The sequence below is a fragment of the Hemibagrus wyckioides genome, linkage group LG08 (assembly GCF_019097595.1).
Source record: "Hemibagrus wyckioides isolate EC202008001 linkage group LG08, SWU_Hwy_1.0, whole genome shotgun sequence".
In the NCBI taxonomy this organism is placed as follows: Eukaryota; Metazoa; Chordata; class Actinopteri; order Siluriformes; family Bagridae; genus Hemibagrus; species Hemibagrus wyckioides.
This window is the reverse complement of record NC_080717.1, coordinates 24,732,118-24,803,993: the sequence shown is the minus strand read 5'-3', so window position 1 is coordinate 24,803,993 and position 71,876 is coordinate 24,732,118. Positions and strand designations below refer to the sequence as shown.

General features: G+C 41.0%; 3 protein-coding genes and 1 long non-coding RNA gene across 5 annotated transcripts in view; 1 reads left to right on the top strand and 3 right to left on the bottom strand.

The window, feature by feature from the left end:
• Positions 1-12,492, bottom strand: part of jph3b (junctophilin 3b) — a 48,534-nt gene extending 36,042 nt beyond the window's left edge. Inside the window, exon 1 of the mRNA XM_058397996.1 lies at positions 10,957-12,492. Within this exon, the coding sequence (XP_058253979.1) occupies positions 10,957-11,338 (382 nt within the window). The 5' untranslated portion in view covers positions 11,339-12,492. The remainder of the gene's footprint in view (positions 1-10,956) is intronic.
• Positions 12,493-18,386: 5,894 nt separating this feature from the next.
• zcchc14 (zinc finger, CCHC domain containing 14) lies at positions 18,387-39,888 on the top strand. Of its 2 annotated transcripts, XM_058397724.1 has the most exons (13): positions 18,387-19,689; positions 25,380-25,506; positions 31,451-31,521; positions 31,627-31,698; positions 31,826-31,905; positions 32,114-32,205; positions 33,614-33,650; positions 33,760-34,045; positions 34,168-34,256; positions 35,233-35,357; positions 35,511-35,627; positions 36,169-37,167; positions 37,386-39,887. In XM_058397724.1, the coding sequence occupies exons 1-13, from the start codon at positions 19,087-19,089 to the stop codon at positions 37,439-37,441; spliced, it is 2,754 nt and encodes a 917-aa protein (XP_058253707.1). In that variant the 5' UTR covers positions 18,387-19,086; the 3' UTR covers positions 37,442-39,887. The 2 variants fall into 2 exon arrangements, with proteins under 2 accessions (XP_058253707.1, XP_058253708.1); XM_058397725.1 differs by lacking the exon at positions 35,511-35,627 and having other exon boundaries at positions 37,386-39,888.
• A 1,972-nt stretch (positions 39,889-41,860) lies between these two features.
• Positions 41,861-49,920, bottom strand: map1lc3b (microtubule-associated protein 1 light chain 3 beta). Its single transcript, XM_058397143.1, has 4 exons — positions 49,719-49,920; positions 48,009-48,064; positions 44,407-44,513; positions 41,861-43,595 (listed from the first exon to the last, which is right to left on the bottom strand). Exons 1-4 carry the CDS (start codon positions 49,756-49,758, stop codon positions 43,427-43,429), a joined length of 372 nt encoding a protein of 123 aa, XP_058253126.1. The 5' UTR covers positions 49,759-49,920; the 3' UTR covers positions 41,861-43,426.
• Positions 49,921-59,627: 9,707 nt separating this feature from the next.
• LOC131357361 (uncharacterized) overlaps positions 59,628-71,876 on the bottom strand; it is an 18,803-nt gene continuing 6,554 nt past the window's right edge. Inside the window, exon 2 of the long non-coding RNA XR_009205258.1 lies at positions 59,628-68,576. This is a non-coding gene — a long non-coding RNA (uncharacterized LOC131357361). The remainder of the gene's footprint in view (positions 68,577-71,876) is intronic.

Below are 71,876 nucleotides of genomic sequence, written 5' to 3'. Positions count from 1 at the left end.
GTATATATGTGTGTGTGTGTATATGTGTGTGCGTGTATGTGTATATATGTGTGTGCGTGTATATGTGTGTGTGTATATATGTGTGTGCGTGTATGTGTATATATGTGTGTGCGTGTATGTGTATATATGTGTGTGCATGTATGTGTGTGTATATGTGTATATATGTGTATATATGTGTGTGTGTGTGTATATGTGTGTGCATGTATGTGTGTGTATATATGTGTGTGTGTGTATGTGTGTGTGTGTATATATATATATGTGTGTGCGTGTATATGTGTGTGTGTGTGTGTATGTGTATATATGTGTATATGTGTGTGTGTATGTGTATATGTGTGTGCATGTATGTGTGTGTATATGTGTGTGTGTGTATACATGTGTGTGCGTGTATGTGTATATGTGTGTGCGTGTATATGTGTGTGTGTGTGTGTATGTGTATATATGTGTATATGTGTGTGTGTATGTGTATATGTGTGTGCATGTATGTGTGTGTATATGTGTGTGTGTGTATATATGTGTGTGTGTGTATATATGTGTGTGCGTGTATGTGTATATGTGTGTGCGTGTATATGTGTGTGTGTGTATGTGAATATATGTGTGTGCGTGTATGTGTATATATGTGTGTGCGTGTGTGTGTGTGTGTGTATTCTCCTCAGGACCAAGTTAAGCTTTGACTCTGATACAGTGAGAGAAACTCATGCAGGAAAGATTCAGACTCCTGCAGAGAGCAGAGTGCCTCCTAATCCACTCACGCCATCAATTATTAATCTCCACCTGCTTCTTTCAACAAGTCAGCACTTTTAGTCCAAAGTAATTGTGTACTCTCTCAGTGTGTGTGTGTGTGTGTGTGTGGAGACAGACAGAAATCAAGCAGAAGCTAATGATGGAATAATGATGGATTCTCCTGTGTTTGTTAGAGTGAGTGTGTGAGTGCGTGTGTGTGTGTGTGTGTATGTTAGAGTGAGTGTGTGTGTGTTTGTGTGAGTACATGGAAGTGTGTGTGTGTGTCTGTGTGTGTGTGCATGTATATGTAACATTTTGCATATTATTTCATGATATCCACGATTCAGCTTCACCTTTTTTAGTTCTGTCATTTGTGCAGCTGCTTCTAATGCCTAATGCTTCTAATTGTTTCCGTAACGGCTCATTCACAGGGACTTATATGGCGGATGCTTCAATCATGACAAATAAACTTAAGAAGAAGAAGAAGAAGAATTAATAATTGATATGGTGTAGTTTTCTGGAAGTTTTCTGATCTCCAGTGTCAGCACTCAGAGTCAAAGATGAAGCGGAAAATGTATGATTTTCAACAAAATAGTGACTGTAGGATTACAGGAAAATATTCAACAGAGACGTGGATTATTTTTCTATAATACTCTCTCTCTCTCTCTCTCTCTCTCTCTCCTGTGGAGGTGATTAAGCTGTGCAGATTAGGGCCATGCAGGTAAACACCATTAGCAGAGTCAGCCGGCCAATCGGAGCAAGGGAGCGTTGAGTCCCCGGTGACACGCTGACCTGCTGCAGGAGACGGTGTGTGTTTCCACAGCAACTTACTGTACCACACACACACACAGTGAGTGAGAGATCGAAAAAAGAGGCAGAGATTAAGAGAGAGAGAGAGAGAGAGAGAGAGATGATGTTTTGTTTGCTTTGCTGTTGCTAAGTGCAGGTTCAGCTTTATGCAACTTAGTCTCAGCTGAATTTCACAACTGTTTTAAAATAATGTAAACACACACACACACACACACACCTTTACACTGTCCATTACATCCCAGCTACATAGCTAACTATTATTTCAGTGATGTTGCTTTGCTAACATCAGGCTTAGCTTGCTAGTCAGCTAACACACCTAATTTAGTGCTACATCAGGAAACTGAATCAGGAACATCTACGTCTACATCATGAGACTAGCTAGCTAACGCTTGATATATAGACCGTGTTATTAATGAGTTGTTTAAATAGCTAACTTTGTTACACTTTGTTTACACCCTGAATGTTACACCACATGGACGTCTTAGTTTAGCCGAACGGCACTTCCTGTCATTTAGTGTTAATCTGTAATAATACATGGAGTACAGTTTAGCACCAGCTGAGGGAAGAGTCGTAACCAGGAAACAACCCTGGAACAAGAACACACGGAACCGAGGCTAGGACTTGGATTCAACAAGGTATAAATATACAAACTATTCAAGGATGAACTGACAGCAGGTGAGAACACAGAGGGACATACTGTATAAATCACAAGAAGAGGCGGATGAGGAGTTTCTGAAGTGTTCACGATGGGTTATACAGCTTCAGGAGATCGGCAAGACAGACTGGAGCTAAACTCCAGCATCAGGAATTTGTTAACAATGCATTTTTTCATGAAAAAAGAATGTGCATAAAAATATAAAAAATATAAAAAATTATATATAATATATATAATATATAATATATATATTATTTTATATATATATAAAATATAAAAATTTGCTTTTTTCCCGCTAAAGAAAGCAGGCAGCTGCTGCTGCACTTGGAACAAGCTGAAGCTGTACTTAAAGAGACGTGGGGACAGACATGGGACCTAATCCAAAATAGCAGATTGGGATTGGTCTCTCTGGATTGAGAGGTGCTGGGATCTTCTAGTGAACCTTTCAGCGGATGTGTCAGTTCCTCCAGGTGTGGATGATTTTATATCGAGTTCACAGCAGAGAGAAAGCTGGAGAGTGTGATGTGAACAGACCTCCGTGATGTTTTCTCATTATGCTCCAGATCTGAATCATGCTGCTGGACATTGCGTGTATAATAAAGTAGGTGTGGAATAAAAGACATCTAAAACATCCCCTCAGTCACACGTTCAGTGTGAGCTGACCTTTAGCTGGACAGCATAATAGCCACTGTCTAATTCCAGAAGTCTCTAATGTGTAATTGAGCCATAAATAATCCACAACATTTTAAAAACTCTGTGAGCTTTTTTTTACCATGGCTACATTTTCACCCCAGGCTGGAAGCATTGTGACGTCATCAAAACATTGATGACAAAATGTAAATCGTTCACAGAGCTAAGATTCTTCTAAGTTCTGGTTTTTGGTTGTTTTCTGAAGAAGATCAGAGAAAGCATGGGGGCCAAGAAAAAAGGTGCATAAGTCTCAGATCTAGTAAGTTCAATCTCATCCAAGAGCTACAGAGCCATGACAACTGATTCAGGTGCTGTTTCAGATCGGACCTAAACAACTCTGAGGTTGTTTTTTTTTATTTACATTATTTATCACATGAACTTCAGCATTAGTAAACCATCTGTATTTTGTTTTTACTTCTTAAATATCTTGTCTTTGTTTCTAATTTACATCTATATAGTTCATACAATCCACCATCCATTTTAGATGTTTGTGTTTTGTTCAGTATTGCAAAATTCAGAACTTTTGGTGTTGTGTTGGTGTCACGTCCGGTCGCCCCCACATCGTCTGGGGCACAAACCCGGACCTCCGTGGTGATGTGTGCGCCTTCATGCCATGGAGACAGACCCATACGCAGGATTCAAAAAGCACTGCTTTATTCACGTTGACAAAAGACATGCGGAACACTATCATAATCACAAACACACGACATGGCACTAGCTGAAACTGAAACATAAACAAAACCCTTAACATAAAACATGACAAAACCTGAGCATGAACTCGGACATGACTCTAACCAGAACATAGAACATTAAACACAGAACACTGACAGGTACAAAAGGACCTCTATTTCTAGGGCACAACATTAGGACTAATGCGGAACAGGTGACACGGCAGGAATTAAACAATGGGAAAGGCGTGGCACCAAATACACATAAAGAAGCAGGCTTCCCAGAGTCACCTGCCAGCACCCTCTCCAGGTCTGGCAGGGAACTGTCCAGCTGTTCCTGACAGTTGGTCTTTCAGTGTTACAGTGAAGTGTTGTTTCATTGTTATAGTTGAGTCAGTGTTATAGCAGAGTGTGTTTTGGTGTTACAACAGAATGTTATTATGTGCTACAGCAGAGTGTGTTTAGTTTTTATCGCAGAGTGTGTTTCAGTGTTACAGCAGAGTGTCTTGATGTTACAGAAAATTGTGTTTTGGTGTTATAGTGGAGTGTATTTTGGTGTTACAGCAGAAAGTTTATAGTTTTTACCCCAGAGTGTTTTCTGGTGGTACAGTGGAGTGTGGAGTACGTTTTGGTGTTACAGCAGAACATGTTTCAGTGATACAGAAGAGTGATTTGCCGTTACAGTGTTGTATAAAACAAAGTGTATTTCAATGTTATATCATAGTGTGGTTTGGTTAAACAATTGATTGTGTTTTGGTGATTGTTGCAGTGGAGTGTGATTGTTACAGTAGAGTGTGACTGTTACAGTGGAGTGTGATTGTTACAGTAGAGTGTGACTGTTACAGTGGAGTGTGATTGTTACAGTAGAGTGTGACTGTTACAGTGGAGTGTGATTGTTACAGTAGAGTGTGACTGTTGCAGTGGAGTGTGATTGTTACAGTTGAGTATGACTGTTACAGTGGAGTGTGATTGTTACAGTTGAGTATGACTGTTACAGTGGAGTGTGATTGTTACAGTTGAGTATGACTGTTACAGTGGAGTGTGATTGTTACAGTGGAGTGTGATTGTTACAGTAGAGTGTGACTGTTACAGTGGAGTGTGATTGTTACAGTAGAGTGTGACTGTTACAGTGAAGTGTGATTGTTACAGTTGAGTATGACTGTTACAGTGGAGTGTGATTGTTACAGTGGAGTGTGATTGTTACAGTAGAGTGTGACTGTTACAGTGGAGTGTGATTGTTACAGTAGAGTGTGACTGTTGCAGTGGAGTGTGATTGTTACAGTAGAGTGTGACTGTTACAGTGGAGTGTGTTTGTTACAGTAGAGTGTGACTGTTACAGTGGAGTGTGTTTGTTACAGTAGAGTGTGACTGTTACAGTGGAGTGTGTTTGTTACAGTAGAGTGTGACTGTTGCAGTGGAGTGTGATTGTTACAGTGGAGTGTGACTGTTACAGTGGAGTGTGATTGTTACAGTAGAGTGTGACTGTTACAGTAGAGTGTGATTGTTACAGTGGAGTGTGACTGTTACAGTAGAGTGTGATTGTTACAGTGGAGTGTGATTGTTACAGTAGAGTGTGACTGTTGCAGTGGAGTGTGATTGTTATAGTGGAGTGTGATTGTTACAGTGGAGTGTGATTGTTAGAGTGGCGTGTGATTGTTACAGTGGAGTGTGATTGTTAGAGTGGAGTGTGATTGTTACAGTTGAGTGTGATTGTTATAGTGGGGTGTGATTGTTACAGTGGAGTGTGATTGTTACAGTGGGGTGTGATTGTTACAGTTGAATGTGTTATAGTGGAGTGTGATTGTTACAGTAGAGTGTGACTGTTACAGTGGAGTGTGATTGTTACAGTTGAATGTGTTATAGTGGAGTGTGATTGTTACAGTAGAGTGTGATTGTTACAGTGGAGTGTGATTGTTACAGTAGAGTGTGACTGTTACAGTGGAGTGTGATTGTTACAGTAGAGTGTGACTGTTACAGTGGAGTGTGATTGTTACAGTTGAATGTGTTATAGTGGAGTGTGATTGTTACAGTAGAGTGTGATTGTTACAGTGGAGTGTGATTGTTACAGTGGGGTGTGATTGTTACAGTTGAATGTGTTATAGTGGAGTGTGATTGTTACAGTAGAGTGTGACTGTTACAGTGGAGTGTGATTGTTACAGTTGAATGTGTTATAGTGGAGTGTGATTGTTACAGTAGAGTGTGATTGTTACAGTGGAGTGTGATTGTTACAGTAGAGTGTGACTGTTACAGTGGAGTGTGATTGTTACAGTAGAGTGTGACTGTTACAGTGGAGTGTGATTGTTACAGTTGAATGTGTTATAGTGGAGTGTGATTGTTACAGTAGAGTGTGATTGTTACAGTGGAGTGTGATTGTTACAGTTGAATGTGTTATAGTGGAGTGTGATTGTTACAGTAGAGTGTGATTGTTACAGTGGAGTGTGATTGTTACAGTAGAGTGTGACTGTTACAGTGGAGTGTGATTGTTACAGTAGAGTGTGACTGTTACAGTGGAGTGTGATTGTTACAGTTGAATGTGTTATAGTGGAGTGTGATTGTTACAGTAGAGTGTGATTGTTACAGTAGAGTGTGACTGTTGCAGTGGAGTGTGATTGTTACAGTTGAGTATGACTGTTACAGTAGAGTGTGATTGTTACAGTGGAGTGTGATTGTTACAGTAGAGTGTGACTGTTACAGTGGAGTGTGATTGTTACAGTAGAGTGTGACTGTTACAGTGGAGTGTGATTGTTACAGTTGAATGTGTTATAGTGGAGTGTGATTGTTACAGTAGAGTGTGATTGTTACAGTTGAATGTGTTACAGTGGAGTGTGATTGTTACAGTGGAGTGTGATTGTTACAGTTGAGTGTGACTGTTACAGTAGAGTGTGATTGTTACAGTGGAGTGTGATTGTTAGAGTGGAGTGTGATTGTTACAGTTGAATGTGTTATAGTGGAGTGTGATTGTTACAGTGGAGTGTGATTGTTACAGTGGAGTGTGATTGTTACAGTTGAATGTGTTATAGTGGAGTGTGATTGTTACAGTGGAGTGTGATTGTTACAGTTGAATGTGTTATAGTGGAGTGTGATTGTTAGAGTGGAGTGTGATTGTTACAGTTGAATGTGTTATAGTGGAGTGTGATTGTTACAGTGGAGTGTGATTGTTACAGTGGAGTGTGATTGTTACAGTTGAATGTGTTATAGTGGAGTGTGATTGTTACAGTAGAGTGCGATTGTTACAGTGGAGTGTGATTGTTACAGTGGAGTGTGATTGTTACAGTTGAATGTGTTATAGTGGAGTGTGATTGTTACAGTAGAGTGTGATTGTTACAGTGGAGTGTGATTGTTACAGTTGAATGTGTTATAGTGGAATGTGTATCAGTGTTACAGTGGAGTGTGTTTCAGTGTTATAGTGGAGTGTGTTTCAGTGTTAGAGTGGAGTGTGTTACAGTGGAGTGTGTATTAGTGTTACAGCAGAGTGTGTATTAGTGTTACAGCGGAGTGTGTATTAGTGTTACAGCAGAGTGTGTTACAGTGGAGTGTGTATTAGTGTTACAACAGAGTGTGTATTAGTGTTACAGCAGAGTGTGTATCATTGTTACAGCAGAGTATGTGTCAGTGTTACAGTGGAGGGTGTTTGGGTGTTATAGTGGAGTGTTTATCAATGTTACAGTGGAGTGTGTTACAGTGAAATGTGAAACAGTGTTGCAGTGGAGTGTGTATCAGTGTTACAGTGGAGTGTGTATGAGTGTTACAGTAGAGTGTGTTACAGTGCTGCAGTGGAGTGTGTTACAGTGGAGTTTGTATCGGTGTTACCGCAGAGTGTGTATTCATGTTACAGTGGAGTGTGTTACAGAGGAGTGTTAATCAGTGTTACAGTAGAGTGTGTATGAGTGTTACAGTGAAATGTGTATATGTGTTAGAGTGTAGTGTGTTACAGTGAAGTGTGTCAGTGCTTACACGACTGTTTTGACCCTTGAAAAGAAAAAAGGAATAAGGACAGAATAAAAGAAAAAAATAAAATTTAAAATACAAAATATAAAAACTATCATTTTTACAGTAAGTAAAATAAAATATAAATAAAATAAGGTAAGGTATAATATGTATATAGAATATGTATATAGAATATATGTAAGTAGAATATAGAATATATATAAAGATTTAGAATGTAAACAACTGTAATAAATAACAGACTATGTAAAGTGTGTGAAATGTGCAATGTGCAGACAGTTGAGTGTGTTACAGTGGAGTGTGATACAGTGTTACAGTGGAGTGTGTATCGGTGTTACAGCAGAGTGTGTATTAGTGTTACAGTGGAGGGTGTATCAGTGTTACAGTGGAGTCTGTATGAGTGTCACAGTAGAGTGTGTATCAGTGTTACATTTGAGTGTGTATCACTGTTACAGTGACGTTTATTAGAGTGCAGTGTATCAGTGTTACAGTAGAGTGTGTATGAGTGTTACAGTGAAGTGTGTATAAGTGTTACATTGGAGTGTGTTACAGTAGAGTGTGTATGTGTTACAATTGAGTGTTCTAAAGTGGGGTGTGAATCAGTGTTACAGTGAAGTGTGTATAAGTGTTACAGTGGAGTGTGTATGAGTGTCACAGTGGAGTGTGTATCAGTGTTACAGTGGAGTGTGTATGAGTGTCACAGTGGAGTGTGTATCAGTGTTACAGTGGAGTGTGTATGAGTGTCACAGTGGAGTGTGTATGAGTGTCACAGTGGAGTGTGTATCAGTGTCACAGTGGAGTGTGTATCAGTGTTACAGTTGAGTGTGTATCACTGTTACAGAGATGTTTATTACAGTGCAGTGTATCAGTGTTACAGTAGAGTGTGTATCGGTGTTACAGTGGAGTGTGTATCAGTGTTACAGTAGAGTGTGTATCAGTGTTACAGTAGTGTGTGTATTAATGTTACAGTGGAGGGTTTTACAGTGTTACAACGTAGTGTGTTTCAGGGTTACAGTGGAGTGTTTATCAATGTTACAATGGAGTGTGCATTGGTGTTACAGTGGAGTGTGTATCAGTGTTAGAGTGGAGTGTGTTACAGTGGAGTGAGAATCAGTGTTACAGCAGAGTGTGTATGAGTGTCACAGTTGAGTGTGTATCAGTGTTACAGTTGAGTGTGTATCAGTGTTACAGTGGAGTGTGTTACAGTGGAGTGAGAATCAGTGTTACAGCGGAGTGTGTATTAGTGTTACAGCAGAGTGTGTATCATTGTTAGAGCAGAGTGTGTGTCAGTGTTACAGTGGAGTGTGTTACAGTGGAGTGAGAATCAGTGTTACAGCAGAGTGTGTATGAGTGTCACAGTTGAGTGTGTATCAGTGTTACAGCGGAGTGTGTATGAGTGTCACAGTTGAGTGTGTATCAGTGTTACAGTGGAGTGTGTTACATTGGGGTGTGTTAAAGTGGAGTGTGTTACAGTGGGGTGTGTTGCAGTGGAGTGTGAATCAGTGTTACAGTGGAGTGTGTATGACTGTTACAGTGAAGTGTGTATAAGTGTTACAGTGGAGTGTGTTGCAGTGGAGTGTGAATCAGTGTTACAGTGGAGTGTATATCAGTGTTACAGTGAAGTTTATTACAGTGCAGTGTATCAGTGTTACAGTGGAGTGTATATCAGTGTTACAGTGGAGTGTATATCAGTGTTACAGTGGAGTGTGTATGAGTGTCACAGTGGAGTGTGTATCAGTGTTACAGTTAAGTGTATATCAGTGTTACAGTGAAGTTTATTACAGTGCAGTGTATCAGTGTTACAGTAGAGTGTGTATCGGTGTTACAGTGGAGTGTATTACAGTGGAGTGTATATCAATGCTACAGCAGATTGTGTGTATTACTGTTACAGTTGGAGTATATAACGGTGATGTGTGTATCGGTGTTACTGTGGAGTGTATTACAGTGGAGTGTGTATCAGTGCTACAGCAGAGTGTGAGTATTAGTGTTACAGTGGAGTGTGTTACAGTGTAGTGTGTATCATTGTTAGGCTGCTGGTGTGTCTTAGGTAAACTCAGGCTAAACAGGCCTCTAATCCGGATGTTCGCTCTCACACACACATCAGTCTGTGTCACTTATATTCCCTCGCTTCAGCGCTCTGCTCCGGGGTCATCGGCGTGTCGAGACCTCGTTACACACTCGCTTATGTGGGTGAATCTGACTGACCTCACTGCGCTGTGTTTCTGCTAAATGAGTCATTTTGTTTTTTTTTCTCTCTGCTTATATGGTGTATATGTGTTAGAGTGTAGTGTGTTACAGTGAAATGTGAAATGTGCTTTACATATGGCCTCAAAATCTTCCTTCAGTTCACGTGGAGAAAAAAAAAAAGAAGAAATCAACTTACTAATGAAAATAAGAGAAATAAAACAGAAATGCAGGGAAAGAAGTAAACAGGTAAAGAACCAAATGGATAAAAACAAATTGTCCAAATTTAATGAGACTTTATTAAAAGTATATGATTTTGAAAATAAAGTAGCAACATTTTGAGAAATAAAGTCATAGATTCGGATATTAAGAGAACAACGTTGACTTGTTACTAATTTGTTCTCAAAATCATATATTTTGAAGTTTACAGTAAAATGCTACCATACTTTGCTACTTCTTTTGCTCTTGTTTCTCATAAATTGATGCGGTTGATTTGAGATATTTCTTTTTGCAACATCTATTTTTAGATTTTTACACTACCACGTTGTTGATACGCTCGTCCTTGATAGTAAACCTGGCTACTAGTTTAAACTTCAGACAACAATAGTTACTTTACCCTAGCAAGATTGCTAACAGCACATCAGTAGCTGTTCCTGGAAAGGGAAGGTTAGCTTTAGCTAAGGTAGCTAGTTTGTGGCTAATTTTAGCTCAGTGCTGCTGGAAGATTTTGGAAAATCACTAGCTTAGCTAACGTGAATAAACTATTCCGTAGTGTAATTAATACAATAGACGTAGCAAATTTAAGTACAGGTGTAACCGTTAATTCTATCAGGACATGCTTCAACAATTTGCCCTTAAATCAGAGTCAAGATGTTTAGCATTATGAGTCTAATGAGCTAATAATTAATGCTTCTAGTTTAGTATTGCACATTAATTCTGCATTGCTATGATATTGTGTTGCTTTAAAAAGTTTTGTGGGTTCCAGTAAAGCTCCAGAGCATCAGATTCAGGTAGGAGGTGCAAACCAGAGTGTGAAAGTTGAGTTATGCATATTGGCCTCATTTTTTTGTTTTATTTATTGGTTATTTGCATAATTTATGGAAACTCTACAAAGTATAGAAATGTTACTTGGCCTTACACTGACTGAGATTTCTGCTAACTTTGGTAGCTGTTCCTACACTTGTTGGCTAATTAGATTTTGGCTTTGTTTAGGTAAACAGGTAGACAACATCGCTAACTTTATTTGCTAAGACAGTACCAGGTAAGCAAGAATCTTGCGCTTACCTCCATCTGAGTAGGTCTCAGTTCCATATCCATCCTGCAGCCCGTTGTTCCACGTGCCCTCATACTTGCCACTGGCCCCGGTGCTCTCCCGCACTCCGTAGCGCCCCTTAAATCCATGCGTCCACTCCCCCTTGTACACCCACTTGCCCTTGTTCTCCACGCCGATGCCGTGGCGTTTGCCTTGCGCCCACGTGCCCTGGAAGGTGTTGCCACTTGGCCATGTGTATACACCCAGGACCTCGAAACCATGGCTCCATGCCCCAGCGTACTCGCCCTGGCCTTTGGGCCCCGTGCAGATGCCATGGCCGTGGGCCTTGCCTTCATCCCACCCGCCACAGTAAGACCCCCCATCGTCAAAGTTGAACCTGCCCCCAGTGGACATGCATGAAATAGGGCTTGGCAAAAGTCCACAAATCTCGGAAAAAGAAAAAGAAAATAAAAAAAAAAGATCAAGGGATGGGTGGTGGTGGTGGTGGGAGGGGAAGGGAACGAAAACAAGAGTGGAAGACTTTGCTTAAACTGGAAATATCCCTGTCAGTCAGACGTTGCTCTAAGTGACAACAACTCAAACTGAAAAAAGAGGCTGAAAGAAAAAAATAACACGGGATGTTGCTCACACCATCCTGCTCCCAGAGAACGAGGTTATTATTCCCGAGCCAGTCTCCGGCGACTGCGTCTCGGAGATGGACACAGCGGAAGGCCCACGCCAGCCATCACGCGCCGGGCGACACGAGCACAGCGACTCGGATGTGCAGGGCTTCTCAGGCCCTGATCTTCAGCTCCCCGAGGCTCCACCTTTTTAGAAACCTGTTCGGTGGAGGAAGCGCTTGTGCAGCATTTACACAAGTCTACTCTAACACACTCTTAGAAAAAAGGGTTCCTCTCGGGTTCTTTGGATGATTCTTGCTTGGTATGGTCAGGTTCTACATGCCAGCTTTCAGGGTTCCTCCAGGGGGATAAACCCAAGAACCTTCTTTTCTAAGAGTGTATGGAGGAGGAGGCTCCTGTCTTGTTGTACAAGCGTCAGCACCCAAACCCCCCGCCCGACATCATCACGCTGCGGATGATGCTGCTGATGAAGGGATGAAAGAAAGAGAAGAATGAAGAAAAAAAACAGGAGGCGCGTGATTGCTTGCTATGAACGCTGTCGTTTAGGTAACAGGAGATGGATGGATCAGCAGGACAGCAGACAATCCAGCGTTATTAATCCGTTGTATGGTTGCTGTCTCTGTTTCCCTCTCTCCCTCTCTCTCTCTCTCTCTCTCCCTCTCTCTCTCTCCCTCCCTGTCTATCTATCTTGCTTGCTTTCTCCTCACGCTCTTTCAGGTCCACATCACAATCCAGTGTTTGCGCATCAGTGATAAATCCAGGTTCAGAGCCTTCCGTTCTGATGTGTATCCAGGGAGAGTGCGTGCCTGCTTTGCTTGTATCGCTGCTTCTTATCGTTTATCTCAGCTGTCGGTGTGTTTGAATCTCTCTCTCTCTCCCTCTCCCTCTCTCTCTCTCTCTCTCTCTCTCAGATCTGCTCATTACAGGAGGACTGTTCCAACACAGCCAAACCCCCCCTCATCTCCCCTCCCCCGCACATACTGACTCTCTACCTCCACTTAAAGAGACACAACACTCCCTCTTTCCATTTAACGCTCGTTCTCTCTTTCCTGACTCCCTCCCTCCCTTTCTCTTTTCCCTCTCCATCTCTCTCCACTTAAAGACGCATATACTACTCTAATACAAATCTCTCTCTCTCTCTCTCTCTCTCTCTTTCCCTCTTCATTTAAAAGATTAGGTTAGCGTCTATGCTGAATTTCACATCTTCTCCGTATATCTGCTCGGGTTTCCTTGGGGTTCTCTGGTTTCCTCAAAATAATAAAAGCGATTAAGGGGTCCAAGCACTCTGTGATTTATTTGATGTTTGTATCTTGGTGATCTTTAGCGGTGGTCTTAAACCCATCTATCTATCTATCTATCTATCTATCTATCTATCTATCTATCTATCTATCTATCTATCTATCTATCTATCACTTAACACTTAAAGAGACAGACATTCTGCTAACATGCACCATTTTCTCCTTTTCATTCCCTCCCCTGGGAGATCAGCGTTTTAATTGGCCAGTATTCTCTCTCTCTCTCTCTCTCTCGCTCTCTCTCTCTCTCTCAAATGCTCAGGACACACACAGAAATAAGACATAGGCTAATGATAGCCTGTAGCATGGCTTGCTTTCCGCAGGTCGGAAGATGCCACTGATTTTTTCCCCCTTTATATCTGATATGTTTTAGTCCTGATGGATCTCTAGACATAATGTTTCATCCTCTACTCACTACATACACAACATGCTGTTTTAGCATCACATAATATAAACATAATAATTATAAACTTTAATCAGAGATGGTAATTTTGGATCGGCTCCGATCTCATAAAGAGTTTCGGAAACCTTGTCTCCATCTACAAATTACATAAATAACACTGTCACAGACTCATCAGAGCGACTCTTAAGGTGGAACTGGTCAAGTATTTGTTTAGATTTGGTAACAAATGGGACAATCACCTCCAACATTGCTCTAGCATACTACACTACACTTATACTTGTATGAATGTTAACCCTTTCTCCTTGGTCCATGGTTCCAGTGGACAATCTCCATAACACACGTACCACATTCCCCTCAGGGACCCGACACTCCAGCTAAACATGATAGACTGACTATGATCAGTAAGAGCTTTTGGAATATAAAGTATGTGCAGTGTGCCCATGTCTTATACATTCATTTAAAAATAAATCTACGATTTAGCCGTTAGTCAGCTAGCTACTATTAGCTGAACAGATCAATACATCTAATACAAATTAAATCCTCACAGAATTCCTGTCAGGTTAGCTCATGTTAGCTAGTGTTATGACTCGGATCCTGTTATAATCAAATAACATTTGAAAAAGGTCAGAATATCATCTCTTTAAATAAATACCTGCCAGGTTATGTCAGTTGAGCCAACTAGTTTTAATTGCTAAAAAAAATCCTGTTAGTTTAGCTCATAACAGCCACCTTGCTAGCATTAGCAGTGGATATTCACAACCTCCCACTTAAAATCCTTTCAGAAATCCTATCAGATGTAGCTCCTGTTAGCCAGCTAACTGTGATTAGCCATGAAGCTCAGCTAAATGAATATGTAATATGATTTAGTAATCCCGTCAGAGTTTTATGCTTAGCTAATGTGTTGGTGCTATCAACACACAGATGAATACGCAAGTGAAGCGAGCCGTACAAACACGTCTTCAGTTGCAGGAGATGGTTTAGCTGATGTCGCCACTTTAGCTTGAGCCTGCTGTTCATTAGCATTAGTGCAGGACAGGGAGTGTGTGTGTGTGGTCGGTCTTTTGAGCACAACGAGGCATGCAGAGCGTAGGAGTGAGAGAAAAGAGAGAGAGAGAGAGAGAGAGAGAGAGTGATAATGCAGAGGAGGTTGTGAAGCACGACAGGTGTCTCCTTAAGAAGAGAGTGTTATCATGAAACGCTCCTCTAAACAACAGAGCACAGGAAATGAGTCTGCACTGGGGGTTTTCTCTCCACCTGCTTTAATGCTAATGAATTAGTGTAGAACTGAAACGAAATCATAACGGCATATACTGAAAAAAAAATCTAATATCTAAAAAATATCCTGTGTAATCTATATCACAGTTTCCCTTATCACAAGCTGGATGTGGGATGTGTTAAGGCATTGGCCTACTGATCAGAAGGTTGTGAGTTCAAATGGGCCCCTGAGCAAGGCCTTTAACCATCAAATGCTCAGTTGTATAAAATGAGATGAATGTTCTTTGAAACATTCATATGGGTGTCTGACAAAATGCCGTAAATGATAACAAACATCGCTAAGGCTAAGTCAAGACAGTACTGAAAATCAGAACCTTTCAAACCTTGCTGTAAAGCTCAGACTAGCAGACAGGGGCAATATTGATAGCTTAAGTATTATTGAAGGTTACTAGAAATCACAGAATGACACAACAGGCTAATTTGCATATTCATTGCTTCCTCTTGATCATTTGCATATCAAATTACAAATGTGGAATGTGAAGGAGATGAAACCCACAGACACACAGGAGTTGAGAACTAGACAAGAAGGAAGCAGCTACAGATTGATTAACTCACTTTAACTCATGAGAAGTTAAAAATGAAGAACAAAAAATGTAACATAATTGTGATCAGTGATTGGTCAACTGGAACAAGGCTAATCAGTAAGTGGACTTTGGGAACAGTGGTAATAGGTAAGTGGTCTTTTGGAACCAGATTGTTTAATGATTGGTCATATGGAATACTGCTGTTCAGTGACTGGTCATTTGGAAAACTGCTGATTACTGATTGGTCAGTTGGAACACTGCTGATCAGTGATTGGTCATTTGGAACACTGCTGATTACTGATTGGTCAGCTGGAACACTGCTGATCAGTGACTGGTCTTTTGGAACACTGTTGATTACTGACTGGTCAGCTGGAACACTGCTGATCAGTGATTGGTCGTTTGGAACAATGCTCTTCAGTGATTGGTCATTTGGAACACTGCTGATTATTGATTGGTCAGTTGGAACACTGCTGGACAGTGATTTGTCATTTGGAACACTGCTGATCAGTGATTGGTCATTTGGAACACTGCTGATCAGTGACTGATCAGTTGGAACACTGCTGCTCAGTGATTGGTCATTTGGAACACTGCTGATCAGTGATTGGTCATTTGGACCACTGTTGATTACTGATTGGTCATTTGGAACACTGCCGATCAGTGATTGGTCATTTGGAACACTGTTGATCAGTGATTGGTCATTTGGAACACTGTTGATCAGTGATTGGTCATTTGGAACACTGTTGATCAGTGATTGGTCATTTGGAACACTGCTGATCAGAACAAATCTGAAGTGGCTGTTCAGAACAAATCTGGAACATTGGCTCATGCATTCGCAACCCAGTTGGACTCACACTAGTGATGAACAAGTCAACGAATGGACACGAGTTTCTGTGAGGAATCTCTTACATGATGATTGCGTTCTGTTTGTTTGCTTCTTCTATTTGTGATCTAGACTACAATATAATATAATCTATGTATGCAGTGATGAATCTGGCCAATATATCACTAATGGTATAATTTATAAATATTTGGAATATTGACCAGCGACAACACCGTACAACAGCACTAATTATTCATGTGTCCTGACGTGGTGCTTAAAACCATTTCACACTCATACTTCACAATCATAATCTGATTTACACAGCTAGATCTGAGATTATTGCTGATAATAAGGGCAGAAAGAACAAAAGGCAAAGGGCCCAGTCTCATTTTTCAATAAAGACAATAAAGAGCCCATGTGCTAATGGACAGAAAAAAATCTCCCCATTACCTCACACTCACTTCATTAGCAGAATGTAAGAAAGTTTTTTTTGCATTTGAAGGTCCACTGTTAGACGATCTCCATCATTTAATCTGACAGGGAGATCACACGTTACACACAGTACCTGGAGGAAACCCATGGGTACACAGGGAGAACTCCATGATGACACTAATCTGAGCTCAGACTCAGCCTGGGAACCCGGAGCCAAGGAAAAGACAGATTCCAAACATTTGGATAGAAAGCCATGTTCAAAGTGTCTGTGGTCTGAACTCCAGCTATGATTTCATCTAAAGGGGGGGCTATGGCTTCCATCTCAGTGAACTTAATGATTCACATTTCTACACTTTTTGGAGTCAGTGCAATTTAGAAAAAGTCCAGAAAAGAGAGAAAGAGAGGGGGGGGGGGGGAGAATGGCGCCGTCTTTTTCTGAGCAGGCTCGTAGAAAACTCAATGGAAACCTCTAGTGGTGAAATGCAAGCAGTGCAACGGCTTTAAAATAGAAATGCTAAGGTCCACGCTTCACTGACTTGGTTTAGAAAACATATAAATAAACTTATTCAAACATTCAAATGCCAGATTCATCCCATTTATAAGTGTTAATAGAAATATACACACATATATACAACGACTTTTAAACTAAAGCTGTCCTACAGTTGTTTTTGATTTTTCTTATCTTTATTACATCCTGTGTGGGGCAGCATGGTGGCTTGGTGGTTAGCACTGTTGCCTCACAGCAAGAAGGTCCTGGGTTTGTATCCCGGGTTCGAACAGGCAGGGGCCTTTCTTTGTGGAGTTGAGCCTGCGTGGGTTTACTCTGGGTACTCCGGTTTTCTCTCACAGCTCAAAAACATTTACATTAGGTTGATTGGTAATTCTAAATTGCCCATGTGAGTGTGTGTGGTTGTCTGTCTATATGTGGCCCTGTGATGGACTGGTGACCTGTCCAGGGTGTACTCCTGCCTTTCGCCCAATGTGTGCTGGGATAGGCTCCAGCAGATTAGGAATAAAGCAGGTATAGACAATGGATAGACATACTGTGTGTTTCACCTGGAAATGTGGATGTAATTGTGTGAAATAATAAGATACACAACTGTTTGTGCTTTTGATAGTATCACAGCCCAAATATCTGCAGAAATCTACAGAAAATCACCCTTACATTTGATGAATTATTGTAAATTATTGAAAACAACTTCTTTCATATCAAACATAAAGTAAGTATTAAAGTACATAAGCGAAACATTTCCAGGAAGTCTGGCATAATTACATGAAGAATTCAATTTTTTTTATGATAACTTGAATTTTAATGAACATTCAGGAATTTGGAATATAATAGGATACCTATGAATATGTGTAATGTTTTAAACCTGAAACAACCCCATATAATCTGTTACTGTTTTTGTTATGAAATCCATAATGTTCACAAATAATCAGCTGACAAAAAAAAAAAAAAAGATTTCATATACTGAAGAATAAAGCATAAACAATACATTTCTGATTATTTTTAAGCATTTATATGTAACAGCGCCATCATATGGACTGGGCAAGGTGGAATTACATGAAAAAAACTTACAGAATATAGAAGTACACACACACACACACACACACACACACATGCGTTGATTTTATTTTATGATAAATGTCATAAAATGTATATTTTATATAGTCTTATAAATGTATTATTCCATTGCATTCTTTGTATTTTCTACCATAATACAGTTTTATATTTCCTGTACTGTTCTATACACGTCATATTTATTATACTATTACCATATTTGTAAATAATACCTATTTTTTTTCGTTCGTTGTTTGTTTACTTGTTTGTTTGTTTGTTTGTTTTGTATACCTTTAAGACTTTTTTTCTTTAATATAGGCCATTGATGTATTATATTTCATATTTGAGGTATGAATTTACTCTAATCCATGGCTAAAAAAGCCTTACAGACCCAATGGAAAGCTGAGCAGCTGCTCGAGGGGCGTCTTTAACCAATCAGAGCCGCAGCCTGGCGTCACTGACAGGCAGGCTGACCTATAGAAACGGAGTGGGCGGAGCTTATGAGCCAGAGTTCTAGGCTGGGAGAGAGACGTTGCTGCCTTTTAGTCGACTTCCCGACGGGATCTAAAAGCCAAGGAGCGAGAAATATGAGTTTATTCACACAATTTCGGATTCGAATCTAATCGGAAAGGAGGGGAATGAGTGTCAGATGTACATTTACAACCTCGATAAAGAATTACAAGGTGGAATTTGTGGCCTGTTTTGCTCCTACAGTGCAACTATAAGGGCGAAGTGTGCTGGACTTGGATGGGATTGTTTATCGGTTCGGGTCCATCACTGGCCGGACGGTTTGGAGGAAAAAAATTGCGATTTGAGAAGGAGGAAAAGCAGGACTGAAGACTTCTCAAGGCTTCACAGATTCTCTGAGCAGTATTTCCTGTTTTAAAGCTGAGCAGGAGGTCGGTAGATGGTGGAAAGAGTCGAGTCTGGACATACTTCCAGCAGCAGCCGCACGGATTCCTTTCTTTCCCTTCGCTCCCCTTCCTGTCTTCCTTCCACTTTTTCACTTTTTCCCCTTCACTTTCAGCAAGAGTAAATAATGCAACCCTTTGTGCATAAAATAAGGAGGAAACAGTGCTGTTATTCTCCACCGTTCCCAGTGTCGAGATGTTGAACTTGAGAAGTCGATGAAGGTTGATGAATGAGTTTGGAGTTCGGTGGGTTTGGTGGATTCGGTTCTCCCAGAATTTCTTTCCAAGACAAGCTTCAAAATGGTGGAGAATAGGTGTTGCCTTAAGAGAGAAGAGGTGTACCGGTGGTTCTCGGGCTTGAGCTCAGCTCAGAGGGCCGAGTTCCTGTGCGGACTCTTGGATCTTTGCGTTCCAGTGGAGTTGCGCTTCCTCGGGTCCTGCTTGGAGGACTTGGCTCGTAAGGACTACCACTCTCTGAGAGATGCTGAGATCAAAGCCAACAACCCGGCCGACCTGGCGCTCCTGGCCAACATGACGGACGAGGTGGTGCGCAGCAAGCTTCTCGTCTCGCTTGCCCTACTCGGCTCGGACAACCGGGCGGCGGCGGGCGTGCTTTTCCGGACGCTCACGCACGTCGACACCATCATCCACGATTATGGGCTTCGTCTGAGTGACGGACGGACCGGCGAGCAGTTCCTCCTGCTCTTCACCATGGCCGCTAATCACCCAGCCTTCAGCTTCCACCAGAAGCAGGTGCTCAGACAGCTGCTTGCACAGATCCAGGAGATCCTCCAGTCCAGCGGGTCCGACACGGCACACGGAGGAAACACCGGATCGCCTGCTGTTCCTACTTCAATGCCTACGTACATCAGTGCACCTGCACATCTTACCTGCTGCACCAAGGTAGCTGAGCTACCGTAACACTTCACACTGCTGCATGTGCTTGATCACATCCCCGAACTGTGCTGGATCCTGCCGCTCCGGGACCACAGGAATTCCCTGTTTATTGGATTTATCCCAAATAATCTGGGATCCAGCACAGTTTGGTCCTCTTTCTCCAGCTCTAACACACCACTAAACTTGCTCGCGAGTCGAATCCGTCCCTTCATCCCCGGCTGAGCCGGGCCGCAGTAGACCAGTTGTTTAATTTTACTTTGAGGTTGTAGGATTCTCGAGGCACTTCATGGATCGATCGTATTTCCAAGATACAATTTAATCAACTTCCATCCATCTCAAGGTTTGATTTTTTTAAAAATTTTTTATTATGACCACTGAGGTGAGGAAGAGACCACTTGGAAAAATGATCAACTTAAGTGTGTCGTCATTAGTCATTTCATGATTAATGTGTATTTTTATTCTTATAGAATCCAGATCCGTCGTGTTCAGACAAGTCTTTTAAAGGATCAGCAGCAGGTTTTAATTTGAATCTTAATCCTGTGACTTGCATTTAATGCTAAATCCATGACTAAGTTCTGCCTGAGTTACTCAAGCACTTTATTCCTCCTGGAACCAGTGTCATTATTTAACTCCCAACAACAACAACACCACCAGGAAGAACAAAACATAACGAAGTCGCTTGTCCTGGTCTGACCCCAGCTGTGTGTCGCAGCGTAACCACACACTGTCTGCATTTCAGTTTTAGTTACGGGATTCAATTATTCGATCCAGCTGTAGTCTGAAAAGTCCCGAGTCCGTGGCTGCTGTAGGAGACGCACATAGTCAGCCGTGAGGAATTTCTGCTTTATATATCGGAGAGAAACGGACAGCTTTCCAACCATAACATCTTCTAATGAATGAAACCTGGTGGAGGTTAGCCGAGAGTGGCATGTTTATCTCTGTAACGTTTCGGCTTTACAAATCAACGAATTCCAGAAAGAAAGATTTAAAGAAAGCGTTTCTATTGGTGCGGAGGTTTGCAGTCGGAGATAGACATTCTCGGAAAACGCCTCGCTTAGGAAACTCTGTCGTATTTACAATAAAAAAAAAAAAAAAACAATTTCACTCTAGTTAAAAGTTCCAGCAGTGTTCAGGATTGTACTGGTGCCAGATATGTTTAGAATTTATTTATTTCCATTGTGAACTCACTGTTTAACGACTTGTCGTGCGGTTTTAGGAAAAATAAGTGATGCTTATCATGCTTGTTCTTCCTGAGCGTTTTCTTCCACACCAGTTCATCAGTAACGACATTTTATCTTAAATAAACAATCACACCTCACACTTGAGCAGCTCGGTGTTGCCAAATGTCCCGGAGACGTGCAAGAGCATAAAGTTACAGCTTTACCGCTGAATGTTCTGAAGCTCTGCCACTGGACACTCCTTCCACAAGTGTCTCGTCTATGCTAATGTCATGTTAGCATCTTCACAGCCTTGTGATTGGCAGTAGCCTGAAGCTAAAGCGCTCGTGACAGTGTGAGCACGAGAAAAGACAAGTAAAGACGTTGGTTTTGGCGTGTGCCAGATGTTTTACCTTCAGCCTCCATTTTTTACATCCATTAAGTCGCACGTGAGTGCTTATTTTATTGAGAGGTTACATCCTGGAGTCATTAGAAGTGGGCGTTTCTTAATTATGCAAATGAGGTGAAGCGACAGATCTCAGATGATTCCTCAGAGCAGACTGTTGGTTTGTCTTCAGGATCCTTTAATCTCGCCACTTTAGTTTGGAAGAAAAGCAACAGTGTCAGATTTTTCTGATTTTAACTGTAATATAAAATATTCAAATCAACTTAATTTGGTTAAGTAATTTTAACTCATTTTTTTAAATCAAGACTAGCCAGGTGATGTTTAAAAAATTTTATAGACTACAATTTTTCTTTTTGATTTTTTTACCTCTAAAGTCCAATATATGGTGCTGTAGCTTTGGGGGCGTGGCCTGTCGTAGCTTTCATACAACTTAGGTTTTCTAATTGTTCTGCATTTTCTCAGCGTCGCTGCAACTCCTTCTGGTGTAAAAGAGGCACGATTGAAATATATAAACATCTTATAACATGTTAATAAATAATATAGTCTCACCTTTTATTCATATGGGAAAAAAACGATAAATAGAAATAAAGATAAGTTAAATGGGCAAATAATCAAAGTAATTTAAACTAATTGTTGTAGCTTTGTGTGTTTTGGTGATTTATTTTTATTAGATTTGAAGTTCCACATGGTCGCGATTTCATCTGTTACATGGTGTGTGTGTGTGTGTGTGTGTGAGAGAGAGAGAGAGTGGAAGAGTGGAAGAGTGGAGCTTTCAGCAGAGGATCTGAGGTCATTTTGCCCGAGAGCTGCGTTTGCAAATCAGAGGCAGCGGAAGGTCCCGTTATGCCAATCATGGCTGTAACATAAAACCAGAGTTTGTCAGGAGACACACATGCACACACACACACAGTGTCTAAATGTTTGTGTGCACATACATGTGTGTGTGTGTGTGTGTGTGTGTGTGGGAGGGGAAAGTACCGGCTGCAGGCGGAGAAAAGACGGCTGTATTTAGGGTTTTGTTGGCTTTGGCGCGTGTGGCGTTGGGCTCAGCACATTTCTGTCGGCTGAAGTCAGCTCTCTGCGTGACACACACTCTACTCTGATTCACCAGGGAAGTCAGACAAGAGAAAACGTCAACACAAACACACACACACACACACTGTGTACGCTTGTACACACGCTGAACCCCTCGTATCCCCGATCGTATCCCTGACGGTATCCTGAACCTGGCGCAGTGGAACTGCTGTTTTGTTTCCCCGGGATTTTCTCATGTGAACACATCTGGGTCTAGTTAACGGCGTCGCCTTGCAAAACGCTGAGAGAGAAAATCATTTACAGCCTTTATGTTTAACCCCACTGTAGTCTTCGCTGAGTGATGTTCTGTCTCGTCACCTCACATCACCTCCTCACATCTTACAGCGAAACATTTCTCTAGAACCTAGAACTTTTTCAGACCGTGTTTGAGTTCCAGGATGGTTTCTGATACTGAAATGAGTAACCTACTAATCAATCAGGAATGTCACAGAACTTAGTATTTAGCTGTGTTTATGTATGTGGCGTTGTGGTCAGGAACTGTGATCTGATTGGTTATTATGGCACTGGGGCAGGATCTGTGATCTGATTGGTTAATGTGGCATTGGGGGTTGGATCTGTTATCTGATTGGTTAATGTGGCATTGGGGTTAGGATCTGTGATCTGATTGGTTACTGTGGCATTGGGGGTTGGATCTGTTATCTGATTGGTTAATGTGGCATTGGGGTTAGGATATGTGATCTGATTGGTCACTGTGGCTCTTTTGAACAGGGACTATGATCTGATTGGTTTCAGTGATGTCAGTGGCTTTCTTTTGGAGTAATTAAGTTCTGATTGGTTAGAGTGGCTCTTTGGACAGTGTCATTTAAAAAAAAAACTAAATCATTTCTGTAACTAAACCCCCACAGGACCGGCTCTCTTTTAAATAAAAGCTAAAATATTACCTTGTTTTTATAAAGAACAGCATATGATATCTTGGTCATGTTTTTATGTTTTTGAGGGCACAGTAGTATCTCTCTGCATGTCTGTCTGTCTGCATGTCTGTCTGTCTGCATGCCTGCCTGCCTGTTTTCCTGCCTGTCTGTCTGCATGTTTGTCTGTCTGTCTGTCTGGTTGCCTTTCTGTCTGCCTGCCTGTTTGCCTGTCTGTCTGTTTGCTTGCCTGTCTGTCTGTCTACTTTCCTGCCTGTCTGTCTGCATGTTTACCTGTCTGTCTGTCTGCATGTTTGTCTGTCTGTCTGCCTGCCTGTCTGCCTGCTTGCCTGTCTGTCTGTCTACTTGCCTGCCTGTCTGCATGTTTGCCTGTCTGTCTGCCTGTCTGTCTGCATTTTTGCCTGTCTGTCTGTCTGTCTGCTTGCCTGTCTGTCTGTCTGTCTGTCTGCATGTTTGCCTGCCTGTCTGTCTGCCTGTCTGTCTGCATGTTTGCCTGTTTGTCTGCCTGTCTGTCTGCATGTTTGCCTGCCTGTCTGTCTGCATGTTTGCCTGTTTGTCTGCCTGTCTGTTTGCATGTTTGCCTGCCTGTCTGTCTGTATGTTTGCCTGTTTGTCTGCCTGTCTGTCTGCCTGTTGTGGGATGGGAGTTTTTCTCAGTTTTCTGCTCATTAGTACAGAACCTTCACTGCTGGGGTACAGCACCCTTAGTCTCCACTGAGCTTAAAGTATAAAATGTTATGATGGAAAACAAATATTTTTCTGATCATTCTGCATGCAGTGGAAGTGGAGCAGGACACTGGGTTTATGTTTTCCTCAGGTACACCTTTAACGTTGTTTATATTTGGCCTTAAATGTGCCTTTTTTTTTAAAGATAAAAGAAGTTTGGAGGAAAATTGAAAAAACTATAAACCCCATGAGATATTAGCCTCGTAGTTTCCGGGCAAATCTGAAGCAGTAAACATTGTATGTTGAAACCATCTTCATGTCTAAATACATCACTACTGTGGATATTTTATTGTTTGCTAAACTGTTTATTTAAACTGAAAACTAGTCTGATGTTTGCACTGATTCCAGATTGGAGATTCCAGCCTGGAAACTCAAGTGTGTGTGTGTGTGAGAGAGAGCTCACATCAATGAAAAACAGATTCACAGTGGAGTTTATTACTCACATATGGGACATTTATGAGATGTGGGACTCAGGACTCAGATCAGATGTGTGGACCAATCAGATTATAGAACAGGACTCAAATCAGCGGTGTGGACCAATCAGATTACAGAACAGGACTCAAATCAGCTGTGTGGACCAATCAGATTCTGATTGGTCTATAATACTGTTCTGAACCCTATTCTGATTCTGATTGGTCTATAATACTGTTCTGAACCCTATTCTGATTCTGATTGGTCTATAATGCTGTTCTGAACCCTATTCTGATTCTGATTGGTCTATACCGCTGATTTTAATTTCAATCTCATTCTGATTTGCCTCTGATTCTGATCTGATTGCGCTATAAAACTGTTCTAAACCCTATTCTGATTCTGATCTGACTCTAGTTTAGATGCAGGCTGTAGATCAGCAGTACAGACCAATCAGATATATTTTACTGCATGTGTATACAGGAAAAGCCCAGAGTTACCAGACTGATCAGAGAGATTTTATTACTACTGAGTAATTCACTTGTAAAAAACAAAAACAAAAAAAAAACCAATAATAAAACTCCCTCTCCACTCACCGTTTCAGACCATCCGTATTCTCCATCTGCTTTTAATTACAGTGTTGACTCCTGCGCTGGAGATTGAACGGTTTTAGCATCTACGTTGCTTCACATGCAGTGTTACTGTTCTCCAGGAAAAAATAGTTTAGAAAACCTCATATACTGTGTGACATTATTATTAATGAATATTATTTTATTTTTAAAAATAGGCCACGCCTCCTTTCTGTGTGTGTGTGTGTGAGAGAGAGAGAGATACCTGCTATGAAGCATGGTGGTGGTAGCATCACGTTGAGAGTTACTCTTGGTCTCTTGGTTGCTTCTCTAACCATCTCTTGACCTGGTCACTGACTGTTCCACTGGTGTTTCACATCCTTGCCATTTTTCAGTAACAGATGTAATATCGCTAACATAGCCAACGTTTCACTCGTTAGCTAATTCTCTAATTTGTTTCTCTTTAGACCGTGCCCAGAGAAGTGACGACAGGCCCCGTGGATGACGGTGTGGGGTCAGAGGTCATGTCCCCGACCCCTGCGCCTACTTGCCAGGAGCCACCCATAAAAATGCATGCTGGGAAACCTGGAAAAGGTGAGCATGGATCCACAACAACACACCTCGGGTCAAAGGCAGGCGAGAAGAGGCGCAGAGTGGAAGATGAAACACGAAAGAACATGCGCAGAGCTTCAGGAATGTCTTACATGCTTTTCTCACGAGCCGGAGAAATCCGAAACAAGTCTGAATTTGGCCAGGAGTCGAGAGAGTTTCAAAATTCTAATCAGTGGTCAGTGATCGAGATAAAGAGATTAGACATACAGTGTGCTGTGTGTGTGTGTGTGTAGTTTGTTCAGATTATGTAGAACCTCTCTCTGATGTTTGTTATGGTTAGAATCACTCATTCTAGCACGTGTGGGGATTTGGTGGCTTGGCCACATGTGATCCCGTTTGCTGAATCCGAATCAGATTCTTCTGATTCAGTTGATTCTTCTGATTTGTTTACTACTTGAGTTGGTCCATTTCCACGCTGCTCAGGATTATGAGTCAAAATGCAAGAAACAGTAATTGAGGAACGTGTGAGAAGAGGCGGGGCTAAAAATGAAAAACCCAAAAACACACGGCAGGGTCGTTTCACTTCCTTAAGATTGATTCAGAGTCAGATCAACTTCTCAGTGCAGTTAACTGGAATTTATGCTGGAATTTGATTCACTTATGAATCATGCTAGAGTTTGAATCACATTACACTTCAATCGTGTTAGAGTTTGAATCGCTTAGTGTTTAAATCACTTAAAGTTTAAATCAAAATAGAGTTTTAATCACATTACAATTGAATCTTGTTAGAGTTTGAATCACATTAGACATTGAATCACATTACAACTGAATCGTGTTAGAGTTTGAATCACATTACAACTGAATCGTGTTAGAGTTTGAATCACATTACAATTGAATCTTGTTAGAGTTTGAATCACATTAGAATTTGAATCACATTACAACTGAATCTTGTTACAGTTTGAGTCACTTAGAGTTTGAATTGCTTAGAGTTTAAATCACTTAAAGTTTGAATCACATTAGACATTGAATCTTGTTAGTTTGAATCACATTAGAATTGAATCTTGATGGAATTTGAATCACATTAGACTTTGAATCACATTAGACTTTGAATCACATTAGAATTGAATCTTGTTAGAGTTTGAATCACATTAGAATTGAATCTTGTTGGAGTTTGAATCACATTAGACTTAGAATCACATTAGAATTGAATCTTGTTAGACTTTGAATCACATTAGATTTTGAATCACATTAGAATTGAATCTTGTTAGACTTTGAATCACATTAGAATTGAATCTTATTGGAGTTTGAATCACATTAGAATTGAATCTTGTTGGAGTTTGAATTCCATTAGACTTTGAATCACATTAGAATTGAATCTTGTTAGAGTTCGAATCACATTAGAATTGAATCTTGTTACAGTTTGAATCACATTAGAATTGAATCTTGTTGGAGTTTGAATCACATTAGAATTGAATCTTGTTAGAGTTTGAATCACATTAGACTTTCAATCACATTAGAATGGAATCTAGTTAGAGTTTGAATCACATTAGACTTTCAATCACATTAGAATGGAATCTAGTTAGAGTTTGAATCATTAGAATTGTATCTGGTCTGAGTTCGAATCACATTAGAATTGAATCTTGTTAGAGTTTGAATCACATTAGAATTGAATCTTGGAGTTTGAATCACATTAGACTTTGAATCACATTAGAATTGAATCTTGTTGGAGTTTGAATCACATTAGAATTGAATCTTGTTGGAGTTCAAATCACATTAGAATTGAATCTTGTTGGAGTTTGAATCACATTAGAATTGAATCTTGTTGGAGTTCAAATCACATTAGAATTGAATCTTGTTGGAGTTTGAATCACATTAGAATTGAATCTTGTTGGAGTTCAAATCACATTAGAATTCAATCTTGTTAGAGTTTGAATCACATTAGAATTGAATCTTGGTAGAGTTTGAATCACATTAGAATTGAATCTTGTTGGAGTTTGAATCACTTAGAGTTTCATGCTAGACTTCCTCTTTACCACACACTGTAAAACATCTCTGTTTTCTCTCCTCCTAATTCTCTATCTGCTGCTGAACCTTAAGTGTTTAAATTTAAACACCTTTATCTCTTAATTTTGAAGAGCTAGTCTAGAGGAGTTAGACTTCCTCTGTGGTGCACTGATGCTACAAGTGTAACCATGGCAACTGGGAGTGAAGTAAAGAAAGGGACAGCCACAGGTGATTGAGTTAAATAATCAGTGTCGCTGTGCAGTGGTCACTTTGTCACGTGTCCTAACGTCGTGTATTTAACCTGTACAGGGGGGAAAAAAAAAAACCCCGACTCCGATTCCGAAAAACAAAAGACGGGTTTTTTTTCTGCGCCCCGAGCGCTTCAGGATATTTTTCGAAATCGTTTTGTGGTCTATAATCATGTAATTACACGGGCGGGACGTCTGCATGAACTGGCACTTGAATCGGATCCCAGTTTCTGTGTTGTGTCTGTACTGGAGAAGATGGAGAGGTTTTTTTAGCTTTTACTCCTGATTTCTGCTTCGTTGTTTTTTTGGGGTGTTTTTTCCCCCCAGGATTTGAAGAATTTAAAGTTCCTGTACTATCCTCCATGAATTATCTTGTGTTCTGTCCGTCAGTGAAATCCCGGTCGCTGTATTCAGGCTCACGTTTGCTAGATAAAGTTAAGCGTACATTAGCATACATGTTTGCGCTGTGGTTGTGTATCTAGGGCACTTCCTCGATATTGTGTGTTTGATTTAATATCGTATCGATTTTCATTAATATATAACTGTTTTGCAGTACTGCCAGAGCTGCTGTGATTGAAAACCGATCAACTCTTTCTGACCAATCAGAATCCAGCATTCTGCAGCGATTTTATGATAACACCAGCTAGTTATTAATATGAATATAAAAAACCTCTAGATGAGTGTGTTAACAAGGTGTCAGCCCTGGAGTGTGTGTGTGTGTGTGTGTGTGTGTGTTGACAGACACATGAGATGTTATGATGACAGGTGTGTGCGTGTGTATGAGGTAATGGAGTTTTTTTGGATGAAGATGTGACACCATCTCTGTCTCCTTCATCTCCTTCCTGTCCAACACTCTTTTCAAAGAAACATCACACACACACACACACACACACACGCGCGCGCACGCACGTCATTGTTCTTTCACTTCCTCTATATGAGCAGAATCTAACCACAATAGTGTTTTATTGTCGAAGTCTATACGCGAGATATAACGTTAGATGAAGTCTATACACACTCTAAATGGATTAACCAAATGTGCATTTATAACACATGTATAGCACGTTTATAACACTTCTGAAGCATTATGTACACCTTATACAGATTTCAGAGGTATTTGTTGTTAATGTGCCTTAATTAAAACAGACAAGATTTGCAAATCTGAAAGACAAATTTACATAAATCCACCTAGAGTTTATAAATGAGAGCGTTCATAAACCTTTTATAAAGTATAAAGCGTTACGCAGTATTGTCGGTGTGTTATAAACACTGTATTCAGTGTTTATAAACCCGTTATAAAGTATGAAGCGTTACGCAGTATTGTCGGTGTGTTATAAACACTGTATTCAGTGTTTATAAACCCGTTATAAAGTATGAAGCGTTACGCAGTATTGTCAGTGCGTTATAAACACTTTGTTCAGTGCTCATAACCCTGTTATAAAGCATAAAGCGTTGCTCAGAATTGTAATTGCGTTATAAACACTTTATTCAGCGTTTCTAAACCTGTAATAAAGTATAAAGTGTTACTGAGTGTTATCAGTAAAATAATGTGGCTGCGTCCTGCAAATAAACTATTAGTAATGTCATTTGTCTATAAATGTGTGTGTTTGAGAGAGAGAGAGAGAGAGAGAGAGAGAGAAACTAAAGCCAAAGAAACAGCAGAATTCCACACATTAGTTGTCAGGTATGCAGCAGCTGCATGCCTCGGGGTGTGAATACTGGTGTGTGTGTTTGTGTGTGTGTTTGTGTGTGTGTGTGAGAGAGAGCGAGTGTGTGTGTATGTGCGTGTATTTGCATGTCACTGTGTGTGTGAGTCTGTGAACATATCTGTGTGTCTTTGTATGCGAGTGTGTTTTTCTGTGTGTGTGTGTGTGTGCGCAAGTGTGTGTGTCTTTTTCTGTGCGTATTTCTGTGTGTGTTTGTGTCTGTGTGTCTTTTTGTGTGTATGTGTCTGTATGCAGGTGTGTTTGTATGCCAGCTTGTGTATGAGTGTGTTTATGTCACTGTGTGTGTCTTTTTATGTGTGTCTTTGTCTGTGTAAGTCTGTATGTGAGTGTGTTTGTATGTCACTGTGTGTATGTGTGTGTGTATGCGAGTGTGTTTGTATGTCACTCTCTGTGTGTGTGTGTGTGTGTGTGTGTATGTAAGTGTGTTTGTATGTCACTGTGTGTGTGTCTTTGTGTGTGTGTGTGTGTGCACTTCTGCCCTTCAGGAAGAGAGACGTCTGATCTGTCTTGTATCTGCTTCAATTAAAAACATCCTCATTACATCATCAATGACTAATGTTAACTTCCTCTAACCCCTCTAACCCTGTGTAGGAGGTGTGGCCTCAGTGAAGGAGGCGGGGCCACTATATCTGTCAGTCTTAGTGAAGGAGGTGGAGCCAGTGTGTCATTGTGTTCCTTGGTGTGTGTGCGCGCATGTGTGTTTAGTGCTCTGACACACTTCATCTTTGTGTGGGAAAAGTTGAAGGTGGTTACCCACAATGCCTCTGGCCAGTGAGGAAAAGATGTGGTGTGATAATGGAGTGTGTGTGTATGTGTGTGTGTGTGTGTGTGTGTGTGAACTCTGGTTTCTAGCATCATTTACATGCAGTTCTCTGAGACCTCTTTCTCTCAACTGCCACACTCTCACTGCCTCATGGTCCATTTTTACTTACACACACACACACACACACACACAGAGTGTAATGAGGGGTTGCGTGGGCGTTGAGGGTGGAGCGGGCCGTCGACTCAAGGGAAAGTGCTTCCTGTTCATCGGAACATTCCAGATGGGCTCACACTCGCCCGCCATACACACACACACATACATATACACACACACACATACACACACACACACACACACGGGTTGTGCAAGTGGTCTAATGTGAAAAGAAAATGATAGAGAAGAGGAACAGAAAGACATGAGAAAGTAGAGAGAGTGGGAAAGAGATGAAAGGAGATGGAGAAGAAAGGAAAGGAACGAGGGAATGAGCAACAGATTGAAGAGAGAAATTAAAAGAGGGAAAGAGTAAACTAGAATAAAAGGAAAGGAGAGATGGAAGGAGAAATAAATGGAAAGAGAGAAACAGGGAGAGAGAGAGAGAGAGAGAGAGAGGGAGGAAAAAGAGGGGTTTATTTTATTGACTTTTCTCTGTTCCTCTCCTACACACACACTGCAGGAAGTGCTGACTTGGCAGGGTATATTTAACACACTGGTGTGTGTGTGTTAAATTAGGGATGTTTGTGTGTATATACTGTTATGAATGTTTCTTCTTGTATGTGTGGATGTGTACACGTGTGTGTGTGTGTGTGAAGTTGTCTATTGTGTGTGTTTCCGCTTGGCTTCTCTCTCTCTCTCTCTCTTTTTTTTTTAAAAAAAATGTTTCACTTTTTTATTTTCCCATTTTGTTTGTGCAGCAGAAAATTGCTTGTTCACACTGAGGCACATTAAATGTGCTGATTTGTGTTCGGAGCAAGCTCTGTACTCTTAGAAGTCAGGGGGCGGGGCTTGCCGTTAACTAAAACGGCGGTAAACAAAACATTCACCTCCTCATTGTCAAATCATGCGGAAGTGGGCGGGCCATGTACTAGAGATAGCCAATCTCCACCCACATATGGTTACTGTTTCTATGTAGGGCAAGTCGTTAAGTTCATCTAGCATGTTTTGGGGTAGAAGTGATGACTAAAAAGAAATGATGTGATTCAGGTCAAGATCTTAATTAATGTGTGTGTGTGTGTGTGTGTGTGTTTCAGTCCGAGTCGAGAGGATTGAGCTGAAGGGAGTCACACACAAAGTGGACTCATCAACAGAATACACACTGGAGGTGAGATATTGAACACACACACACACACACATACCTTTCAGTGATGGACACATCGAATCTCTCTCTCTCTCTCTCTCTTTCTCTCTCGCTCTCTCTCTTTTTCAGGTCGTGTGGTCCGACTCCACGCTGTCAGTCATTAGCAAGACGTCTCAGGAAGTGATGGAGCTGGTGTCCCAGGTGAGTGTGTGTGTGTGTGTTAGCACAGCAGTTCTGACAGAGGCACAGCCTCAAATCACAGGTTAATGCACTCGTTCTAATACATTATTGTTGTTAGTCATGACAGTGTGTGTGTGTGTGTGTCTAGCTCTCCCAGCTCTTTCCTGATGATTGTCTGGAGAAGTTCCTGCCTCAACCTGGTGTTGAGCCTCATGACCTGGACCTGAGGTGACTTAACAAAAAACAATGATTAAAAACTTCATTAATTATTTTCAGAAACATAATATTTAGTTCTAATAGTTTGTTTCTTTTTCTTTGTCACTTTTACTAATTCTGTGCCTCTCTGTACTTGTCTGTCTGTCTGTCCTCTCTCTCTCTCTCTCTCTCTCTCTCTCACACACACATACACTCTTTATTCTGCTTGTTCACTTCTCAGGTGTTTAAGTTCTCTTCCGGCTCACGTTCTCCGACACGAACGAGTGCGACTTTTCTGCACATCCTCCAGCCCACAGCCCACCTCCAGCACCAGTAAACACACACACACACACACACACACACACACATATGCACACCATTATTGTATAATCCTGTATTTAAACTATTTGGTTACTTGTGTTTCTCTTGTGAAGGAGTTGTGCTCTCTGTACCTGTCAGTCACAATGAAGGAGGAGTTGCCTCTATATCTGTCAGTCACAGTGAAGGAGGCATGGCCTCTGTACCTGTCAGTCACAGTGAAGGAGGCATGGCCTCTGTATCTGTCAGTCACAGTGAAGGAGGAGTGGCCTCTATATCTGTCAGTCACAGTGAAGGAGGCATGGCCTCTGTACCTGTCAGTCACAGTGAAGGAGGCATGGCCTCTGTATCTGTCAGTCACAGTGAAGGAGGAGTGGCCTCTATATCTGTCAGTCACAGTGAAGGAGGCATGGCCTCTGTACCTGTCAGTCACAGTGAAGGAGGCGTGGCCTCTGTACCTGTCAGTCACAGTGAAGGAGGCGTGGCCTCTGTACCTGTCAGTCACAGTGAAGGAGGCGTGGCCTCTGTACCTGTCAGTCACAGTGAAGGAGGCGTGGCCTCTGTACCTGTCAGTCACAGTGAAGGAGGCATGGCCTCTGTACCTGTCAGTCACAGTGAAGGAGGCATGGCCCCTGTATCTGTCAGTCACAGTCAAGGAGGCGTGGCCTCAGTGATTGTCAGTCACCTTAAGGAGGCATGGCTTCCCTATCTGTCAGTCACAGTGAAGGAGGCGTGGCCCAATTGTTGACATGACATCAACTGTCATCAGCCTCATTGTCGCCTACTAATGAGAACGCAGGTTTAAAAGCACTTCCTGGGTGAACGAGGTGTTTCTATTTCAGGCAGGAGCGTGTGTGTGTGTGTGTGTGTGTGTGTCTGTGCACGTGTCTGGGTATGTTTGTGTGTGTGGAGGTGGTGAGAGTGATGATCTCATCTGGTCATCTGTAAATAGTACAGGAGAGAATGTGTGTGTGTGGTGATAGTAACAGCAGGCTGGGATCATGTACTGGTGATGGAGTAGGGCATTCCTCTCCCTCTCTCTCTCTCTCTCTCTCTCTCTCTCTCTCTCCCCCCTCTCTATCTCTCTCTCTCTCCCTCTCTCTTGTCTGTATGAGTTCAGTTTGCATATAGTAGCGCTGTTTTTCATGCTAGTTGTGTTTTTCAGCAAAGGACTTATAGATTGATCTGCTATCACACGTACAGCAGAGAGCTGAAGACACAGGAGGGAGAGAGAGAGAGAGAAACACAGATAAACAGAGTTATATAATAGAGAGACCAGCAGATGGAGAGCAAATGATAGAGAGAGATACACAGAAAAAGAGGAAGAAGAACAAATGAATAAATGAAGAAGTTAGTGCTTGGCAGTTCTAAAGTGTTGGTGTGAAGATGATGATGATGATGATGAGTGTTTTCTGTGTTACAGATCTGAGTTGTCTTCTTCAGTACAGAGGAGCGAATAGGTAAGTGGATCATCTGACATGTAGCTGTGGATTGACCACTTGAGCCACTAACCGATCGCAATCCAGCATTCATTTCATTCTCTTTTCTTCTTCTCTTTTATGTTCTCAGGGCGGTGTGTGGTGTCGCGAGCGTTCAGCCGGTGGTAAATGTTCTTGCCCCGATGCCCCAGCCCTCGCCTGCACATCTGCCCCCTCCGCCCATCCTGCCCCTTCATCCGAGCCTCGCTGTTCCCACTATAGGAGAGACCAACTCGCCTCAGCAGCAAACTGCACCACACCCACAACAGCAGCAGCCACACCCACCCAGCCCCGAGCAGAATGGCATCCTGGACTGGCTGCGGAAGCTCCGCCTCCACAAATACTACCCCGTCTTCAAGCAGCTCACCATGGAAGAGGTACAGTGGAAAAATACAACTTCCTCATCATTAGGGATGTGAAATGACATCTGGAGTTCTGTCTGTTGCTGAAAGTGAAATAAAATTGATTGTTATCTAACGCTGAGCTCGATTTCCCACAGTTCCTTGCTTTGACAGAAGAAGACCTGAATAAGTATGACCTCACTCAGGGAGCCAAGAAGAAGCTGAAGACCCAGCTGGAGCTGCAGAAGTGAGTCACACTCACACACACACACACACACACACACACACATGATACAAACACACGATACAAACAGAGATAAAAACAGGCCATTTTTCTTCCTCAGTTTCTGGTCATCAGACTCTGGTATGGGGCGTGGCTTACATTTTGTTGGCGGAGGTTTGTTTTGATGATCCTGTAGCTTTATGGATGTGTAACTGCAGTGTTTAGAATGCAGTCAGACTGATTATAGATTAACTCAAAAGAAAAACTAATAAAGCACACACACACACCTTGAATTTTTGTTTTAGATAAACTGCTGTCCATGCTGATTGTTGCCTGAAGCTAGGAAGTGTGTGTGTGTGTGTTTTGTCTGATGCTGGGTCAGACTGATCATAGATTATCTCAAAAGGAAAACTAATAAAGCACACACACACACACACACACAGTGTTTTAATCTCTTTTCCACTCGAGCTTGGCCGATAGGGGTGTGATAAGGGTGTTTACTGGAAAAAAACACAAGAACAAGAGAGAGGTTGTGGCTCACACACACACACACACACACACACACTTAACTACAAGTGTTTGCCATCACACAGTCAGATCTTCAGATTGAAATCATTCCACACTCACCTCAGTAACATTAATGAGGGATTTGTTCGATTCAGTCTGCTGAGTCAGTTCATTCAAAGAATCAAATATCTGATTCATTTCAATTCCACGTGATTTATTTATACAGAGCAGATTTACAGAAGATACAGATGTTGATGTAGTTGTAGATACTGAGAGCGTGCTGGATTCTGTGCACACACTGACCTCTAGTGGTCAGCAGTGGAAGTGCTGCATCCACTGTAAAATGTGACTTATGCAAGTACATGCATTTTGTTACTATGGCGATAGTACCGTGGTGTTTTTGTGTTAATAGGTTATTAATTTGTGTAGCTTTCGATGTAGTCAGGGCGTAACGATCGATCGAGATTTCGAATGATCCTCTTTTCCTTTTCAGGGAGAAGTTACACGAGAAGAGATACACCATGTCTCAGTTCCCTGTGTCCTGTGGTGGGGTAGCGAGAGTTACACCTTCCACTTACAACGGCCCGATAACACATACGAGCAGCAGCAGTAACACAGGTACACACACACACACACACACACACACACTTTTATAATCTGACAATCAGAATAAACAACATCATGTAACATCTAATATAATATCAGTCTTAAAGTTTGGTGAACCGTCACTACAGATGAGGTGTGTGTGTGTGTGTGTGTGTTCGTGTTCAGAGCTGCGTGTGGAAGTGGAGGCCGGTTCTCTGTCCTCCCTCAGGGACAGCAGCTCATCATCAGGTTACTCCAGTTCTCCATCCAGCCCTATGACTCCTCTGAAAGAGACTCACAGACGTACGACACACACACACACACACACACACACTCACCCACAACCTTACAGTTTGAATAGCTTGAGGGTAAAATATATATTTTTTGTTTAATTTTGTTAATTTTATTCTTTTTATACCTGATAATACATTTCCCGGTCATTTAATTAATATAATTACATAATAATTATTATAATAATTATAAATAACATTATTTATATAATATTATTAAGTTAATTCAGTTTAATACAATTGAATTTTTTACTATTTTTAATTCATTGATAATTAATTTTTATTTCATTTTCCTTCCCGTTAAACCTATATATTAAGATTAATTGATATAACCTTCCTGTTAGTTTATTTTAATAAATAAATGTATCTTTTAAATAATTGTAATATTTTTTCTTTAAACTTTTTTTTTCGTTAATTGTAATTCATTTATATTACTGTTAATTTTGTATCTTTATTTTATTTGTACTTTTTAATTTACTTTTAATTTAAATACATTGTCCTGTATGTAAAATACTGTTACTGATGTGTATGTGTGTGTGTGTGTGTGTGTGTAGGTACCGATGTGGAGTGTGTAGAGAAAGACCGCGTCTGTTTCCTGCTCAGCACGGCGGGTTCCGGTCCGAGTCGGCCGACGGCTCAGGTTCTCCCGGTGCAGAACGATCCCTCTGTCTGTCCGTCTCACACCAGCGTGACCCTTCCCTCCATCCCACTGCTGGCCCCAGGCAGAGGACTCGGCTCCGCCTCCCGCAAGCCCCGCCCACCCCTGCTCTGCACAGCGATGGGTGTGGAAGCACCACCCCCAGGGCATCAGGAAGTGGAAACCTGTACTGCGCTAACGGTAACCTCTAACGCCCTCCATCACGTCTCACATCCGACGCTACACTTTCAGGTTTCGGCCACGCCCGGCCACGCCCGGCTGTCTCAGTACCCAAACTCCGCCTCTTCCTCCTCCTCATCCTCGTTCTCTTCCTCATCATCTTCCTTTTCCTTTTCCTCATCCTCCAAACCCACCTTCTCGCCCATCAGCGCAGTTCCCATGGCGGCCGTTTCCGGAAACACCTACAGCCCCAACAGTGCGTCCATAGTAGCCCCGCCCACCACCAGTCCCGTCACCACGGAAACGGCGTGCTACGGCTCCGCCCAGTCCAATGGTACGACGCCGTGCGTGTGCAGCTCCTGCGGCTGCAGCGGAAAGTGTGGATCGTTCTACTTCCCGCACCCGTTCTCCGGTACGTCCCTGTTCACATTTGGCCCACTGCTCCACTTCAGCCCCCTCCTTGCAGGAAGCGGCTCCGCCTCCCCGTTCTCATACCCGATTGTGGCCCCACCCCTGTACAGCAGCAGCCTGTCGCATGACTCCCAGCAGAACCTGGTCCTTCCCCCGATGCAGGGCTTCCTAGGAGGCGGGACTAACACCTACCAGCCCTATGGCATGATGGGAAACGGAGGCACGGGGCAGAAGAAGGTGGGAAGTGTTTCCTGCTACAACTGTGGGCTGAGCGGTCATCGAGCGCATGACTGCAAACAGCCACCAATGGATTCGGCTCAGCAAGGTACCGGAGTTCGGAAAATAATTTCAACTTAAAATTAAAATTAAAAAAATGTATAAAAAATGAATCATTTAAATAATAATGTTAAAACTATATTATTATAACATATATATATGTATATATAAGATTGCTTATTTCTAGACAATATATTTTATTATTATTATTATACATTATTTTGACAGTGATAACTTTATTTATTTATTTAATTTTTTATTTTTTAGGTATGTTTCGTCTAAAATATTCTCCTCAGTCGGACAGCCAGGACTCTGGTGACTAGCCGTTATATACAGCGTTTACGAGGTTTTCCAAGCGAGCAGCGTGTGTGTACATATGTGTGTGTGTGTTTTCGAGCTCGGACGCCTTCTGAGACTCTCGCGGACTTCGTCTCTTGGAGTGAAGCTCTGTAACGGACGAGCCGGACATCGGGGACGATTCGGACACTAAAGCTCGTGAGGACGGTTGTGAATAAACAGAAAAAAAACAGCCGGCGAGTTTGTAATCGTCTCCTTCCTCTCAGGTCCTCACTCGGCCTCGTCCCGTTTTGTCTCAGCATGGTGCACTATGTAGTGTGTGAAGGTGCCTCGGTCTCTGGCGCACTTTTCCTGTCGGAACCCGTGAACGAAACACTGCCGCGTTCCGCTCTGGCGCAGGATTGGACAGAGATTTTTTTTTTTAACTTTTTATATTTTGTGTTGTGTATTTGTTGTATTTACAGTGTAGAGTGTTAAACTGTCAGTGTGTTTAAAGCCACGCCCACATTTCACTTTGATGCGGGTAGGGTAGTTACGCTAATCGGACCATCAGGTTCTGTGACATTTAACACGCACAATGCGTTATTGTTAAAAACACTAAACTAAACCAGGTCTCAGTTTTAGTGAAAGCCGGCTACTTAGATCTGTTAATTTGGATAAATAAGATTTGAGCCGAAAATCCCAGAATTCTCTTCGCACAAACCAGCAAAGTATTCGATAACTGATATCTGAGGTTGTAATAAACATCATGCAATGATTTTGATATTAAAATTCAACGTAGTCAATTTTAGAGCCTGCAGATGTACATATGCATGATTTTTCAGTATTACTACGATTATTTTTTTAAAAGAGATATTTTATTTGAAACGAATGTGGGTCGATAAACCTGAATAATTCGCACCTTCGCTAATTCAGCCAGCAGATCTGTGTTAAAAACGGCGATGTTTCTCCGTTTAACTTTTGTATGTTTTATTCGCTGACTGCCGAGTTGAACGCAGATGCAGCTGAAATTCTGCTTGTTTAACAATAAAATGTCATTATTTAATTTAACGCTGCCGGCGAAAAGCACTCGGAATTAAACACTTTGGCGTATTCAGTCGAATCTGAGCTCAATCAGATCGACTAAAACGCTGAATTAGCTTTGTTTTATAGTCATTTTCCTAAAAGGCACCTTGAAATGTATTTATTTAACCGTAAAGCCTTTGCTAATTCCTTAGCCTTTTTGTCTAAGATTCAGTTAGGAGCAAGCAAGCAAAAAACTTGGCTGAATTAGCTTCAGGGAAAATCAGTGAAAATGTTTGGTTAATCCAGTGAGGATTTCACATTTTCGGCTAGTTTCGACTTTTGCACCAAAGAACTTCTCGATAAAACGTTTCAAGATTTCTCAGACGGCACGAGAAGGACGTTAGGGAGGCTAAGCGTCTTTATTTTCACGCGCCATTTCACGGAACATTTCTTATTCGATTTATTTCGCTCCTGAATTTCCTTCACTAATTCAAAGCATTTCCTAAATCAGCTCAAGGAAAGGTGACCGAAATTAGCGTCGCTAATGTAGCGAGGACTCTTTGCCTCGGCAGCGGTGAAGAGCTTGCTAAATATCCTCCGCCAATTTAGCAGAGACTCTCGTGGGATTCTCCTCAGATAGTGTCGTGAGGATTTTGCTAATATTCTTGGCTAATTTAAAGAATTTAGCAGGGTTTCGCAAAAATATCTTTGGGCTAGTTAGCTAAGCTTTTTTGTTGTTGTTTTCTTTTTTACAGAATTTCCTTAAATAATTTGAGCAAACATCCTGCTGAATTTCTTTTGCTAATTATGTGAAGAAAATGCAGCAAGAAATGTTTCCTTTGCTAATTTCACAAGGATTTTTCACAACAATAATTATGACGAAGCAAAATTTCCATCGCTACTTCGGCGAGGCTTTGAACTAGATTTCCTTTTCGTCAATCTCCGGTTCTGAATTAGCAACGGTATCGCTAGTTCCACGGCTAATTCGGCAAAGATTCTCACGTGATTTCCCTAGCTAATGCAGTACAGAATGCGCTAGGTTTCCATCGCTAGGTCAGCTAAGAGATCCGTACTACAATTCCACTGCACTTGAGGCTTGTTATGAAATTTCCTTCACCTTTCGCCTCATCAGGACATTTTTTGCACATTTAGCTTTAAGAAATCGGAAGTTTTGATGAAATACTTGAGCAAACGTCAGCGAGGATTTGTCTTTAGCCCAGACGCACGTCCTGGTCTGAGAGGAAACGTGGAAGTTCGTATGTTTTGGTGAAACACGTTTCTCTTCATCAGCTGCTCTGCATGACGCTTTTATAAACCTTCTCTCTGTTCCCAGTCACTTTTTTTCTGGTTCACTTTTGTATTTAATGTTTGATGCTGACGTCATAGGATTGTTTGTATTCAGAGTTATTTTGTATACAGATGGAATTCAGAATTAAACTCCTTTTCAGATTTTCACTCGTCTGTGTGTGTGTGTGTCTGTGTGTGTATGAGTGAGTGATTGTACGATTGTGTGAGTGACTGTGTGTGTGCCCGCGCGAGTATGATTGAGTGAGTGTGTGTAAGCATGTGTGTGTGTTTGTGTGAGTGAGTGTGTGAGCATGTGTGTACAAGTGCGTGAGTGAGAGTGAGCATGTGTGTATGAGAGAGAGTGCGAGTGTGTATGATTGAGTGAGCGTGTGTGTGCGAGTGTGTGATTGAGTGAGTGTGTATAAGTGTGTGAGTATGATTGAGTGAGTGTGTAATTGAGTGTATGATTGAGTGTGTGAGCATGTGTGTACGAGTGAGTATATAATTGAGTGTGCAAGTGTGTGAGTGAGAGTCCTGTGAGTGAGTGTGTGAGCGTGTGTGTATGAGTGAGAGAGTGTGTGTGTGTGTGTGTGAGAGAGTGTGTATAATTGAGTGTCAGCGTGTGTGTGAGAGAGTGTGTGAGAGTGTGTGTATGAGTGAGTGTGTGAGCGTGTGTGTGTATGATTGAGTGTGTGTGTGTATAACTGAGTGTGCAAGTGTGTGTGAGTGAGTGTGTGAGCGTTTGTGTGTATGAGCGAGAGAGTGTGTGAGTATGATTGTGTGTGTGTATAACAGTGTGCAAGTGTGTGTGAGTGTGTGAGCGTTTGTGTGTATGAGTGAGTGTGTGTGAGTATGTGAGCGTTTGTGTGTATGAGTGAGAGAGTGTGTGAGCGTTTGTGTGAGTATGTATAACTGAGTGTGCAAGTGTGTGTGAGCGTTTGTGTGTATGAGTGAGTGTGTGTGAGTATGTGAGCGTTTGTGTGTATGAGTGAGAGAGTGTGTGAGTATGATTGTGTGTGTGTATAACAGTGTGTGTGAGTGTGTGAGCGTTTGTGTGTATGAGTGAGTGTGTGTGAGTATGTGAGCGTTTGTGTATGAGTGAGAGAGTGTGTGAGCGTTTGTGTGAGTATGTATAACTGTGTGCAAGTGTGTGTGAGCGTTTGTGTGTATGAGTGAGTGTGTGTGAGTATGTGAGCGTTTGTGTGTATGAGTGAGAGAGTGTGTGAGTATGATTGTGTGTGTGTATAACAGTGTGCAAGTGTGTGTGAGTGTGTGAGTGTTTGTGTGTATGAGTGAGTGTGTGTGAGTATGTGAGCGTTTGTGTGTATGAGTGAGAGAGTGTGTGAGCGTTTGTGTGAGTATGTATAACTGTGCAAGTGTGTGTGAGCGTTTGTGTGTATGAGTGAGTGTGTGTGAGTATGTGAGCGTTTGTGTGTATGAGCGAGAGAGTGTGTGAGCGTTTGTGTGTATGAGTGAGTGTGTGTGAGTATGTGAGCGTTTGTGTGTATGAGTGAGAGAGTGTGTGAGCGTTTGTGTGAGTATGTATAACTGTGTGCAAGTGTGTGTGAGCGTTTGTGTGTATGAGTGAGTGTGTGTGAGTATGTGAGCGTTTGTGTGTATGAGCGAGAGAGTGTGTGAGTATGATTGTGTGTGTGTATAACAGTGTGCAAGTGTGTGTGAGTGTGTGAGCGTTTGTGTGTATGAGTGAGTGTGTGTGAGTATGTGAGCGTTTGTGTATGAGTGAGAGAGTGTGTGAGCGTTTGTGTGAGTATGTATAACTGAGTGTGCAAGTGTGTGTGAGCGTTTGTGTGTATGAGTGAGAGAGTGTTTGAGCGTGTGTGTGAGTATGATTGTGAGTGTGTATAACTGAATGTGCAAGTGTGTGTGTGTGTGAGTGAGTGTGTGAGCGTGTGTGTAAGAGTGAGTGTGTGAGCGTGTGTGTAAGAGTGAGTGTGTGTGAGCGTTTGTGTGTATGAGTGAGAGAGTGTTTGAGCGTGTGTGTGAGTATGATTGTGAGTGTGTATAACTGAATGTGCAAGTGTGTGTGTGTGTGAGTGAGTGTGTGAGTGTGTGTGTGTGTATTTCTGCCTCCTCTCATCCTCGTCATACCTTTTCCCAGAAAAACCCCACCGAAAGCCTGACACATCACACACTTTCCAAGAAATCAGGTTTATTTAGTTCTTGACTTTGTTCCTTACACAGACGTTTAGCATACCGACATTTTCTTTTTACAAGGAAACATTTCTTTTAAATAAAAACATTCAGGCTAAATGCAAAAGATAAAAGGCATCTAAAGTGTTTTTGTCGTACGGTTCTGCTCGGTTCCATTCACACAGCCACGTGTACATATATACACACACACGGGACACATCTGTAAATAAAGGCGCAATTAAAGCTCTAATAAAACTCTAAAAAGCATGCGATGGAAGAGAAGCGATGATGTTGGCTGTGTTCCAAACACAAAGCAGCTCTGTTTCCTTTTTCTGCTTCCTGTTTCGATCTAAACGCATGATATGATCAGCATCTGAGATACAATCTTACGTAATCATACAGCTCGGCTTTTACAGATTTATTGATTTAGTCGCCTGAAGCAACCCACAAAAAAGTAAGGACAGATTTAAAAAAGAAAAGAAAAAGAGGGAGGAGCTTTTATCTTTAAAAGGGTGGAGTTCTCATCAGATTCGCTGTGGGTTCTCTGGAGACCTTCCTAGGGTTTTTTTTTTTAGCGCAAACGAAGCTTGGGGCGGATCTGTTTTTAAAAGACGTGTGCGTGAGAGGTGTGGCGCTTCATTCACATCGTCATGTGACTTTTTTTCCCAGTTGTGACTCGTACCATTTTGTCTTAGCCCTGCCCCTATCTAACGCATCACCTCCGAGACTCCGCCCAGAAAACCATCGTAGATCTGTTGGCGTATTAAATCTGAGGCGTGAAAAGGTGGTGGTGTGAAGACTGACCTGTAACGTCGTGCGGTTCGAGGGCTGAGTCTGTTATGTGAAAAATATGATGCATTATTTTCACAGAAAAACCGGATCGGAAAACAAAGCGCGAGAGGATACGTCAGTGTGGGATCGCTGCAGCTCTAATGATCAGGTCTAGCCAGCTGTGTGTGTGTGTGTGTGTATAGTTTATCATCACAGTTGCTGGCTTCTCTTTTCAGTAAGCAGCAAAATCGGATAAAACTCCAGTAAAATATTGTGATATGACGTCCAACCTGCAGATCGCTGTACAGCTCGGAGATCGATCCGGACCTCTGAGCCGCGAGAACAAAATAAAGAAAATTAAAAATGAAAATTAAATTTTAAAAACTGCGTGAAGCTTCGAATGGACGGTGAGCTGTACCTGGCTCGCGCTATAGGTTTAGATTAGCGACACTCACACTCGCGACAACTTCTATACCATAAAGTAATCAGATCTCATCAGACTCGGACCTGACGCTGACGAAGGTGACAGGAAACACACACGTGTCTGCGGCCACGCCGTCGCTCGGAGGCTAGCTGACGTGTGTGTTGAGGGACAGAAGGAACGACTCCTTTACAGCGAGAACAAACACAGAGTAAAAACGAAGATCCGAAATCGGCTCCGGGAGAAAAAAAAACGGACAGGAAAGACGTCTGTCTCGGTCCTGTGGCGTCTGGCATCTGCGCGAGGAAGGAGGGAGCGAGGAGGACGGGAGCGAAGGATTGTATCAGTGTCCGAAAGAGAAACTCGGGAGGAGGATTTACTGCGCCACTCCGAACGTCTCCTGGGAGGCGTAGACCATGTAGAGGAAGCCGTCCTCGTCCCTCTCGCGCTCGTACACCTCGGAAATGGCCGCAGACACCGAGACCATGCTGTGACCGTTGACCAGCAGGAAGAAGGCCTGGTTAGAGTTCAGCTGCAGGCGCCTCCTGGTGGACAAACACGTAATAACACGCTCGTTAACACTTAACACTTCCCCTAGTCACTTCCACTAGCACACACACTTCAGCCATGCTTTCATTTTATTCACATAAAACAGAATATGTAAAATATGATGATGCTGATCTCAGATCTCTGGAATTTAGGTTGGAACAGAAAATCGTCATGCTTGTTACGTTTAATTTCCATAAACCAGATCTGTCACGTACGCTACAGCAGCTAGTATCAGTTAGAAATGTAACATGGGGACGTGACATTACAGGAAACGACGCCGTCGCTCCACTTCACTGTGCTAGCGCCGATGACTGTTGATTATTTTCCTAAATAAAACGGCACGCTAGTGTTTCATTCCTTACACAGTTGTGTGTATGTCAGTAAGAAGTCCTGTAATCAGAACATGTGTGAAATATGCCGGGGAGCTGAAACTGCCATGTTTTCACAACAAAAATAAATAAATAAATAAATAAAAAAGTTTAAATGTTTCCTGGCTGTGATGAGACAATAAGACAAAAAAAAATATTTTTTTAAAAATCTGCAAAAAGTATTTGTCTTAGAAATAGGGGCTGGATTTTAAAAAACATTTTTTCTCAGTTTTTTAAACCCCAAAATTAGTTTTCTAATTTTTCTAACTCAATAACATGGTCAGATCTTCATCATCATCATCATCATCATCATCTCAGGTATGTAAACCATTTCTTGGTTTCTCGGTCAGGTTGATGATCAGGTTCCTCCACAGTCAGGTTCATCCCCTACAGCCTGATGGACGTGTCCACACGGACTCCACAGTGAAGCTCTTCTTACCTGATGATCTTGATGAGTTCGCTCATGTTCACGTGGTCAGGAACCAGAAACTTCGTCTTGTCCAGTATGGGAAGCTGCTTCTCGCCCTTATACCTCTCAATGATCACCTGAAAGAAGATGGGAAACACGGCGGTTCTTAGAAACGAGCGGCTGCAGTGCGTTTGTGTGTGTGTGTGGATCAGAACTCTTCCTGAATTCAAATAAATTGCTTGCTTGTGATTTATTGGAATTCTAGAAGCTTCTTTGTGAGGGGAAGTGGGCGTGGCCAGATGTACGAGTCAGCCGTAGCTGCTGGTTGATAGAAATTGTGTTCAGTCAGCACAATAATAAATAAAAACAAGAATAAACCGGAACGAGTTTCTTACGGTTTCTTGGTTTTAATCGGAAGCCGTGAGCTGTGTCACTGAGAGACGATTCACTCTGAACAAGTTTAGAAATGACCGACACCTCAATGACGCCTGATCTGCCTCAATGCCAGATGTTTGATTTAAAACTCTCGCAGTTCCTCCTGCTGTGTCGACGATGAGCGTCACATTACTCACTCTGAGTGCTGAGTGTTCACGTGAAAATCACCTCCATGTCTCACTCCCTTCAGCAAGGAACAGACATGAAGAGGGAAAATCCCTGCCAGGGTCACCAGACCATCAGCTTCCATCACTTCCTGTTCGCTACAGAGGATACGACCCCTACATCGCTTCTGGTTCTCTACAGAGCATACGACTCCTCAATCACTTCCTGTTCGCTACAGAGGATACGACCCCTACATCGCTTCTGGTTCTCTACAGAGCATACGACTCCTCAATCACTTCCTGTTCGCTACAGAGGATACGACCCCTACATCGCTTCTGGTTCTCTACAGAGCATACGACTCCTCAATCACTTCCTGTTCGCTACAGAGGATACGACCCCTACATCGCTTCTGGTTCTCTACAGAGCATACGACTTTTCAATCACTTCCTGTTCGCTACAGAGGATACGACCCCTACATCGCTTCTGGTTCTCTACAGAGCATACGACTCCTCAATCACTTCCTGTTCGCTACAGAGGATACGACCCCTACATCGCTTCTGGTTCTCTACAGAGCATACGACTCCTCAATCACTTCCTGTTCGCTACAGAGGATACGACCCCTACATCGCTTCTGGTTCTCTACAGAGCATACGACTCCTCAATCACTTCCTGTTCGCTACAGAGGATACGACCCCTACATCGCTTCTGGTTCTCTACAGAGCATACGACTCCTCAATCACTTCCTGTTCGCTACAGAGGATACGACCCCTACATCGCTTCTGGTTCTCTACAGAGCATACGACTCCTCAATCACTTCCTGTTCGCTACAGAGGATACGACCCCTACATCGCTTCTGGTTCTCTACAGAGCATACGACTCCTCAATCACTTCCTGTTCGCTACAGAGGATACGACCCCTACATCGCTTCTGGTTCTCTACAGAGCATACGACTCCTCAATCACTTCCTGTTCGCTACAGAGGATACGACCCCTACATCGCTTCTGGTTCTCTACAGAGCATACGACTCCTCAATCACTTCCTGTTCGCTACAGAGAGAACGACTCCTCCATCACTTCCTGTTCGCTACAGAGGATACGACCCCTACATCGCTTCCAGTTCTCTACAGAGGATATGACTCCTACATCGCTTCCAGTTCTCTACAGAGGATACGACTCCTCCATCACTTCTGGTTCTCTACAGAGGATATGACTCCATCACTTCCTGTTCGCTACAGAGGATATGACTCCATCACTTCCTGCTCACTACAGAGAGAGTGACTCCTCCATCACTTTCTGTTCGCTACAGCAAGAGCGACTCCTCCATCACTTCCTGTTCGCTACAGAGGATCTGACTCCATCACTTCCTGTTCGCTACAGAGGATACGACTCCTCCATCACTTCCTGTTCGCTACAGAGGATACGACTCCTCCATCACTTCCTGTTCGCTACAGAGGATATGACTCCTCCATCACTTCCTGTTCGCTACAGAGGATATGACTCCATCACTTCCTGTTCGCTACAGAGGAAACGACTCCATCACTTCCTGTTTGCTACAGAGGGAGCGACTCGTTTTGTAACAAGCAAACAGATTACTGGCCCGTAGTCTGCTTTCCTATTGGTGCTCAGTCTGCAGGTCAAAGGTCATCTTGATAAAATGTTGCGTTCAGTTCAGAATTTCGATAATTTCCTGAAGTCACAGGTGGCGTGGTTCTAACGTCTGATATCTAAAGTCCAGCGCAGTGAAGTTTGTTAGATCTGACTGCCGTTTAGCTAAAAATTAGAAACAGCAGAGTATCGTGTATCGCCATAGCAACAAGTCAAACACTAAGAATGCTACAATTGAAACGTAAACTGATGGAGCAGGTGGTGATCTGGGAAGAAGCCTCTGCGCTTGAAACACACACACACACACACACCTTACAGGTGGACAATGAACTGAGGTGTTTTTCTGTCCATGCAGCAGATGGGAAGCTGAAGGTCACCTGATCCTGTCACTCAGCCAGTTAATGACTATGCAGCTTCCTCTCTCTCTCTCTCTCTCTCTCTCTCTCTCTCTCTCTCTCTCTCTCTCACTCACTCACTCACTCACTCACTCACTCACTCACTCACTCACTCACTCACTCACTCACACTTATTCTGTTACAGCAGTACGCTCGGTCATGCTGATGGAGCAAGTAACGGAGCTTTCAGCCAGAGGTCATGAGCACACCGACCTGACAACCTACAAACATCTGCTCTAAACACACACCTTACACAAACACACATTATACAAACACACACACACACACACACAAAGATACACAAAATAAAGCTCTCATTTCTTTAACACCTCAGTGAAACTTTCCAGCCAGACTAATCCCAGAAAAACAGTGTTTTTAAGGTGTTAAGTTTAAACACGCTGTGTTGTTTTATATAACAAACCATCTCATCATGCTAACCCCAGATTAGCCAAAAAGCTACTGAATTTGCCACAATGTTTCCTGATCCTATTTATTTATTTTTCTTTCCAATCAATTCGTAGATAGATAAAGACATCATAAAACAGTTTCAAGTCCATGACGATGAATCATCCCCAAGTCCAGCCTCGTGACTCCTCACATGACTCACTGAATCATTTGACTCATCAGTGGAAACTGTGTCTACATTATAACCCCAATTCTGTTCATCTGATCTGAGTGACATAAACTACGTGAAAATTCACGAGATCTAATCTATGAATGTGGGTGGAGCCTGCAACGATTCAGGAAGTAAACTGCACAAGTCTGAGAGCTACATGAGGAGCCTCAAAGTGCCGGATAGTTCATAAGGGTGTGATTTGAGACATGGAGCTTGTTTGTTTTCACGGGCTTCTACGCTTCTACTGGTTATGATGGTTTCAGTCTGAGAGCAGGAGTGTGACGGAATACACCGGAACACTCTAGAACAAACGCTTTTCCTTTTCATCTAATGACCAATCGTGACTCTCCTGTAATGGACATTAAACACTAGACATCTATAAAATCTACAGAGTGTCAGTGTGTATCAATAAATAAATAAATCAATCAATCTCTTCACAGTCGTCAGCATCTCTCTGTGTTCCAGGAAACGACTTACCGGAATTTTGTTGGGATGCTGCTCTCGGATCTGCCTCACATCGTCCACTCTCTGTTCTGTAGAAACATCACCAACACAAACACGTCACATCGCCACGTCACACTCTGACCTAAACCATCACGTCTGTTTCTTCTGTTTACAGCACGTGCACCTCAGATTCTGCTTTCTGATTGGTCAGAAGGTGTTTTGTAAGGGCTGTAACAGGTTCCAGGTAACCATACAGTGGTCACGCAACCCTTACGATGAACAGATTTACGTGGAACTGATGATAACGCTGACAAGATGTTTATTGAATATGGATGGAAGGAGTCTCCAGTGTGAGTGGAGATGGATGTGATTAGTGAAGCATCGCTGTATGGTTAACCTGTTACAGCCTTTTGCAAAACACCTTCTAACCAATCAGAAAGCAGAACCGGACTTAAGTTTAACTTAAATAAGCCTCAATATTGTGCTTTAAATATCCAGGAGAAGTGAACTCTCCAGTAAATAAATATAACAAAATAATCTGCTTTAATACGCAAGCAGGTGATGTTATATTCATAAAGTTCTTAGTGTTTAAATCTAACTGGACTCTTAAATGAAGAGAAAAAAAGTGCTATTGATAGTAAAGGTAGACATTTTGAAGAATAAAAAAGCTTTACTGTTTATTCCTAAATAAATAAATAAATAAATAAATAAACATCGCGTGTTTAATACGCAGAAAGACGAGATCATATTCATATTTTTGTTGTTGTTTTATTTCTTGATTTTTTTAACGTTTTCCTGAAGCTTTAAAAACCCTAATATCTTAGAAATTTTATATATATATATATATATATATATATATATATATATATATAAAGCTTATATTAACTAAATAAATAAATAAAAGTCCCAACACTTGACCGCAGTCGCTTGTTTTGCCAGAACAGTGGCTCTGTTCCAAACCGCAAACTTCCGCACTTACAGAGCGTGACGTCACCAACGGTCGCTTTGCAACTGAGCTACCAAAATGGCGTCGTTACAGGCAGCCTACATAGTGCGGTAGTGCACTTTTCAGAACTTAGCCATCGTAGCTTCGTATAGCACAATAGGCCACTGGGGTCAACAAAACGAGGCCCGAGAGCGTTAAAGTTGGCTGATAAGACTATCTAGAAAGTTCGATAGACCTCGTGACGGTTTAAGAATCCTTATCTTTTCTTATAAAAATGTTATAAAATTCACATTTGTTCATTTCGAGTCGATTCGGGACTTTTGTTAACGTCCCATCCCCCAATTCTGCAGTGAAACGTCCCCCGGTGTGTTTTGTGGTCTGGAGAATAGATTGCGACATTAAACTGATCATGTTGAAGGATACTGATCGTCTAATCTTATATAATATAGGATGTAAGCTCAGATAATGTTTTAGAAATGCTAACCAGGCTAATTTAACTCGATAACAGATGTTGGGTTTGGACATGACCTAGTTTTCACGACCTGACTCTTCTCGTGTTTACAAAACTGGCTTTAAATAACTGAAATGCTTTAATAACAAAGCATTTAAATAAGTGTCCGAGGACGTCATGGAGAGATGGACTGTTACTTGGACATTGAGATGTCATATGACGAATCGTTAATTAAGTACATTTTAACAGAAAAATAAGAAAGAAAGGAAATCGAAAGCAAACACTGTGTTGGTGCGTTCAATGCGCGGAATGTGCGAATGTGTTTATTAGTCATAATCGCGCTTACCAAACGTCCTCCTTTGTTTAAACGTTTTTTCTGAAGGCATATTCCTCTCTGTGTTTGTCCTCTTCGCCGCAGAACACTCTCACACTCGTCTTTGTCCCTTCGCAGTTTCTCTGTGTATAAAAGCACAGCACACCCTGTACCCTTTTCCCCCCTTCTTTTTTTTCTTCTCCTCACCGTGTTGTGTTTCTGACCTGCAAAACAAAGCGGTCAGCTGACCGGTGACGTCACCCAGGAGGCGAGGCTGACATCATCTGCCAAGACCTCCTCTAAAACTTTATTTGTTTATTTCATTTTGTTCCATTTCTACTTCTTGTTCTTGTTCTTCTTCTTTTTCTTCTTAGTAGTAAGCAGAGAAACACTAATGCGGTAATTTAAAGTCATTTTGTGACAAAGTTAAAGCAGCAAATATAATAATAATAATAATAATAATAATAATTATTATTATTATTATTATTATTATGAAATAATTTGTGAACTTATTGTACATTAGAGCTTTTTAAAATAATAGATCTTTTACATACATCCATTTTTGTATTTCCCATGTGCAAAAAAATCATAAACTTTTTTTAAATTAATAAAAATCTATATTTTCATATATTTACTTCATTTTAATTTTAATAATTATATTGTGCAAATTATCATTGGATTATTATATTATATTATATTATATTATATTATATTATATTATATTATATTATATTATATTATATTATATTATATTATATTATAATGATTCATTTACCATGAGCTCCATAGCCAGTGTTTTTTAAATTTATTTATGTTTTTAAATAAATATACTCATTTGTAGTTATATAGTCAAGACCATGATTTTTTTTAATCACAAGCCACTGAGGGAAAAGGGGATATATAAAATCAATAAATAACTAAAAAACAAAATAAAATAAGTAGATGCATGCAATAATACAAATGTATTATTATTATTATTATTATTATTATTATTATTATTATTATTATTATTATTATTATTATATAAAATGTTTATAATTTAACAGCAAATAAAACCTAAAATTAAAAATGTGATATTAGAAATGAATTAAAAAAACAGTATAAAGTGATATTAAAAATTAAAATGATCTAAATATATAACAATAACTATATCTCATTTATCTGCATTTAATTTTTTATTGTATATTTATGTTCAATAAATACTGTAATAATGTTTATATATATATATATATATATATATATATATATATATATATATATATATATATATATATATATAAATTAAATAATGTGGTCGGATGTCTAATATTTATTATACTATGTATTTATTTACATTTGATATTTATTTTAAAGAAGAAAAAAAAAGTTTTATTTGTTCACATCTCGTGTTTTTTGTTTTTGTTTCTGTTCTTTTATTTAATTCGATAGTAACTGATCAGGGCTGGTGTGATAGTGTCGTGACGTGAGAAACACGTGATGCAGGCGACGTGAGCAGCTGCAGGAGACAAGGAAGGAAGTGCTATTGAGCAACGAGACTGAAAATCAGCAGGAAGTCCCAGCAGATGTGTCGTCAGATCGGATCTTCTCACATCCAACAATCTGCAATGGATTTAAAAGTTTACACACCCCTGTTAAAAATGTCAGGTTGCTGTGATGTAAGAAGTGAAACCAAGATAAATCACAGATCTTTTTCTGTCTTTAATATAAAAATGAACCAACATTCAGGTGTAATACAACTGGACATGATTTGAGAATGAAGAAGAACATTAAATGTATCATGATATAAACACTGTGAAGTTCATCATCGACAAGCCACCATCAAGAACAGGACGTTCCTCCAAAACTGACCAAAAGCCACAAAGAAAAGTTATGAGGGAGGCTGCTGAGGGATCTACAGCAACATTAAAGAAGCTGCAGGAACATCTGGAGACTACTGCTCACTCCCTCATCTGTCACCCAGTCAAGCTCAGCTCAAAGCAGACAGGTCTGATGAGGGAAGGGAAGAACTTCAGCTCCATCTGATCAGCCAAAGACCACGGTGAAATGAAGCACAGGGTTTGGTAGCATCACCTGCTGAAGCTGCTTCTCTTCAGCTGGGACTGGAGCTCTATCAGGTTGGAGAGAAAGACTGATATCTCCACATGCTGATCTCTTCCACTTTAAGCACGATAACGAACCAAAGCACAAACACAAGGAACGGTCTAAATCCGATCAGGATCCTGTGGAATGACTCGCAGAGGGAGGAGTGCAGGAGATGACTTAATAAAGATGACTTTTATCCAATATAGTATGAGTTAAGGGGTATTATTTCAGTTGTATTTCCACATGACAGACACCTGTGACATTAACAGGGGTGTGTAAACTTTTGCACATGTAGAGATATCATATAGAATCATGAACGTAGAAAACGTACAGAAGACAGAGATTCGTTACTTAAAGTGACCGATGATGTCGACACGTCCTTCCTACATGCTGTGTGTGTGTGTTTGTGTGTGTGTGTGTGTGTTGTGTGTGTGGAGTGTGTATAGTAGTCCAGCTGGCTGCTGCTCGCACATATTGTCATACATATTATATGAGTGTTCCTAAAGAGTTATGCAGCGTGAGTCGTTTTGGAAATGGACTGAATTAGAAACTCGAGCCAGATTGATGGAGTTAAATGTCACAGCGTAGGAGGCACCTTGGCAATTCTGACAGCACACACACACACACACACACACACGATCCGGTCATCATCTTCATCATTGTACTCATCAGTGGAGTACAAATGACAAATGTGCACTGAGTTGAACATGAAGTACACACACTTTAGAAAAACAGACTTTCTTTATATATGCACATGTGTGTATGAGTATGGGTGTGTGTGTGTGTATGTGTGTGTGTGTGCGTGTGCGTGTTTGGGTGATCTGCTGTGAGCTGAACAAGTCAGATATGTCTGATATCATTTCAACGATCGTTTGAATTTTAAATCAATTCACTACCTGATGAAACACACACACACACACACACACTCACATATTCATTTGCACTTGATCCGGTTATCATCATCCTCTTCATCATCATCAGTGGAGTACAAATGACAAATGTGACTGTGTGTGTATATGCACGTGTATATACACTATATTGCCAAAAGTATCCTCTCACCTGCCTTGACTCGCATATGAACTTAAGTGACATCCCATTCCTAATCCATAGGGTTCAATATGACGTCGGTCCACCCTTTGCAGCTATAACAGCTTCAACTCTTCTGGGAAGGCTGTCCACAAGGTTTAGGAGTGTGTTTATGGGAATTTTTGACCATTCTTCCAGAAGCGCATTTGTGAGGTCACACACTGATGTTGGACGAGAAGGCCTGGCTCTCAGTCTCCGCTCTAATTCATCCCAAAGGTGTTCTATCGGGTTGAGGTCAGGACTCTGTGCAGGCCAGTCAAGTTCCTCCACACCAGACTCTGTCATCCATGTCTTTATGGACCTTGCTTTGTGCACTGGTGCACAGTCATGTTGGAAGAGGAAGGGGCCAGCTCCAAACTGTTCCCACAAAGTTGGGAGCATGAAATTGTCCAAAATGTCTTGGTATGCTGAAGCATTCAGAGTTCCTTTCACTGGAACTAAGGGGCCAAGCCCAGCTCCTGAAAAACAACCCCACACCGTAATCCCCCCTCCACCAAACTTTACACTTGGCACAATGCAGTCAGACAAGTACCGTTCTCCTGGCAACCGCCAAACCCAGACTCGTCCATCAGATTGCCAGATGGAGAAACGTGATTCGTCACTCCAGAGAACGCGTCTCCACTGCTCTAGAGTCCAGTGGCGGCGTGCTTTACACCACTGCATCCGATGCTTTGCATTGCACTTGGTGATGTATGGCTTGGATGCAGCTGCTCGGCCATGGAAACCCATTCCATGAAGCTCTCTGCGCACTGTTCTTGAGCTAATCTGAAGGCCACATGAAGTTTGGAGGTCTGTAGCGATTGACTCTGCAGAAAGTTGGTGACCTCTTCGCACTATGCGCCTCAGCATCCGCTGACCCCGCTCCGTCAGTTTACGTGGCCTACCACTTCGTGGCTGAGTTGCTGTCGTTCCCAAACACTTCCACGTTCTTATAATACAGCTGACAGTTGACTGTGGAATATTTAGGAGCGAGGAAATTTCACGACTGGATTTGTTGCACAGGTGGCATCCTATCACAGTTCCACGCTGGAATTCACTGAGCTCCTGAGAGCGACCCATTCTTTCACAAATGTTTGTAAAAACAGTCTGCATGCCTAGGTGCTTGATTTTATACACCTGTGGCCATGGAAGTGATTGGAACACCTGATTCTGATTATTTGGATGGGTGAGCGAATACTTTTGGCAATATAGTGTATGTGTGTGTGTGTGTGTGTGTTTCATCAGGTGGTGGTCATTAAAATGATATCAACCATGTCACACACACACACACACACACACTCATACACACATGGTCCGGTCATCATCATCATCTCCATCATCATCTTTATCTTCATCATTATCAGTGGAGTACAAATGACAAATGTGACTGTGTGTGTATGCACGTGTATATGAGTGTGTGTGTGTGTGTGTTTCATCAGGTGGTGAATTGATTTAAAATTCAAATGATCATTAAAATGATATCAACCATGTTGCACACGCACACACATGCACACACACACACACACACATGCACACACACACACACACACACACACTGGACTGTTCTGTTATTTGCATGTTTATCCATTCCATATTATTCTTGTATTTGGTAGAAGTTACAGAACTTTCTACTGATATAAACAGTGTGTGTGTTGTGCTGCATCACCAGGCCGCCGAATCATCACCAGGCCGCTGTGGTGTGATGAAGTGAAGCGTCCTGTAACAGCACAAGACTGAAGTAGCTCAAGTGGTTAAGGCTCTGGGTCATTGACCAGAAGATCGGGGCCCCAGCACTGCCAATCTGCCACCGCTGGGCCCTTGAGCAAGGCCTAAAACCCACCCTGCTCCAGGGGGCACTACATCATGTCTGACCCTGCTCTCTGACCCCCAACCCGCAAGGATGGGATATGAGAAGAAAGAATTTCACTGTGCAGTAATGTATATGTGACTGCAGTGTTACAATCTGAAATACTGTAGCCTACAAAGAAGGAAAACCCCTGACCCCATCCCGCCACCTGACCACACATGACCCGTGACCAGACCTGCAGTTGTAGAACTGAAGAAAGACTCTTTTATATTCAGATTCCTGCTCTGCCTCACTAACATAGCATTTCATCTTACACGAATTCAGCATCATATTTGCGAAAACGTTGAGGTCAGTGCGTCCTGTGATCATCGTAATGACCATTTTCTTAAATAAGAAATCTAACGTTAGATGGCAGCAATGACAGATTTTTATGGTGGATGTGAATAAGCCTGTCATAATAATAATAATAATAATAATAATAATAATAATAATAATAATAATAATAATAATAATAATAATAATAATAATAATGCATTTTATTTATATAGGCGCCTTTATGGTCACCAAAGGTCACCTTCCAGATAAAAGATAAAACAAGATAACATTGATAAAGATAACACTGAGTAGTAAAACAATATTAAATGAAACATGAGACAGTGTTATAATTATCATAATTATGTCGCGTATGGCTAGTTACGCTTTTAGCTAAGTAAGCTAATGTAATCATTAACTCTTGAGCAGCATTCTACATTAAAATTACTGATGATATTCAACAACACAATAACCCCAACTTTCATTGCTGATATTTGACCAGTCCCCAAGTAACACAGAGTTTTATTATAGAGTTCTTTATGTAAAGCAGGATAAGATTACCGCACAGATACTGTAATCACACACCAAAGCATTATTTACTAAATACTGAAATACTGACTGTGCTGAATTTCAACTTCCTCTGAATCTGTAGAGCAGGAAGTCTCTGTTAAAGTCAACCTGCTTAGATCCTCACTGGTCATTTGTTTAAAACTAATTCCCAGGACACAGGAGTGTCCAGCACACATTAGTTATTCTGTATGAGTGAAGCACTTAATACTGTTAAATGTGTTAAATTTCAATTGATCATCAAAATATAAAGGTCTTGAGTATTTCTCAATTGTTTAATTAATTAACGAATGCTTTTTTAAAAAATGAATAAATAATCCCCTAATATTTATGTTTCATGAATTTTGATCACAATATTTCCTTGTCATTAAAAAAAAACTTACCATGTTTCGCACACACACACACAAACACACACACACACACACATGCACACACACACACACACACACACACGCACACACACACACACACGCACACACACACGCACACACACACACTCATTCGTTCATTAAACACAAACATCCAAGTCCGACATGACTAATATATTTTTTTCCGCTATCCTCCCTTTTCTTCCCAACACACACACACACACACACACACACACCCCTCCTTCCACAGAGAGAACTTCACACTGTTTATTGCTCTTTATAGTATTAATTTTACATATTTAACACCGTTTTTAGAAACAGCACCGATGTTTTGTGCAATACACTACTGTGTGTGTGTGTGTATGTTTGTGTGTGTGTGAATCACCACACTGTGTTCAGTTGGCTGCCGGTGATGGCAGATGTCCTGTAGGAAGCTCAGTTGGAAAGAACCTTTCCTGATCTTTCCCTTTGAGTTTTCCCCTGAGTTTTTCAATTCAGTTTATGTGTGTAGAAATTTTAATAACACACAAAGGAGTTTTACAGAAACAGAGAAATATAAAGTTATAGATTTATCCCTAATGAGTGAGTCAGAGGTGACGGTGGTGAGGAAAAACTTAAACACTAAAAAATGGGATTATAAATCATTATAAACACCAGAGAGTGTGATTATAAATCATTATAAACACCAGAGAGTGGGATTATAAATCATTATAAACACCAGAGAGTGGGATTATAAATCATTATAAACACCAGAGAATGTGATTATAAATCATTATAAACACAGAGAGTGGGATTATAAATCATTATAAACACCAGAGAATGTGATTATAAATCATTATAAACACCAGAGAATGTGATTATAAATCATTATAAACACCAGAGAATGTGATTATAAATCATTATAAACACCAGAGAGTGGGATTATAAATCATTATAAACACCAGAGAGTGGGATTATAAATCATTATAAACACCAGAGAGTGGGATTATAAATCATTATAAACACCAGAGAGTGGGATTATAAATCATTATAAACACCAGAGAGTGGGATTATAAATCATTATAAACACCAGAGAGTGGGATTATAAATCATTATAAACACCAGAGAGTGGGATTATAAATCATTATAAACACCAGAGAATGGGATTATAAATCATTATAAACACCAGAGAATGTGATTATAAATCATTATAAACACCAGAGAGTGGGATTATAAATCATTATAAACACCAGAGAGTGGGATTATAAATCATTATAAACACCAGAGAGTGGGATTATAAATCATTATAAACACCAGAGAATGTGATTATAAATCATTATAAACACCGGAGAATGTGATTATAAATCATTATAAACACCAGAGAGTGGGATTATAAATCATTATAAACACCAGAGAGTGGGATTATAAATCATTATAAACACCAGAGAGTGGGATTATAAATCATTATAAACACCAGAGAATGGGATTATAAATCATTATAAACAACAGACTGTGTGTCTACCTGTCTGGGTGTCTGCCTGTCTGTCTCTCTGTCTGTCTGGACTTAGGCCATCACTGTTTACTCCTTCGGTAAATGGTGATGTTAATAAACATTTCCGTCGGCTCAAATCCCACGCGGCACTTCCTCTCTACATGCTGCAGGGGGCGCTCTTCAACAACCACACACGTGTCATAGTGACGTCACTGGCGGTGAGTTTTAGTCTCTACAAAAGCAAAGCGTCATATGCAGCTTATGAACACGCACATCCATATCCATATCTCATAAACAGCTTCAGAGACACGAAGGACTTCAGCTCCACATTGTCTCTACATTCTCTAATCATTTTAGAGGTTATGCTCTGTTACTGTCTTTATACATCTACTGCAATTTATTTATTTACTTGCTTATTTATTTATACTACAACAGATGAATAATAATAATAATAATAATAACAATAATAATAATAATAACAACAATAATAATAATAATAATAATAATAATAATAATAATAATAATAATAAAATAATTTGTTACTAAATTGCCCAAGAAAAAGACCACAATATACATTTCACCTGAAGGACAAAAAGACGTTTAATCTGAATTAACTCAGATTTTATTGGGCTTTTTTTGTTTTGTTTTGTTTTTATTTGCAGCAATTTTAAAATCAATCTACAGTTGATTAATATTTAAATATTTTAAATATCATATATTAAACATGATAAAAACAAAAAGCTTATTTTTCTTTTTCTGATTATTATTATTATTATTATTATTATTATTATTATTTAAGAAAAGCGATCAGTTGAATCTCATGAATTTTATAAATAATTTGTTCTTCATGCAGTATGTTATGAGCAGAAACATTAAGTGTGTGTGTGTGTGTAATCAATTAATTAATTAAGGGATCTGATTTTCCACATCTGATCTCACTCCAGACTTGAAAAAGTCGACTCTCTGTTCATTTCTTATTATGAATGTCAGAGGACTGACAAGATTAGATTAGACACCAGCAGGACACCCAACCCCCTGGAGGAGGAGGAGGAGGTCATGCAAGAGGAGATGGTTCTGAAGGAGGAGGTGGTGAAGAGGTAAAGGAGACAGAGGTGGATGAGATGGAGGAAGAGGGGGAGATGGAGAAGGTGGAGGTAAAGGAGGAGGTGTTAGGGATAGAGGTGGACAAGCAGGTGGTGGAGGGGATAGAGGTCCATGAAGAGGCCAGGACTAGAAGAACCTCTGTGTTTTGAAGAGATAAGATGACGTTCCAGAGAGACGCTGTGTTTCTGTTGTGTAGAAATGTAGAGAAACCCACAGAGAAGATTTACTCGGGAATAATAACAAAACTGCAGAGTGACGTGGAACGGAAACAAAATGAACGACTTTTCGGCGGTTTTACTGACGTTATTTTACCTCCTCTAAATCTTCTCAAATACTGAAGATGGACAAAATGATAACTAAGTCACTAACATCACTCATGAGCTAAATTAAAATAAAGAAAGAAATAAACTACTCCAATGACAGATTTTTGTTAAAGTTGACCTGAACAGTTTTGCTACATAAAGAAAAAAACAAAAACGAAAACCTAAAAAAATCCGTTTTTTATCCTGGCATCTAACAGAAAAATCTAAAATCTGATAAAAAAAAAAGTCAGATTTTAAAAAATTAAATTTGAATTTAATTTAAATTAAATTAAATATTAAAAAATTATACCTGAGAATCTGAATTCAGAGTAACGGATTTGTTAAATAAAAAATATCTCTGCTTAACGCAGGCTGCTGAAAGCTCTGCTTTTTCTGAAGATGTGTTAAACGTTGTAGTTTAAAGGTTCTCAGTAATCGCTGGAGGAAAATCACCTTACGCTTCTACTCAATGATTATCTTTTATTTTTTCCTCCCCGTTCTCTCAAACACTAACAGCGCTTTTAAAGCGTCCATTGAGAATTTGAGAAGGCCGCCTTCACGATTCCTGAGGTCGACCCCTTATGGCCGCTGCTCTGCTCCGGTTACCATGGTAACTGGACGTCCTACGCTGTACGGGAAAAATAAAAACTCCCACTCGCAACTTATTGTTGCTTTCTGAACAATGAATATTCAGAACTGTGACAGTATAGAAAACCTTCTTTTTAGCCAGCTCTTTTATTGGAAGATTCCATGCGAATACATGTGATGCTGTTAGGTGACCACACACACACACACACACACACACTGAATTAGACAGGATGTAATGTTGTGTCTTGTGGTGTAGAAAAGACCTCAAACACAAGCTGTGACCATAAATATTTTATTAAAATCTCTCTCTCTTGCTCTCTCTCTATCTCTCTCTCTCACACACACACACACACACACACAATATTAATAATTAGCATTTTAAAAACAAAAATATGAATAAATTCATCAAAGCAATTGTGAGTAAATGAGTAAGGGTGTAGAGCTCGAGGCCGCCTCGGCCTCCCACACGCCACGAGGTCTTGTTTTAAAACAGTTGAATTAATTTGTTTTTTTTTAAAGCAAATTCTTCAGTGACTTCTTCTTACTGAGAAAAACAGGAAATATAAACAGCAAGGAGAGAAAAGAATGGAAATTAAGTTATTATGTTATACACTATTAAACTCTAAACAGTCTGTGTAGCACCATGTTATTTATTTAAACAATGGCTATATGAATTATTATTTGTCTTTATTGTGCAGTACGCGTGTACACACTGAGATTTCACTGTACAACAAAACACATAGACAAGTTGTTGTATGATAAAGTATACTGTTTTATCAGCCGTGCTTACCTCTGCTCTGTAGCTGTGTGTGTGTGTGTGTGTGTGTGTGTGTGCTGGGGAGAAAGGACCTGAGCGCTGAGGTAGACTGTGATTTGTTGTCAAAGCAGAAAATGTACAACAACAAAATCACTAGTCTTCCACGGCGTCCGGGTCGAGTTTTAAAGCTTCACTCGGTGATCAGCAGCTCGGAGGAAGAGATAAACATTTACACAGTTAATCACTCGGCATGAGAGACTTTACAGCTGTTTCACCTCACACTACGTGACTACATGATTTATTTTTTAACAGACAATGTATTAGATTTGAAGAGTGGAAAGCCACGCCCCCTGTCATCAGGAATGTCACCTTACTTAGGAATGAAGGTCACAGTTACTGCACCAGGACAACCCACAGAGGCCACGTCTCTTTCATTATGCCTGACAGGTACAGTGGCCCCGCCTCTTTCACTCTGATTGACATGTACAAAGGCTACACCTCTTTCATTATGACTGACAGTTAAAGAGGCCACACCTCTTTCACTCTGATTGACATGTGCAGAGGCTACGCCTATTTCATTATGACTGACAGGTACAGAGTCCATGTCTCTTTCATTATGACTGATAGGTACTGAGGCCACGCCTCTTTTACTCTGAGTGATAGGTACTGAGGCCACGCCTCTTTCACTCTGACTGACAGGTACAGAGGCCATGCCTCTTTCACTCTGACTGACAAGTACAAAGGGCACGCCTCTTTCAATCTGATTGACATGTACAGAGGCCACGCCTATTTCATTATGACTGACAGGTACAGAGTCCATGTCTCTTTCATTATGACTGATAGGTACTGAGGCCACGCCTCTTTTACTCTGAGTGATAGGTACTGAGGCCACGCCTCTTTCACTCTGACTGACAGGTACAGAGGCCATGCCTCTTTCACTCTGACTGACAAGTACAAAGGGCACGCCTCTTTCAATCTGATTGACATGTACAGAGGCCACGCCTATTTCATTATGACTGACAGGTACAGAGTCCGTTTCTCTTTCATTATGACTGACAGGTACAGAGGCCACACCTCTTTCACTCTGACTGACAGGTACAGAGGCCACACCTTCTTTAGTGCAACTGAAAGACACACAGGACACACTTCTTTCTCTACAACTGACAGGTACGCAGACCACTCCTCCATCACTGAGACTGACAAGCACTCAGGCCACGCCTTCTTTACCAAAACTGAAAGACACACAGGCTACGCTTCTTTTATTAAAACTGATGGAGACAGAGATATATGGAAGGGAGAGAGAGAGATAGAGTGAATGTCTTGATGTAGGATTTCTTTCTCTCTCTCTCACACACACACACACACACACACACCCCTTAGACCTTTAGTGACATTTGAGTAGAGACGGAAGAGTGTGTTGTTCCTCTGAAAGACATGACACATTTCTCTGTCTTTCACCCCCATCTCTCTCCCCCCCTCTCTCACTCTCTCTCTTTCTCTCTTGTCCTCACACACTCTGTCTGTCTCTCGTCTCCATCACGGTGTCCTGCGGTTTTCTGAAACACAATAAAAACACACTTACCCTCCGACCTTTTCTGCTGCTTCTCAGACCTTGTGTGCTAGTCATCACTCTGTGTTTAAAAGAACGTTAAATCTGACAAAGGAAATATGAAATGTGTTTTCTCTGTTCTGACCTCTGAAGGGGCGGGCCTTCAAACTCAGATTCAAAATGGAGGAAGCGCTAATTTTAGCATTCATAAGATTTTATATCAAACCTAGCAGACAGGGTAGAGCTGACAAACTCCTAGGTGTAGAAAACTTCTAGAGTTAATTTAGTGCTAAATAAATCGGAGGACGTCGCAGTGAACTGATAAAGCGAGCGATAAACCAGGATCAGAAGCTAAAATGCTGAGTCATGGCTAGAGTGCTAAGATGCTAAAAGTCCCGACTTGAGCTTCACACTGTCCACAATCCAGCAGGATAAACACACGTTTTTCTCTCTTCTACTATTTACTCCTTCTTTTTTTCTTCTCCTTCTGTCTTTTTTGTTTCTTCTTCTACTCACTCCCGTTTCATCCTGCTCTCTTCCTCTCACTGTCGTGATCTCTTTTCGTCTCTCTTTTCCCTCTTTCCTGTCCTCCTCTGTTTTTGATCTGCTTTCTCACCTCTCTCTCTCTCTCTCTCTCTCTCTCTCTCTCACACACACACACACACTCTCTCTTTTTTCTCTCATTCTTCTTTGTTTATATCTTATTCTCTTTTCATTTCATCTTCCTGACTAACCTGTTTATCTTTTTCTCCTAATCTCATTTTTCTCTCTCAGTTTGTCTTTTCATTTCTTTCTTGTCTCTTTTTGTGTCTTCATTTGTCTTACTCTCAGTTCAGTTTTACTGTTCTCTCCAGCGTACTCTTTTTTCATCTTTTCCCCCCTCCCCTATTGCTTTCTTTATTCATCTATCTTTTCTCTGTCTCGCTCTCTCTCTCTCTCTCTCTCTCTCTCTCTCTCACACACACACATACACACTCTTTTTTTCTTTCAAAAAGTGTTTTTTAAAGCAGTGTTTTGACGTTTTGATCACGGTCGACCCCGTCAGTGGCGCGTGTGTCTGCCGAAGTTAAGGTTACATTCGTCCCATTCATTTTGTATAAGGCCTTGCTTGGCTAAACGCACACAAAGAGACACGACGACCGAGTGCCAGGGCCACAATTGTGCCGACGTGGCCATTGAGAGCCGTGACAGCTCAATTCTTTCGTCCCTCTTTTTTGGACCGAGAGGCTCATTAGGAGCGCGGCTCGGCCTCACACGGAGGTGACGGATTGCTTTCAGAGCTCGGCCCCGGACGAAGCAAATGAGTTCAGATCAACCGCGGCTTTCCCATTAAAAAAACATATTAGCCCTAATAGGCTTCCGAGTTCGCCTGAGCTCTCCGCTCTCGTTTTCTCCCCCCTTGCTAAGTAGCCGAACCTGTCTCTGCATGCACTTACACATTTACTCCAGATTTCCGGGAAGGAAAAAAAAAAGTGACGGCGAGGTGAGACGGGTCGTTTTTTTTTTTTTTCTCGTCCAGCCTGGAAATAATGGGCTCGGTAATGAACAGCGGTGCTTTATTAAGAGCGCTTAAATTATGCTCTTCACAACAGGATGGACTCCTTTTATTCCCTACAATTGGAGAAATTAAATGTACGGACTGAAAGAAAGGGAAAAGATCTGCGTCCGGGCGTTTAGCTCGACTCTCGTGCCATCTGAATCGAGACTAATGTCCAATTACGCCGTCAGTGCCGCTGACTCGAATACGATGTGGCGATGAAAAAGTTTTTTTTTAAGCTAGCGAGGGGATCATAACCTTTGCGTGTCAGTCCGCGCTTGCTAGCTTCGTTTTACTGGTTTAGCAGAATCCATCGTAAATAACACATACGAGGCTGATTAAATCTTGAAAAAGAGTTCTGCAGTTAGCCATGCTAAGCTTTAAACACTCCAGTGCTGTATGGGTGTATGTTTAGTTAGCAGGATATCTCAACTCATTAGCATTTAGCATTTAATTCAAATATAGTACGTCTAGTGAATTCATGATGCACTGATCAAGTGCTTAAATATTACAAGAACATTGTTGCTAGGCAACTGAGACATATGGACAGCAGGTTAATCACTTAGGCTAATAATTAATCTAGCTAGAACATCGGCTTTAAGTCTTTTTCATCAACAATAAAAACACAAATTGACAGTGAAAGTGAGGCAGAAACATCCGGAACATCAACATTTCCCTCAGACGTGTTTTTAAATCACTGGCTGCTTATGAATCCTCCACAGGTTCTGCTACGTCTAGCAACCCAAAGTGTGAAGGGTTTTTTTTTTTACCTCAGAAATTTACCTCATGTGTGAATATGATGAATGTAACAGTAATGCTAACACTAAAAATAGTTCACTCAGTGACAGCGACTGGACACTAGCAGTATGATTATATTATTTAATATTTCTTTTAATTATTTTATCATCATCAGCAGCAGCAGCAGCAACTTAACTAGTAACAGTAATAGTAGCAGCAATATTAGCATTATTTGTACTAGCGATATCAGTATTAGCAACAGTAATATCCGTAGCTGTAGTTAGCAGCATTAGCAGTAATATTACTCATGGTAGTGTTAGTAGTGTTCGTATTAATAGTACTAGTTGCATTAGTTGCAGCAGTAATAGTGTTAATAATACTAGAATTGTTGCACTGTTACTAGCAGTAATCATAGCTGTATAAGTACTAGTACTATTGCTAGCTGTAGTAGTAGTAATAATATTAGTAATATTGCCCATGGTAGTGTTAATATTAATAGTACTAGTTGTATTAAAGTAACCACAGCAGCAGAAGTGTTAATAATATTAGCATTGTTAGTACTAGCAATATTACTAGCAGTAGCTGTAGTAGTAGTAGCAATAGCAGTAATATTGCTCATGGTAGTGAAGGTACAGTGTTAATATTAATAGGACTAGTTGGATTACTAGGATTTCTGGTAAAGGTTGCAGCAGGAATAGTGCTAATAATACTAGTGTGGTTAGTACTAGCATTATTACAGGCAGTAGTTATAGCTATATTAGTCGTAGTAATATTAGTAATGTTGCTCATGGTAGTGTTAGTATAGTGTTAGTATTAATAGTGCTAGTAAAAGTAGCAGCAGCAGCAGTAGTATTTGTAGTACTAGCAGCAGTGGTAGGAGTATTTGTGTGAGTGTTACTAGTGGTATTGCCAGTAGTGGTAATCAGTGTTACTAGCTCTATTAGCAGCATGATTAGTGTTCTTATTTCTTATGCTAGTAGTGATGTAACAATGAAGAAGTTCTTCACAGGATTTTTAAAGGATGTAAAAAACCCCATCAGGATGATGGCGACTGTGTGTAAAGAATCTTCTGGAATGAAACCATCTGATCATGTGACCTCAGTAACACTTTCCCAGAATGCTGTGCTGTGACACCTGTGTGTCTTTAATTTAATAAGTGTCTGTCTGACCCCTCACCATCTCTCTCTCTCTCTCCCTCTCCCTCTCTCTCAACCTGCATTCGTCTCTCACTAATTTCATTCTCTCAACCTGCACTCGAGTGTTTCCCCTGAGGCGAGACACACACACACAGCTCGTTATTCAGGACTGTCTCACTCTTTTATTTCTCTCTCTCTCTCTCTCTCTCTCTCTCTCACCTTATGTATTGCTTCCGACTGTTCTCTCTCTTTTGTCATTCTTTCTCTTTTTGTTACTTTAGACCTTATTATTACTTACTACTCTTTCTTTCTTTCTTTCTTTCTCTCATTTTCCCCTTTAATGCGCTTTCATTTCTTTCTTTCCTTTTCGACTTTCTTTACCTTAATCCTTTGTATTTTCTCTCTCTTCCTTGCGTCCATCTCTTTTTGTATTATTCTCATTTTGTTTCCTGTTTTTTTTCATTCTCCCCCCATCTTTCCGTCCTTATTTTGTTGAGTCTCGTGTCCTCAGTGCAAATGGAAAATCTCTCCACTGGATGGAAACAAATATCTGACCTGGACAAAATGTGGCTACCAAAATTTTTTTTTAAATAAATAAATAAATCCACTTCCTGTTTCCCAAAGCGACCTTAAATCAGGATTTTGGAATAATCCGGTGTTTCTGATACGTGTGTTGAGAAGGATTCTGGTCTGATGTGCGTGTTTTCTTTGCGCCGTGTGTTTTGACCGTATGTAACACTACACGCTGTAATCGGCTTTGTCGTCAGCGGCGTAAACACGTGGCGGCCGCTGCCGAGCTGTCAGTCAGCGCCGTGCAGCCAGATTGGCCCGTAATTACAGCAGCTAAGAGCATATGATTTTAGGTAATTGCCTTGACGAAGGGTCGAGCGAAGCAGCGCTTAATTACCTGAGCACACTCGCTCACAGGCGCACAGCGGGGAACGGCCTTTTACCGCCTTTTTTCTCTCGCCGGTTTTTGAACACCCCCCCCTTATTTTTTTTACCTACTGAAATTGAAGGGCTGTGTGGGAGGATTTACACTCCACTGTTCCTATTTTTCCACACACACACAAAAAAAAAACCCAGAGAGGAAGCTCAACCGAGAAATGTGGAAATCTGTCTAGTCTTCTTCTGCCTTCATCATCGGCCAAGTAGAGCTAGTATTACTAGAGTTAGTAGCGCTAGTATTTGATATTAGTAACAGCCGTAGCAGCAGCATTAGAAGCAGCAGTGGTGTTAGAATTAGCATGAATAGCTGCAGAGGTAGAAATAGTAGAGTAATCGAAGCAGCAGTAATAGTAGTATGAGCGGCATTGGGTGTTACTAGGTTAAGTACTAGCTGTAGTAGTGGCATCAGTATTGGGAGTAGTAATGGTAGTAGTTTTATTAGCATAAGCACTAGTGTTAACAGGAGTGCTGGTAGTAGTAAAAGTAAATTTAGTTATGTTGGTAGTAGTGTTACACGAATCAGTAGTAGCAGTAATGATAGTAGTGGTAGAGTCAGTAGTAGTTTTAGCATTAGTAGTAATGTAGTAGTATTGCTAATAGTAATGGTAGTAGAATCAGTAGTAGTAGTAGTAGTATTGGTGATGATAGTAGTATTGGTGGTAGTAGCAGTAGTAGCATCAGTAGGAGTATTGGTAGTCATAGTTGTAGTAATGATAGTAGTGGTCGAATCAGTTATAGTATTAGTAGTACTAACAGTATTGGTACTGATGTTAGTAGTAGTAGTAGTAATACTGCTAATAGTATTGGTCGTAGTAGAAGCAGTAGAATAAGTAGTATTAATGGTAGTAGTATTGATGGTAGTAGCAGTAGTAGCATCAGGAGTAGTATTCGTAGGAGTATTGGTAGTAATGGTAGTGATGTTAGTGGCATTAGTAGTAGTAATAGTAGTACTGCTAATGGTATTGGTAGTAGAATCAGTAGTAGTATTAGTAGTAGTAAAGTATTGAAGAGAAAAAAAGAAATAGCACAGTGAAATTCTTTCTTTGCATATCCCATCCTTGGAGGTTGGGGTTATAGCGCAGGGTCAGCCATGATACAGCGCCCCTGGAGCAGAGAGGGTTAAGGGCCTTGCTCAAGGGCCCAACAGTGGCTACTTGGCGGTGCTGGGGCTTGAACCCCCAATCTTCTGGTCAACAACCCTGAGCTACTTGAGCCACCACCGCCCCTATTGGTTTGGGTATTGAAGTTGGTGGTAGTAGTAGTAGTAGTAGTAGTAGTAGTAGTAGTAGTAGTAGTAGTAGTAGTAGTAGTAGTAGTAGTAGTAGTAGTAGAAGAAGAAGAAGAAGTAGAAGAAGAAGAAGAAGAAGAAGAAGAAGTAGAATAAGTAGTAGTAGTAGTAATGATAATAGTATTGGTGGTAGTAGCAGTAGTAGCATCAGTAGTAGTATTAGTAGGAGTATTGGTAGTAGTATTGGTAGTATTGGTAGTGATGTTAGTGGCATCAGTAGTAGTAGTAGTAGTAGAAGAAGAAGTAGAAGAAGAAGAAGAAGTAGAATAAGTAGTAGTAGTAGTAATGATAATAGTATTGGTGGTAGTAGCAGTAGTAGCATCAGTAGTAGTATTAGTAGGAGTATTGGTAGTAGTATTGGTAGTATTGGTAGTGATGTTAGTGGCATCAGTAGTAGTAGTAGTAGTAGTATTGATGTTAGTAGTGGTATTAGTAGTAGTATTGATCTTAGTAGCATCACTAGCAGCAGTAGTAGTAGTAGTTCTGTTAATAGTATTAGTAGTAGTAGCAGTAGAATCAGAAGTATTAGTAATGATAGTGGTATTGGTGGTGGTAGTAGTAACAGCAGTAGAAGTAGCAATGATAATAGTGCTAGAATCAGTAGTAGGATTGATAGTTGTATTAGTATTATTAGTAATAGTACTATTGGTATTGGGATTTGGTAGTATTGGTAGTGATGTTAGTATCATCAGTAATAGTATTAGTACTACTAGAAAGTAGTATTAGTTGTAGTTTTAGTAGCAATAGAATCAGTAGCAGTAGTATTAGTAATTCTGCTAATAGTAATGGTGGTATTATCAGTAGAATAAGTAGTATTAGTAGTATTGGTAGTAATGTTAGTAGCATCACTACACAAGTAGTATTAGTAGTAGTAATAGCACAATTGCTAATAGTATTATTAGAAGTATCAGTAGAATCAGTATTAGTATTAGTGGTAGTAGTAGTATTAGTAGCATCAGTAGTTATCTTCATCTCTCTCTCTCTCTCTTTATTTACTCCTATTTTCTGCCCCATGTCTCCTTCAGTCCTCTCTCCCCATCATCGTCGTCTCTCCTCCACCGATGCGCTGATGTGTACAGCACAAAGCCAGCCGTCGTGCCCTCATCATGTTTTCTTTGTGTGTGAGTGTGTGTGTTTGGGGGTGCTGCACCTGTACTCAGAGGAGAACAAAGGTCTGTAGCAACAGGAGAAGGAGAATGACATCTGGACACAACAGCTGTTTGATCTCCGGCACCTTCTCCTATCTACCATGAGTGGCTGTAACCACGGCAACTGAGAAAAAGCAATAGAGAGAGAGAGAGAGAGAGATGGAGAGACACAGAGAAAGGCAAAGAGAGATAGAAAAGTGGAGAAAGAGGGAGAGAGACATATATAGAGAGAAAGAGAAAGAAAAAAGAGTGAGAGAGACAGACATATATATATATATAGAGAGAGAGAGAGAGAGAGAGAGAGAGATAGTGATATAAACATTATATTGTATATCTGCATCTGTGTGCATATGTGTGTGCGTGTGTGTGTGTGTGCACCTATGTCTGCACATAGGTGTTCTTGTGTGTGTGTGTGTGCGCATAGGTGTTCTTGTGTGTGTGTGTGTGCGCATAGGTGTTCCTGTGTGTGTGTGTGTGCGCATAGGTGTTCCTGTGTGTGTGTTATAGAGAGAGAGAGAGAAAGTGTATTCATGTGTATGTGTATGTAAGTGTGTATTTTTGTACATGTGTATGTAAGTGTTGTATGTGTGTGTGTGTGTGTGTTTGTGTGTGCAACTCTCTCTCTCTCTCTCTGTCTCTGTGTGTGTTCCTGTCTCTCACCCACCGTGTTAATCGTTGTCACTCCCACAGATTCTCCACTCTGATTGGTCAGAAAGGTGTTAAGTAATTACAACAGCGACTCTACGTTTCTATAGTAACGGCTGACACACTGACTTCTGCTGTGGATGCTGTTTTTTTTTTCGTTTACGTGACATCCTTCGATTTTTTTTCTCTTATTAAGCCATTTTCTATTTAAAAAAAAAATAAACACGTTTTTATGCATTTCTTTTTCAATTTGTGAGTTTTTTTAATGAATAAAAAAAATTATAAAATTCATTTTTAGTTCATTTTTATTAGATTTTTTCTGTTTTCTTTCTGATAGGTTATACTTTTAGCAATATTTCATTTATCTTTTCGTTCTGTTTTTATTTATTACAATTACAACAATTTATCCAGATAAACATGAGAGCGGCGAAAAAATAAAATAATGAATCATTTTAGAAAATGACAGAATGTTTAAAAGTGATAAAACGGTGTAGCTGCTTTGTGAAAAGTTCATTTCAGAGTCGATGTTTTTATCCTTCGAACCTCAAACCTTTTTCTTTTATTTATTTTTATTTATAATATTTAATTAAAACATTTGTTTTACATCTCATCTACGCTGACATGCTTTGGGTTGAACACATTTGAAGCTTAGCATAAATTTGAAGCGTGTTATTTAGCCTAACCCTCGTGTGCAGAAAGACCTGAGGCATCACACCGGGGGACGATTGTTGCTATGGTTACGCCTCGAAGGACGTTATCTCGTTCTTTTCTGGTTGCTTGTTTTAATTACAGAAAAAAATAAATAAAATCTGTCAGTTTAATTGTGATTAGTGATGTGCGAAAACACTGATGATCGTCACCATGGTAACATGATAAAAACCGAATGGATGTTATATGCCACGCAAGATCCCGCGACCGTGATATCGCTTGCATCTCGTAAATCTAGACACTCGGCACTACGTAACCATGACAACCAGGTGATGCCAGATACGATGTGATGCTACGGGTTTAAACTCATCGTTCTAATTACGTAGTTTAATTAACGATCGGAAACAGAGATGTTATGACGCAGGTGGCTGAGATGTTGCCATGGCAACAGGCGTAGCTGGACGATGCAGATGTGGAAATGGTGCTGATTAGTACGGGTTTTTTTTTCTTTTCTTTTGAAAACACGTCTGAATATCGGATCACAATGTTTTTCGGCTGTTGTTTTCCGGTGTTCAGACATTCTCTCGTCATTTTCTCCACGACGTTTCACAAAAAAACGTTTTCACATAGCTAGCTCCATGTACATTTTCAACTGCCATACAGGATTGTTGCTATGGTTACCTCTGAGATGTTACCTCACTGAGTTCTATTGTTTAGTTTTTTCTTTTTTTTTAAAAAAAATAGCATTTAGCATATAATAGCAAATAGCATTTGGCGGAGGCGCGATGCATGCCTTTATTTCATTAATTGAGAATAAATCTGATTACAGTAAACTGTTTTTAAAGACGAGAACTGGAATAATCAATAAAACAGGTTAGAAGCGCCCGTGCTTCCTATAGCAGTGTGTGTGTGTGTGTGTGTGTGTGTGTGTAAGAACATGAATTAAATAACTGTGAGTCTGTGTATTTATGTAACACCCACACTTTTTTGAAATCACATCGTCCTTGCCTCAAGGTTCGGCACTCAATTGGAAAAAAAAACAAAAAGCTAAATTAAAAAGCTTATTACACGACTAAAAGTGTGTGTGTGTGTGTGTGTTTGTGTGTGTGTGTGAAATAAACATCATCCAAACCTACTGGTGCTGGTTACTGGTTAAACCCTCACTATCTCCGATGGGCAGAAGCTCCTTCTCCCTCTACAGCTCTCAGTTTTTTCTTATTTTTTGTTAAATTAATTTATTTTTTAATATTTTTTCACCTCCCGCTGAAATGGAGTCAGCAATCAAACCAACATCTGTTGAGGAAGAAGATAATGGGCGCTGAAGACTGCTTGCTTTTACCTTGTGTTTGCCGTGTGTGTGTGTGTGTGTTTATCAGAAAGTGCACACGTCGGGTTTTAGAAAGCGACTGCAGTTCTGTTCTCTGTGTTTTTTATTTATTTTTCTGCAGAACTTGTGTGTGGACTTTGAGCTACAGTAACCAAGCAGCGTGTAATTGCATCTCATTACGTTAATCCGCTTGTTTGAACACCTGCTCTAAAAGGATTTCGGAGCGACGCGCGCACTCGGCCATTTGGACTGCCATTTCAGCAAGTGTGTGTGGGTTTTTTTTTGGTTTTTTTCCCCCTCTTGAGCGAAAATGTGTAAAAACGCGAAGCTGTCACAGCCTGATGAGGAAAAGTGACCAAACGAGCCACGGCTCACAATCATCCAGCTCGGCTAATCCTCCGCTGTCTCTCACATGCTGACATGTAGATGCTAGCGCTGCACTCTCTGCTTCTGTTATGCTTTTATTTGTTTCTTCCTGCAGGAACAGCTAGCTAAACCTGTTACCTGGGGGGTTACACTGGTGCTGTGACCCAGATGGGAATGAGGTTTGGGGGGTGGGGGGTCATTGTAATGGAGGCAGGTGGAGGACCCGTGGGGGGGTTACACTGGTGCCGTGACCCGGATGGGAGTGAGTGTAATGGAGGCAGGCGGAGGACCAGTGGGGGGGTTACACTGGTGCCGTGACCCGGATGGGAGTGAGTGTAACGGAGGCAGGCGGAGGACCCGTGGGGGGGTTACACTGGTGCCGTGACCCGGATGGGAGTGAGTGTAACGGAGGCAGGCGGAGGACCAGTGGGGGGGTTA

Excerpts from the sequence above, each read along its gene's own strand:
- zcchc14 (XM_058397724.1), top strand. The coding sequence starts at position 19,087 with ATGGTGGAGAATAGGTGTTGCCTTAAGAGAGAAGAGGTGTACCGGTGG. Across the intron at positions 32,206-33,613 it reads ACAGCCCACCTCCAGCACCA|ATCTGAGTTGTCTTCTTCAG; the intron begins GTAAACACACAC and ends TCTGTGTTACAG. Across the intron at positions 35,358-35,510 it reads GAGCAGCAGCAGTAACACAG|AGCTGCGTGTGGAAGTGGAG; the intron begins GTACACACACAC and ends GTTCGTGTTCAG.
- map1lc3b (XM_058397143.1), bottom strand. The coding sequence starts at position 49,758 with ATGCCTTCAGAAAAAACGTTTAAACAAAGGAGGACGTTTG. Across the intron at positions 48,065-49,718 it reads TAAACAAAGGAGGACGTTTG|AACAGAGAGTGGACGATGTG; the intron begins GTAAGCGCGATT and ends ATGTTTCTACAG. Across the intron at positions 44,514-48,008 it reads AGCATCCCAACAAAATTCCG|GTGATCATTGAGAGGTATAA; the intron begins GTAAGTCGTTTC and ends ATCTTCTTTCAG.